We start from the raw sequence: 60,948 nt of genomic DNA, 5'->3' as shown, positions 1-60,948 counted from the left end.
AGGCATCGTTTAGCCCGAACTGGAATGGGGCTCGTGTAAAATGAGAAAAAGAATCCTACGTGTGTGTCACTCTCACGCTTAGTTTGATCAGCTAACCACTTGTTTACACCCCATCACATACAAAAAGAAATCATTTGTATTTGTTTAACAAAAGCATAACAAAAAGAAGGTAAATATGCTACCACCTCTGTCCCTTCCTCTCTCTCTCTCTCTCTATCTCCTATGCACACATTTTTTTCAGCTCACAGCCACTCAGCTCTCATCGCCCGCTATATAAACATAGATCTCTTGCTCCCTTGCTTTCTCCCTTCCCTGGCCTTCCTTGTTGACCAGTTGTTGTGAGATTCACTCCACCCCTCTCTCCGTTTCTACACCGCCAGCTACCAGCAGCCGCTGTGCGATTAACAGCCAGTGTATGCACTACACCAGCAGGCGCGCGGCATGGCGGAGTGCGAGCGCGGCGGCGGCGGCGGCGGCGGCCGGTCCCCGTCCTCGTCCATGGACAGCAGCACCCACCCGGTGCTCTCCACGACGTCGTCGGGCTGCCGGCCGGCGGGCCGCCGGGACCTCAGCACCGACCTCCAGCTAGGGCTCAGCCTGTCGCCGGCGTCCTCCTCCCTCCTGGCCGCGGAGACCACGGCCATCCCTTCTACGCCAAGGTTTCTTTTCTTCTTGCCTGCGCAACTCCGTTTCAATTCTTAATTGATTAGCTTTTGTGGAATTGAAGTTGTAGTAGATGATATCAGGAGGTCGTACATGCAAGCAAGGCTCTTCCCCTCGGAGAACAAATAAATTAGGAGGATGCATGGCTAATCCGATAGCTCTTTTTCGTTTTTTTTGGGGGTGGGGGCGGGGCGGGGGGGGGGGGGGTGTCAATTGGTTACTCATATTAGATGAACCGTTGCCACCGTTTGTCTGCAGGAGATCAATTATATGCGTATATACATGCTGGGGAATTGGGGTTTCGAAAATTATCTGGTTCTTTACTTCTTTATGTTCTTCTCTAGACCTCTTCGCTCTCACATAGATAATATGCATGAGCCATGAGTTCATCAGCTTACAAGAGTTTTTGTTTTCGATTCGTTGTTGAATCAGTATTCTAAGAAAACATCTTAGATCTTAGATCATTTTCTTTCTTCTACACATGACCACGCCTATATAAAGCAGATCTTTGATTATATCCCTTATAATAATGTCCCAAGTTTGTATAGGAGTTTTAGTAGTGGTTCCTAATTGAAGAGAAACCGCGATATGGATTTCTCACATGCAAAGCGAACTGTCTTGGGTGTACGGTGTTCTGATCAGACAAACACTTGATTTTGCATCAATTTTTCCTAACTTTTCTTGGGCACATGAGCTTCTTTCATTTTTACGATCAACTTGAATACTTGATCATACTAAGAGAGGAGAGGTATATAGAGTCAGATTTATTTTATTCATTGAGCCAGACATTTCACTCTTTTTAAGATCCCTCACTGATCATTGCAATCTTCACAACTACTTCAGATTTGTTTTGTCGTTATCATATTTCAGAGATGTAGAGCGTCCCCAATTAATATCCAACAGCACTCTCCATCTAATTAGTTTCCTTGTGGACATCATCCACATTTATTAACAACACTTTCAACACGGACGGATGATGGGCAGGAACCAAGTACACCGTGATTGGCCACCGATCAAGCCGTTCCTCAGAAGCGCCTTGATGGCGTCAGCACGCCGGCGGCGGACATTGTTCGTGAAGGTGTACATGGAAGGCGTTCCAATCGGCCGGAAGCTGGACTTGCTCTTGCTGGAAGGGTACGACAGCCTCCTCGCCAAACTCCGCCACATGTTCAAGACTCCCATCACCTGTAAGTATATATGCATCCAGCTAACATCATTACCCTCAATTTTTTGAGGACGCGAAAACAGCAAAACTAGACATGTTTTCGGGATAATATATGAAAGCACCTAAGCCATCTGGTGCATGCAGAAATGGATAAATATGCATAATTGAGCGACAGAATGGATTGTAGTTATGCCATGCCAACACTAGCTTTTCTTGAGATTCTAGCCACTAGTTTTTGCTAGTACACGACCACCAATTTCGGAATTCTTTAGTTTTATGAGCAGTTCCTGTCTCGCACATCAAGTTTGAATAGATAAACTCAAGACATGCTGTCACATCTTGCTATAATATTATATTGTATGGCAATGCTTGCTGGTCGCTCTATAATCAATATGTGATATGATTAGATGCTGATGTTATGGAGTACCATCAACGAATTCCTCGCGAGAAGGCTGCACATATCCTCACCTATGAAGACCAGGATGGAGACTGGATGATGGTTGGCGATGTACCTTGGGAGTATGTTCCTTCTCCGATTAAATGATTCACTTGCATTTCATTTACTTTTAGTTAATCTTATCACTGTTCATTGTTCTGGCAGGCTCTTCCTTGCAAGTGTGAAGAAACTGAGGATTGCAAGAACAGATAAATGCTAGTGGCAAACTTATCCAAGCGGCGGACTTTATATTTCTTTCTTCTTTTTATATAGGTTCATTGAGAAAGATTTTGCTGAACAGAGCGGGAATGTGAAGCTGAGGCTATACTAACTGTGTACAGTATACTTAAGAAAATCAAACCTCGCTACCTCCCTAGAAAATATCAAAGTTCTGTCTTTTGTATGTTCGTTTTCTGTTTCTTTGACCTGTAAATACCATGGTTATTTGTTGAAGAGCAGAGAATTTGTATGCCAAATATTATAATCCAAGATATATATTTTCTTGCAAGCATGGAAAACGGAGTACTTGCAGAACTTTTCTTGTTCATTAATATTACAGTCACAAATAAGTATTGAAAGAGTGCGACACATGAAAGAGAGATATTTTTCCCCCTTTTGTGAAGCAACTTTCCCATCTTGTATTTATCCTTTTAAAAAATGAGCGGACCAAACTTGTACTACCATCTGGAGTTGGGTTTGGGGATAGCTTGATCTCTGGTTTTAACTGTTTGAAACAAAACAAGATATCCTACCTTCACTACTCAATTATTTAAAAAAATCTAACATTACAAAAGCATGAGACACCTAGACATAAATCATAATTGCACTTGTTACGAAGAGGAAAAGGTAGTGGGAGAACTTACGAATGTTGTCTTTGTGCTCTTGTAGCATATGTTTGCCTCCAATTCTATTGACAAAGGATGGCCAACTTCCTGTATGGTGCTAAATCACAACTGTATAATTCCACTTTAGTAAAAACATGAAACATGGAGACACAAAACTTAAATAAAGTTAATCTACTCACAATATGTGACACTTCATATCCCTTTATTTCTGCCACATATGCAACTCTGAGTAGCCACAGGAAAGAAAAAACAATAAGCTGAAACAGATCTAACCCAATGTGGAAGAAGGCTACAACTTGGAACCTTAACCTGAGGCCCTCATCTAACAGACAAGAGAATGTGCTCCAAATATGATCGAATCACAATCCAATAGTTGCAACAGATGCTGTGCTGCTTTGTTTCCTCCTTTTGCTGTGTAATTCGGCATGTAGTATTGATAATCCAACTATGAGGAATACATATACTGATCACATTGTTAGTAATGTAATTGTTCTTCATTTTGCTTGTTCACATATGGTTTGGATCGTATATTGCAGAATCAATGGCTGGGATGTTCATGAACCCTTGAGTATGCAAGAATCTGTTAACTGTATGTATGTCAAACATGTAGCGAGCTCATTGCTGAAGATTCATAACATAGAGGTTTGGCTCTCATCGTTAACTAAGCTGCATCCCTTCTCCTTCCTTAACTCCTGGAACCTCATCCATTTCCGCACCTCTTTTGCCTTCTCCAATCTTCCATGTGATGTGTAGATATTAGCAAGCAGGACATAGTTCCCGGTATTTCCAGGTTCAATCACAAACAGCTTCTTAGCAACTTCCTCTCCCATCTCAAGGTCCCTGCAATTCATGCAAGCTGAAAGTAGTGCCCCAAGGACTGATGCATCTGGCTTAACTCTCATCTGGTCAATGAATTGCTTTGCCTCACTTAGAAGGCCTGCTCGCCCAAACATGTCAACCATGCACGCATAATGCTCAGTCGAAGGTGTGATCTTATGAACTTGGGTCATCAAATTGAAGTACTTGCGTCCTTGCTCAACAAGTCCGCTGTGGCTACAGGAAGAGAGAACACTAACAAATGTGATGTGGTCTGGAGGGATGCCATGCTCTAGCATTTTCTCAAACATATCAACCGCCTGTAGTCCATGTCCATTCTGCTGCAGTGCAGTGATCATGGCCGTCCATGACATTACACAGAAGTGATCTTCTGCTACCTCAAATGCTTGGAGTGCATCGCCCAAGCTGCCACATTTTGAATACATGGTGATAAGCGAGCTAGCAACGCCATCGCTGTCCAAGAACCCTGTCTTGATTACAGAGGCATGTATGCTTGCTCCAAGAGCCCATGACAGCAGACATGCTGATGCCTGCAATGCAGTAGCATAGGACACATCATCGGGCAAGACACCATCCCTGACCATGGACTGGAACAAGATACAAGCTTCCTTGAAGCGGCTCTCATGAATGCAGGCACAAATGACAACGTTCCAAGTGATGACATCCCTGCAATCCATAGCATCGAACAGGACCAAAGCTTCCCGTGAGCATCCACACCTGGCGTACATGTCAAGAAGGGCATTGCTGACACAGACCGCACCCAGCTCCAGACCCACCTTGGCAGCGCACGCATGCACCTGGCGACCGAAGTCCACGGTGCCTGCCGAGGAGCAAGCGCTGAGCACACCTGACACGCTCACCTGATCAAGAGGCACCTCCCGCCCCTGCCCTGCCAGCTCCCTGAACACCGACAGTGCTTCGAGGCACATCTTGTTCCTGGCATAACCAACGAGAAGCGTGTTCCAGGACGCCGCGCCCGGGCAAGGCATTTCGTCGAACACCTTCCTGGACGCCGCCATGTCCCCGGCCTTGGCGTACGCATCGACCAACCCGGTGTAGACGAACACGTCGCGAGGAGGTACGGCCTTGGCGGCGCGCGCGTGGACCTGGCGGCCGCAGAGGGGCGGGAGGCCGGCGCAGGCGGCGAGGACGGCGGAGACGAGGTGGGGGCCGGGACGGAGTCCGCGGCATGCGCCCGCGAAGAGCGAGAACGCGAGGCCTGGGTGCGGGCGCGCGAGGGCGGAGACGAGGACCACGTAGGTGCGGAGGTTGGCGGCGGCGAGGTGCGCGCGGAGGGCGCGGAGCGCGTCGGCGAGGCGGCCCGCGGCGGCGTAGAGGGAGACGAGCTGCGTGAGGAGGACCGGGTGCGGGCGCGCGCCCGCGGAGACGACGAGGCGGGCGTGGAGCTGCGCGGCGTGAGCGGGGCAGGGGTGGCGCGCGCGGCGCAGCGCCGAGAGGAGGGCCGTCAGCTCGCGGACGCTGCCGCTGCTCGCGCTCATGCGCCGGGTCGCGGCACGGCGGCGGCTGTTCAGCCGATGGCGGGCTGCACTGCTGCTGTTGCTCTGCTTCGCCGTGGGCGGCGCGTGGCGCGGGCTTCCTAATCGGAATTTTTTAAAAAAAAGTTTAAAAAATTAAAAATCGAAAAAAGGTGCCGGTCTAGAACAATTCGAAAAATAGGTGCCTTCCGCCCAATCAACGGGCGGGATGAGACGTCCCGCCCATCCAACGGGCGGGGGGTCGAAAATTTTTTCGCACGCCCCCATCACGGGCCTCTTCGCGAAAGTTACACGCCATCCCGCCCTTCCAACGGGCGGGGGGTCTTCCGAGGGGCCTTCCGCCCGTAGGGAGGGCGGGAGGTTCCCCCGAGGGGCATCCCGCCCCCCCAACGGGCGGGAGGTTCTCCCGAGGGGCATCCCGCCCTTTCAACGGACGGGATGTCACCCCCCACTATTTAAGCCCCCCACCCACCCCTAATTCTCATAATATTCATCAAAAATCAACAAAAAAGAAAAGGAGGAGAGGAAGAGAGGAGAGGAGAGAAAGTGGCGAAACACTGTCCACACGTCGGTTTGGAGGTATATTCTCGTTATAATCGTATAATTACTAATTATTTTTACGAATATTTGTTAGGGTAGTTATACGTAGAATAGTTTTCAGTATTTTCAATAGCTTTTAGAGGGTAGTTCTATTTTAAATAGTTTTGAGTATTTTTAATAGTTTTTAGATATATTTCTTAGTGTAGTTATATTTTGAATAGTTTTTATAATTGCAATAGTTTTCAGATATATTTCTTAGGGTAGTTATATTTCGAATAGTTTTCAGTATTTTTAATAGCTTTTAGATATATTTCTTAGGGTAGTTATATTTTGAATAGTTTTTATAATTTTAATAGTTTTCAGATATATTTCTTAGGGTAGTAATATTTTGAATAGTTTTCAGTATTTTTAATAGCTTTTAGAAATATTTGTTAGGGTAGTTCTATTATAAATAGTTTTTAGTATTTTCAATAGTTTTTAGATATATTTCTTAGTGTAGTTATATTTTGAATAGTTTTTATAATTTCAATAGTTTTCAGATATATTTTTAGGGTAGTTATATTTTGAATAGTTTTTAGTATTTTAATAGCTTTTAGAAATATTTGTTAGGATAGTTCTATTATAAATAGTTTTTAGTATTTTCAATTGTTTGTAGGAATATGTCTTACGGTACTTATATTTTTCATAAAGATATGGCGCAGACACCGGAGCTCCTTGACGCGAACATCGACGAACGGCACAGGTCGTACCTGGCAGCGGTGGAGGGGCAGGAGCTTCACGAGTTGCGCCCTCGTATAGCAAAAGAGTTGTTGCACCTGGACGACCGCTGGCTTGACAGGTGATATTTTATATTTTTTACGAAACTAATGTATAGCTTGTACGATAATTGTAACCACAATGCAAAATATACAGGTTACGTGAGGCTGGTTTGCTGCCACTCGCACGTATGCTTCAGGCCGGCGACGACCAAGATGGTGGCGCCAAGAAGCGGATGCAGCTGGATCGCTCTCTACTTGTAGCGTTGGCGGACAGGTGGCGTTCGGAGACGCACACATTCCACTTGTCGTGCGGGGAGATGGCCCCCACGTTGCAGGACGTGTCGTACCTGCTCGGGCTTCCCATTGCGGGTGAAGCTGTTGGCCCGGTTGCTGTGCCACCTACCTGGAGGGCGGAGCTGCAGGAGCGGTTTGCTCCAGCGAACCCGCCACTTGTTGTGAACGTACCTGATTTGTCCGGCCCCGCCAAGAGTTGGGTAATACAATTTAGGGTACGTCCAATTATTTTTTAATTAATTTAATTGAATCATATGTGACTACCTCTAAGTATTGAACAAATATATTTCAGGCTCAGGATCTGCACCCTCTGGCTGGGCAGTACGAGGTGTGGCGATGCCTGGAGGCATATCTATTGTGGTTGTTCGGCTGGACTCTTTTCTGCAACTCTACCCGCAATTATATAGACAAGGTGCTCATGCAATACGCGCGCGATTGCGGATGCGGAGCCGGGCCAGATACCTGGGTGGAGCTGGGGATCAGCAGTGCTTGCTGCCACGTACCGAGGCCTTTGCCAGGCCTGTTTGAAGACGGAGAGGACCGCCGTCATCACAGGCTGCCCACTTCTGCTGCAGCTATGGTCGTACGAGCGATTCGCCATAGCACGCCCCCTAATCAGCGAGGAGCCTTATCCGTCCGAGATGTATGGGGTGTGGGACGAGGATAGCCCCACGATGGGTTTGCTTTGGACCGATCGACGGGTAAGCTCTTTAATTTACTGTTGTACGTTTCTGTATATGCAAATTACCGATGCAGTTGTGTAATTTTGCAAATGAGTTAGGCACATCGGCAGGTCCGAAAAGCATACCCGCAGTTCGTGTTCGAATTTGATCGGATGCGGCCACAGGATGTCATCTGGACCCCGTACACCGCTGCGGCTATCCAGACACGTGCGGCGGCGCACGGGTTGACTTCCCTCTGCACGCGTGACGAGGAGTACTGGCTCACAAAGGCGAACCTAGTGTTCGATATTCTCGTCGAGCCGTACTGCGTCGAGCGAGTGATGAGGCAGTTCGGGCAACGACAGCACTTTTCTCTTCTACCTCGAGCGTTCCAGGCCGTGCCGCGCAACCTACACGAGTAAGTTTGTGATAACTCGTTTTGTATTAATTATATAATCGTTATTATAAAGTAATGTTGTCTTTCAAATGTTTGCAACAGATATTCGCGCAGGGGATATCATGCCAACGAGGTCAACTGGGTCGTCAAGCTGCAGGAGTACGTAGAAGAGTGGCTTGACGCACGTGACGATGTGCGGGACGAGGGGCAGCCACACACGGAGGCGTCATACGGTGCATACCTCCGCTGGTACCTCCCTCGCACGCGTCCGTACGTCACTCTTTCACGTATTGATGACGTGGAGCATCAGCACCAGCCGACCATCTCGGACACGTATCCCTCATACCGTGATCAGGCACAGCGCGGCGCGGTACGTCTTTCGCAACTTGAATTATTAAATCTTTTTTATAAAAAATCGATAACAATATTACTCTGCATCCCATTACGTATGCAGATCGATCTGATCAACTTCGCGAAGGTCGAAGCTACATCTCAGATCACGTTGCTTGAACGTGGAGTACGTGTACCGGAGGCACAATACAAAGATAGCTTGCGTAAGATTCAAGACAACTTGACGCGAGGGTTACGTGCACTGACGTGTCGCGGCAGAGACGACGTGGGGGCCTCCAGTTCATCTCATGCGTCTGCCCACGTGTACACAGTTGGCCCGTCGACCTCTGCAGCACCGCACGCAGCGTCTAGCGGTACTGCTGCTAGTTCAAGCTGTAAGTCCTTTATAATTGCCATTTCGATCACCTTTAATTTACACGACTAATTTCGTTTCTTTTTATAGTCATGCACTCGACGGCAATGGGACCTCCTCCTGCAAGAATGGAGCCTCAGACGTTTGGCGCGTATGCTCCAGAAACGTCTCTCCCGTCGGGTTCGATGCCAGCTGCATCAGCTGCACCGTACTCTCAGGGCTATGCTCAGCATGCATGGTCGACGGGAGCTCCTGCATATGGTGGTCCATTCGGTGTGCCGGACTACGACGACTGGGAGGGCGGCTCTGCCACTTGGCCGGAGTTGGTGGGCGGCGGCGCCGAGCCTGACATCATTGGTCCATCCCAGACGTATGACGCTCCAGGTGCACAGTCCGAGGATGACCCGTTCACACCTGCACCTCCTCCGCCTCGTCCTCACCGTGCTCCAGATGCATTTACGTACTCGGAGGACCACATACGCCGACGTGCTAGGACTAGGGGGAAGGACCAAGAGAGCGCGAGGTTCGGGACAGGCGGGGTAGATACTCCTAATTCGGTGGACTTTTTATATTTAAACTGTTTTTGTATGATACTATTTTCTTTCTAATTGGTTGATGTATCGTACTATCGTAATATTTGGATTCTACGTTGCAAAACGTTATCGTTTAACCATCTTCATACGAGTTTTAGATACAGCAATCTTCTTCGTAAAATTGAATTAAAATTTTATATGTATACAAAAGAGTATGGCGAATAAATATTGTATTTGAAAATAGTCTAAATTTCAAATAGTTTGTAAATCATAAATTCCAACAAAAAATAACAAAAAAAATAAGCAGTGAACATCCCGCCCACTGGCCGGGCAGGATGCCTCCCGCCATCTGGCTGGGCGGGATGCTTCCCGTCCTCTGACCGGGCGGGATTCCTGCCTCAGGCATCTCTTCACGAATAAAAAACTTTTTTATTCGCGGAGAGACTCTCGGGAGGGGCCTGCAAATATTTTTTGGAACATCCCGCCCGCTGGATGGGTGGGATGTCCCCGGCCCCACGCCTCCTGCCCGATCAACAGGCAGGAGGCACCTATTTTTCGAATTGTTCCCAACTTGCACCCCTTTTTCAAATTTTAATTTCTTTAAACCTTTTTTTAAAAAAAACTCTCCTAATCGCAGCGTGGACCATAATGGCGGTCCAGTTTGACGGCCAGCTGGGTTGGGCCGTGGCTCCTCCAGATGGGCTGGCTGGGTGGGCCGTTTTGCCCGCGTAGGAAGACAACTTGGACCTGCCAGTTTGGTTGGAGTCCACGCTGCCGGGGCGGGGCGCAGTAAACTTTGACTAGAACATTAGACGCGGGACGGGCGCCCTACCGTTTAAACAATCAAATATAAATAAATTGAAGATAATAAAATGTGCATACCACAAAATAGGAGCAATAAAAAATTAAATATATTCACTGGCAAAAACATAGCATATTAGCCAATGAAGGTACTAATCTATACCAGAGTACAAAATTTCTGTAATCACATGACTTGAAAACACTAAATTAACCAAGATATGTCAATATGCAAATAACTACAGTTCCAGACCCGAATGACCTAGGCAACATGAAATCCTGAGCCAAGACGATCCAACATGCTACAAACTTTCATGATAGAAGTACTAATTATAACAGTTTCTTAGATTTGTTCTTGAATAGCAGCAAGAGGTGGCTTCATCGTCCATCATCAAAGCAAATCTTCACGGAGAGCCTTGACCTTCCGTTGTGATATTTTACTCTGCTTTAATATTTGTCATGTATTAATCAAAGAGCAAGTTGGTGATGCATTTGATATGTTATTTAAACCAACGAATTTGTTTAGTGGTTCATCTGTCTCATGCATTGAAGAGCAAATTAATGATGTATTTGAAAGCTTACTTAAAGTCTTAAACCAATGAATTTGTTTCAATGGTTCATAATTTTTTTTCACGAACACCCCTGATCACGGGTTCTTAATTTTAAAAAAGAGTAGCAGTATTCTTATAATATTAATCAAACAATACACTTATATTTTTGTATCCAACGACCACGTATATCTTCAGTTTTGCTTGTTAAAACCTGCTAATAAAGAAAGGTTGATCCGGTAAGGCTGACTAAAGACAACATGTATATGAAATTTGAAGCAAAACTAAAAACACAAATCAACCATCCAGTTGCCCAGTGTTACTTCCTTGTCATGATCTTGCAGGATTTGGAATGATTGAAATTGAACGGAAGAAGAAAGAAGTACTTTCAAGTAGCCATAGCATGAAGGAACACAAAATTGTAACACAAACCTGACTGAGTGTTAAAGCAGGCATGAATAGTCCATCAAAATGTAGGAGCCTCCAGGTTGCCAGAAAAAGAAGCAGAAAGCATTTGTCTAAGCAAAATGGCATCTGTTAGAAACAATGAAGAAACTGCTATGAGGTTTAAGCATGAGTTTTGTGGTTCAATATGATAGGAAGGAAGCATTTCCTTGTGGCCTACTAAGCAAATACAGTATACTTTTTTTTGGTGACAGCTATTAGTAATGTACACATATCTATGGCAGTAAAAGTATTGAAGTTTTTCTTTTTTTACTACCCATAAAAATAACTTTTCCTTTTTGTGTATTTTGAGGTACAAAATAGGAAACTATCATTGGTTTTTGTACTTCAGGTTCACGGCCAGCTACTGGTCATTAGTGTTGTCACTCCATGAAGATCAAAGATCTATGGAAACCAAAAGGTCAAACCTGGATAAAGTTCAGATTTTTTTGACCATGGCTTGAGCAATCGATATTGACAAATTCTCAAATGCTGGGCAATATGACGAACCTTAAATTAACCTACAAAGGGTGCCAAGGTTAGCATCTTGTAGTTATAACACAGTATAACAGGCAGGACTGCATGAGGCCTGTTGCCTGCACTGAATCCGCCTCTGTTGAGAAACCAAGTAGCAGTAGTTAAAGCACTTAAATGAAGTACCAATGTCATTTGTCAGACTGAATCATCTTTGATACGTCAAATAAATGCTCAAAGTGTAATTCATAAAGCTCAATCATTAACACAAAACAATGGTAGCCAAAATCTGAAAGACTGTAAATTGTTGATCTTGCTGTAACAAATGAATATGTGATTAGCAAGAAGATTAATTTAGTTGGGCCTATCTAAGAAGAACAAAACCTGATGAAATTTGGAAAGAAAAAAAAAGATGAGAACATCATGAGGAGGATTTCAATTTGAGGAAGATGATCCTATGATTTCTATATCCACACACGGGAGAGTGAGAGAGGTGGTCAGAGAAGATAGCAGTAGGGATGGCATCGAGATCTGATTCCATATATGAGAGTCCAGGAATGACAGAGATCGTCAGCATAGCAAGGTGACCTTCAGTCGAGCTTAGCGTATGGGAGACCAGCGCTGCCAGGGATGAAAGCCTCCTGTGCAAGGTCGCATCAGCGCAGGGACAGGAACGGAAAGGGCGTCGGTGTGGCGGCCTCCACGCACAGACGTAGGCGCTGCTTCGCCTTCTCCGAAGCCCGCCGCACGCCGTAGTTGGGGCTGGCTATCTGAAGACGACGGCGTCGGGTTGGGCGGGCGGCGCAGAGTATGACGGCCAGTCGGCGACAGGGTTGAGGGGAGTAGCGCCTTGCAGGAGACCGATTACAACATGGGAGGAAGTGGAGAGGAGCAGTCTGCAAGCCCTCGGCGCCTGCCATTCATGAGCATATCCGGCGCTTGTCGCTGTGCTTGAGCTCGAGGTCCTGCTGGAGGCTCCTCCGCGCCGGCCACCGCGGCTCCCGCAAGCCACGCATGGGTCGCCGCCTCGCTCCTCCCCGCCGCTGCAAACGGTCATCCCCTGGCGCGACGGTGCTGGAGGAGCAGTGTGGAGACCGGGGATGCATCTCCGACCGCCGCGCACAGGTCGTTTCCGCCCCGCTGCTCCCATCACCGGTGCCCCACTGCTCCCGTCGTCCCGTGCGCGGGTCGCCCGCCATGGGCAGCAGGGAGAGAGGAATCAAGGGAGAGGAGAAGGGGGGGGGGGGGGGGGAGCTCTCTCGCGCACCAGGGGCAGCAGGGGGAGGAGAGAGGGGCAGCAGGGAGGGCTGCTGTGCCCGCCCAAGCACCGGCGTTGGCCGGACCGCGCTGCAGCGGCGTCCAAGCTCGAGGCGGTGCCGGAGATCCTAGGCGGCGACGCCTGGGGTCTAGCTGAGGAGCGCCAGGGTGAGGTCGGGCGGAGGAGGGGCGGCATGGTGGAGCTCCGTGGCAGAGCCGGGCGGAGGAACGGGGCGCTGCTGCCCCCCGCGCCGGATCTGGATCCAGCGGGAGCGGGCGGAGCGGCGGAGGCAGGCGGAGAGGGAGAAGGGGAGGGGAGGTGGCGGCAGAGAGCCAGAGAGTTGGGAGAGAGAGGGCGGCGGCGGGGAGGAGAGATGGAGAGAGAGGTCGTCGGGGAGGAGAGCGAGGGAGAGAGAACGGGTTTGGGGCTGTGGGAGGGGCGTTTCGCAAAAATGGCTCGCTGGGGAAAATAAACATTAGTCCTGGAGCTTATTTGAAAAATATATGAACGTGAGAACTGATCCGGATGAATTGGGTTTAGTTATAATTATTAAAATATAGGAGAGCTCTTTTGCAAAATAGCTAGGACTCGCGGTTATCAACACGCGTCCTATTTTCCCCGTGGAATGCGGGAGAAGGCCAAACGGGAGGATCTTTTAATTATTTTGATTGAGGCGTGGTATACAGTCGGCCCGCCTGCGCCTAGCCATGTAGTTTCCTCTCACACTCGTGCCACACGCCTAAGGCTATCCGCACCGCACCATCTCTAAACTCACCTCTAAATGAGCATGGCCCACTTGTCAGAGCCGATTTAGAGATCAGTGAAACGCAGCTCTCCGCCGCTGTCCCGCCTCTATCCCCATCAGCAAACCAACCGTCTCCTCCCTCCCACCCCAACCCGCTGCTCTCTGCTGCCCCTTTCTCCTTGCTCCCTTCCCCTTCTCCCTCCCTGCCGGCGGCGTCCCGGCGCGGGGGCCCGACGACCTCCTTTTCCTCCTGGCCCGTGAGCTCCTTGTCGATTCCTTGTAGCTACGAGTGGCCATGGCCTAGAAGCATCCATTTGAGCTATCATCTGCCCAATCTGGCAGCCCAGATAGCCGGATTTGATCTCGGCATGGCTGGCTGCTAGGGTTCGTCGCCTGTTCCCTCCACTCTATCGAGGTCCTATTCTTTCCACCCCCGTCGCTTGTTCCCTCCACGACCATGGCAGGGTGCTTTTGGTTCTTCCATGTGTAGAATGTGGGTGATAGAGGAAGAGGAGGATGGAGATGATTTTCATTTGATTGTTGATGAAGACAACTTGGAGGTACTAGAGTCGTTCGAGCTCGAGAATGCTGGACCCTCTCGTCGTAGACGTTGTTCTGATGGTCCACCAAAGAAGATATGACAGAGGGATCATGCGGTCGGGGATGCAAGGATCCGTGCTAACTACTTTGGTCCCAATCCTGTTTAGTTGGCGTTCCAGTTCCGTCGATGGTGCGTTTCTATAATCTGGTAGTCATGGATTGCTTCATGTGTTACTTTGCAGTACATTGACAACCTTATTTTTGTGTGCAGGTTTCAAATTTGTGTCCATGTGTTTGAGTGCCTTGTTGAAGCGATTGAAGGTGCAGACTCCTATTTCAAGCAAAAGGAGGATGCCATTGGCCATCTTGGGCTCAATGGTTTGCAAAAAGGCAGTTGCTGCTATTCGCATTCTTGCATATGGTCTACCTGCTGATGTTGGAGATGAGTATGTCCGTATTGGTGATTCAACTGCTCGTAAGGCTCTCCACCATTTTTGTCGGGCTATCATTTCTGTATTCGGGGAGTACTACCTACATGCTCCGAACGCAGAAGATTTAGCAAGGCTTCTCAGAATTGTAGAGCAACGTGGATTTCCAAGAATGTTAGGAAGCATTGATTGTATGCACGGAGAGTGGCGCAATTGCCCCTCGGAATATAAAGGCATGTTCACAGGGCGTGGGAAGCATCCATCCATGATACTTGAGGCGGTAGCTTTGCATGACCTTTGGATATGGTATGCCTATTTTGACATGCCAGGCAGCTGCAATGATATTGATGTCCTTCAAAAGTCGCCCGTCTTCTCCGCATATTTGAAAGGCCAAGCAGCTCTGGTATCATTCACCGTTAATGTTCGCACGTATGACATGGGTTATTATCTTGCTGATGGTATATACCCCAATTGGCCGACTTTTGTGAAGACTGTATCCCATCCTCTGGATATGAAGGCAGCACACTTTGCTAAGGAGCAGAAAAAAGTTCGTAAAGATATTGAGCGCACTTTTGGTGTCCTTCAGTATAGGTGGGCTATTGTTCGAGGCCCTGCATACGGTTGGAATCGTGAACAGATTAGGGACATTTTGACAGTGTGCATAATTATGCATAATATGATTATCGAGGATGAAGAGAAACTTGCGGAGAACTCGGACTACGACAATGTTGGGGTTCATGCTACTCCATACCAGACCGTAACCCAAGAGAGATCATAGTACATTAATAAACATCAAAGTTGAAGAATACTGCCATCCATAGCCAGTTACAGATGGATCTCATCGAACACCAATGGATGAGGCATGGTTCATCCTAATCTAGGTACTGCAACATGGGTTCCGAATTCTTGTTATGCATGTTACTAAAGTAAATAAATATCTTAATTCATTCTTGTTTCAGAAACTGCTGAAGGAACATTTGTTATGATCGGGGTGACATACAAAAGGAAGAAGAAGAAAGGAGGTTGCCGTGCCGGCCGGTGCACAGGATGCCAGCCGTGCCCGAACAACTCACTTGTGCACAATGGGGCGATCTGATTTTTATATGGCAGCTTTCTGTATGTGGTCAGTGTAGTTTTGTTTATTTAGGCAATGTAGCTAGGACTGCACACAATGGACTTCAGAAACTAGTACTGGAGTCACCTTCCTGATGGCAAACATAACATATTTCAGAAACTAATACAGATGCATATTTCATAAACTAGTATTGGAGTTCACAATTATTAATAGTACAACACAGCCACTGCAAGGTAGCCTCAACTAGGACAATCCTCAATGCAACACATTACAACACTAGTTTAAGGGTCTACACTGTCATCTACGTTGGCACCAATGTTCTTCAGCATCTCTTGTTGTTTCTTTTCATAGTACTTGCGGAGGGGCGGAGCACACTTGTTCAGATCAATCCCGAGGATGCGCTCTTCCTCGTGTGTTTGTAGTATGTCAGCTTTCTTACACATGATCCGCAGTTTCTCTTCCTCAATTGCTACCATGTGCTGATTGTGTTGGCCACCTCATCGTACCTCTGTGACTCGATGGCTGCCATTTGCTCATAGCGAGAGCCTTTCTTCGCATTTTCTTCTTGCCATATTGAAATCTTTTGTATCGATAGGTCCTGCAACTTTGAAACATACTGAGATGAATCTGACGAAGAGGAAAAGGCTGATTTCTTAGCTGCTCTTTTAGTTGCATCCCTCCCCATAGGCCTCTTGCTCCCTGAGTACTAAGAAGACGGTGTCTCCGGGTCATGATCGATGTTGGTGGCGGCTGTGGGAATGTGATCGGCTATTGCATCGTTGTCTCCAGGTCGTGCCCCTCTCATGTTGAGCTCCATCCACTTAGGCTCATCCTTCAGCAAATCCTAGCAATGCATGCAAATAAACGGGTATTGTTCGATGTCTGCAAAGTTAGCTAGAGCTAAAGAGGTCTGCAAAAAGGGTACACAATGTTAGAATTATGAAGCAAAATGTGGTTCAAACCAAATGCCAATAACAGATCAAATTTTGTTAGTAAAAGGATGGTTAGATCGCTCACCTTATCTGCATCACTTATCCCGCTCGGATTGTCTCGAAGAACATTTGCCATGTGCCCTGCAAATTTACTCGCTTCAGCCTTGATAGTTTCCCAACGACTCTGCAGCGATCTGAAACTTCTCTCAGGAAAGGAACTCCTCTTGTTATTGTACTGGCTTGTAATCCTAGCCCAGAACCCCTCCTTCTTCTGCCCTGTGTTTATAATTGGGTCATAGCTAATCTCCAACCATGACTTCACAAGGAACATATCTTCTTTTGGGGAGAAGTTGGATAACTTGCTGCGACTAGGTACGACCTTGCGTTGTCGACCAGCTGCCACCGATGCTCCTTCCCCATCACCCTGACTCTCTTTCATTACTGCTGCTTCAACACTCGACCGTTGCAGCGACTGGCTGATTTTGAGCATGGGGTGCAGGAGATGATGCTGGAGTTGGGAGTGGCATGAACCCTTGGTTCAGAGCTGCGGTCCACCCTCCCTGGAAAAATGGGTACTGCTGAGCAGATGGTTGCAATCCTGGGTTCCACCCTCCATAGAAGCCTAATATTGGAAGACCCCAGCCGAAACCGGTAATATCATCACCAGCTTCATCACAATTATTAGGATTTATCCTGCAATAAAATGAAGTAAATGGTACAATGAGTATAGCAGAAGAACATCCAAATTCTTTAAGCAGCGGGTGTGCTGGTCCTAGCATTTCTAAATTAGCATAGCATAGCATCTGTCGGATTATAATATCATTAGATTTCAGTGGCACAGTTGATGGCAAATTGGCAATCACACCAAAAGTTGCATTAGGGATGGCCTAGACCTGGGCACTGAAACCTAACAACACAATTAATTAAAACTCATCTGCTCAGCCATTTGCTAATAAAATACCAGTGGCTTGTTAAGCATAGGAGGTCCTATGGTTACCTGATATAAGAGATTCAGAAAATAGCTACAATAATGTTGTAGCAATTTAAATGAAATCTGGCAGTTGAAGTAAGAATATGCGACCGCGGCAGGGCCGGTGGGGCGAGTGCGGCGGCTCACAACAGAGCCGGCGGGGCCATCGCGGCGGCTTGCAGTGGGGACAGCGGGCCAACCGCGACGGGGCTGGCAGGGCCACTGCGGTGGGTCGCAGAGGCCACGGCGGGCGAGCGCCTCCAGATCTAGAGGCTGCACAGACTGTAAGGATAGGGATTACCTTCTCCATCGATGGCGAATGGGCAACCGCGCTATAGAGCTTTCCTCTGAGTCCGTCCGCGCCCGCCTCAACTCTCTCCGCCGCCGCCGACAGGGTGGGTGACGCTTCCCGCCCCCCTTCGCTGACCCACCCCTGCACTCTGCGGCTGGCACTGCCTCCTCCTCCCCTCCCTCCCCAATGCCCTCGGATTCGAGGGAGACCGCCGGCTTCTCCAGGATGCCATCGAGGAGTCCGCGGACACTTGCAGGGCTACCGCGAGAGGAGCGGCTGCTGCGGTGGAGTGGATAGAGGTGGAGAGGACGGGCGCTAGGTTTGTAGATTTTCTATAGTGAACGGAATGATTGGGAGCGGATAGAGTTGTGCAGTGCGGGAGTCCGGAGTGTATATTTGCAGTTCAGGGCGGTTTGGAGCTGTTCGGTGCGGATAGCCTAAGGCGTAGTGATTGGTCAAGACTTTCCTTTCTCTTTTTTTCCCTAGCCTACTCTTTGCAAGAATATCCGTTGGGTTAGCATTTAGCAGACCACCAAACCCATGATCTCGCAATGACAAGTCAAAGAGTGACACGTGATTCGTGGGTGGGGAGTCGCTATCTGGGCTGTTAGCTGATGCCACGACTTGGATGAAGCCGCCTCCTGGTACATTTTTCTTTCTTGCGAGGATTGTATTCTCCAAAGTCAGCTTGTGAGTTGTGATGCCTTCTGTAGATAGAGAACTAGTAGAGATTGATGTCTACTTCCTTTGATTAAGCCTCCCCAAAACATTTTTTTTAGCTTTTCCGTCTTGTAAAGCTGTACTGCTGCATAGCTCCTCCCGGAGAAGTAAGAGGCAGCAAGCAACAGACCATCGGATGAAGCAAGGTAGCAAAATGTACAAAACTAGAACCATCTCCTTGCTTAGGACGTATCCAACGACCAATAGTCCACATAAGCTAGTTAAGCCATCCACGTCCGATTGTAGCTATGTTGAGGTTTAAGAGAGGAGTGGTCAAAAGAGAGGAAAAAACTATTATAATGCACTTAGATAAATGTGACCACTATTACGTCTATACGTGGATCTATAATAGTTTCAAAAGGATGTTATAACTAGACTATTGGAGATTTTTTTTTCTAGTATTGTGCTACCTATTGATAACATGAATATGCTTAGAGCTAAGCTGACTCTAGTTTTGGGGAGACACTTTGCTGTGTGTGTGTTGGGGAGGGGGGGGGGGGGGGGGGGGGGGCGGAGGGGGGCGCTAACCAAGTCTCAGCTAAACTGATTCAAGTACATTTGCTCCTAATATTTCTTTTGCGAAAACGAAACCACCTAACCGTTCCGTGTATAGCTCTCAAATATTTACTAGCAGATGTTTTTTTAAAAAATTACATAGGGCCAAACACTAACTCTTTATAAAAGAAAAAAAACATTTCGATCACATAATATTTTTGTTCGATCACATGATCTTTTTGTTTCTTCTTTTTATCAAGAAAAGTATTGTCAACTACTAATATTTTTTTTTGGTAACTTATAGTAACAAAGGGCACGCAGAGAAAAAGTGAATAATTTAATTACTGTTTGAGCTGGTGGCGTTTGTTCTCCAAACAACCCGTAACAAGGAAACACCTGCCGATCGAATCGCATCATTAGTTCATCACTCGTCACCGACCCACACAGACGATGAGACGAGTCCTCCGGTCAGTTATTGTCCGCACACGTATAAATCCACACGACCCTCGGATCTCCTGCCGCGGCTGCCCATAGCTGTTTAGTGTGGACGCATCAAACAGCCAGTTGGAGAGGAAGGGGAGCCACCTCCACGGAGCAAGATGAAGGAGGGCACGGCGAACTGCATCGACATCCTCATCGCCATCATCCTGCCGCCTCTCGGCGTCTTCCTCAAGTTCGGCTGCAAGGTTTGTACTTCCCCTAGTCCCCTCTCCCCATCCAGCGCCTCGAGGCCCTCGATCAAACCAACTACGCGCGCGCCGCTCCTTCAGGCGGCGCCGGCGATCTGACCGACGGCCTGACGGGCGGTTGCGCTCTGCTGTCTGCTCACCCACCTGATAAAATTTCGATGTCGGGCCTCCAGGTCGAGTTCTGGCTCTGCCTCTTGCTCACCATCCTCGGCTACCTTCCGGGGATCATCTACGCGATCTACGCCATCACCAAGTAGTGGTATGAGAACAGCGCAACACTTGGAGAGAAGGTGAGAACTGACCAACATCCTGTCAGGTTGATCGAGCGCTTGGACAAGCGGAGTAATATGGACACGAACTGTCTGCCTACCAGCTTCAGCATACTAGCTAATCTCTTGCTCTGCTGTTAATTTCTGGACGCAGGAATCATGCAGGGTGTAAACTTCTTACCAGTGTCTTCTAGTTTGGAGATTGATTGTCATGCTACTACTGAATTCTGATTGAACTCTAGTTTCTTAATTGCTTCGTGTCCATCGATCGGTCTGATTATTTGTGGATCCGTCCTAAAACGATACAGTATTTCGTGTGAAAAGTTCCTGAAAAATTGTGCTGCTTTGCTTTTGCAAGCAGTGGTCTCTGTAAATTTGTCTCGATCGGTGATAATAGTAATGTATATTGCTTGGTGATTTTGGATGGTTCTCCAATCTCCACCAGGCGCTGTCATGTACTGGTATATCAGTAAGGGCGCGGGGTTTGCTTGTTACCTTGAGGCCTCGTATGGAAGCCCACTTTTCCTGCCTTTTTCCGGGCTCGTGCCCCATGAGGAAGTCGCGCCCGGCCAGATTCCCCTGGCGTTTGGAAGCCAACCCGCGGGGGAGCCCGACCCGAGCCCCTCGTTTTCCTTGGGGCCAGTGCTCCTCGCCTAGCGATATCAATGGATACTCGAAACCCGAAACCTGACAGGTAAAAACCCTATTAAGGCACGGGTATGGGATAACTTTTGCACCTATGGATATGAAGATGAGTAAAAAATTGTACCCAACGATACGACGGGTACGGGTACGGAATCATGTACCCATAACCGTTTACCCATTTACCCATTTATTTTTAGTTAAATTAAATATTTTAGCCAGCCCAAATGAAAAAAAAAATAGGCCAAAGGCCCAGCTAGCCATGGTCTCTAAACAACTCAGCCCACCCAGGTCACCCAGCAGCCAGCGAACAGGAGCAGCGAAGCGTGATTGCGTGAAGCGTCGATTACGATTAGATTTCGATCGGGTGACTCGCTTCGCTCAGCCTCCATGACCGTGACCCTCCGTTCACAGGAGCTGCGCCTGCGCCCAGGACCAGGGCTTCTGCCGTCGCCGCGGCGCTGCGCCCAGGGACTCCGCCGTTGCCGCGCTGCGCCCAGGGACTCTGTTGTTGCCGCGCCGAGGAGCTGCACCTAGGTCGCCGCGCCGCGCCCAGGGCCTCCACCGTCGCCGCGCCTAGGAGGCAGGAGCTGTGCCCAGGCCATCGGCGCCGTCGAACGAGCCCGCCGCCATGGATTCGGGCAATGATGCTGCTGGTTCAAGCAGTCCACCCTTCGGATTCGAAAGTATGGATTCGAAGGTATAACTATAACCTTAACTTAATTCTTGGTCTGTTACCTCTAACTAACCGGCATTCGCGTAGTCTCGCTCTAACACTACCATCTGAAAGGGACGCCAGTCCTAACCAAGAACCACCAACTACTACTACTGACACCCTTGCTGCTGTACCATCAACTGATGATGGTGGTAGACCTCGTACCATTGCGCTTGCATGTAGGCCACCTCCACATCCAACAGGCAGAGGTTCTGCTGTGAAAAAACAATCTGCCGCTGTTGGAACCAAGACTGTAAGTACGTCTACAACAAAGAGAAAGACTAATGGCGCCCGGCTTGCAAGTACACTAATCCCGAGTACCCCAGAAGCTACTTCCTCTTGTGTCCAGCTACTCAACTCTCTAGGGTTCAATTTTGAAGCTTGTTATTCATTTTTTATCTTTGTCCTAACAGATATATCATGTATATGTAGTTACAATATGTATTGTGCATGCTAGTGTATTTATCTTTAAGTTGGAAAATTTTTAGATTTACCACATCGGAGAGTAACAGCTTGCTCGAATCACATGAGCAAACTTCAGCGCCTATCCAAGTTGATGACGACGACGAAGATGAGGGGGTGGACGTTGCTGGAGATGAGAACACCTGCAGAAAAGCAAAGAGGAAGCGCACTTCCTGTGTTTGGAACGAATTCAAAGAGGTAGAAGTCATGGGTGCACTGAAGGCCTAGTGTATCCATTGTCACAAAAAACTGACTGCTAAAAGCGGCAGTGGAACAAAACATCTTCATTGCCATCTTAGAACATGCACAATGAGGAAGATTAAGTTAGGTGGGTTTAAAACAAACAAGGTCTTAGCTCAATCGTCTCTAAGGATGAACTCTCAAGAAGGAGGAAAAGTGTTATTGGAACACTACATGTTTGATCAAGATGTAGCTAGACAAGCACTTGCTTCAATGATCACACTTCATGAGTATCCTTTGTGTATGGTTGATCATATTGGTTTTAGAAGATTTGAAAGTTCACTTCAACCATTATTCAAGATGGTGTCTAGGAACACTATTAGGTAAGAAAACAACATTATTTGTTTTTCATTAGCCACTACAGAATTTTTTTCATGCATTATTTGACTCTTTATAATACAAATGTAGGAAAGACATAATGGATGCATACAAGGAAGAAAAGAGAAAGGCCTTGTAGTACATGGCTGGAGCAAAATCAAGAGTGGCGATTACTATTGACATGTGGACATCTGATAACCAAAGAAGAGGTTATATGGCTATCACAGCCCATTTTATTGATGATTCTTGGACTTTAAGAAAAATTGTTATGAGGTGATTACATATGAACTATATTCTTTCATTTAATCACATTGAAGTCATTATAAAGCGATTGCATAAGTATAACTGTATTAATTTCTTGCTGCCACCATGCAGGTTCATATATGTCCTTGCTCCACACACTGCTGAAGTTATTTGTGAGCGGTTATATGAAGCTTTGGTTGAATGGAATCTTGATGAGAAGATCTCAACGGTGACTTTGGATAATTGCACTGCAAATGATGCGGTAATTCCTATTCTTATTAGGAATATTTGTGCATCTAAACTTATATTAGAGGGGAAACTGTTGCATATGCGTTGTGCTACCCATATTCTGAACTTAATAGTGAAGGATGGCTTAGAGGTTATACAACCTGCTATTGCAAAAATTCGTGACAGCATTGCTTTTTGGACAGCCACACCCAAAAGAATAGAAAAATTTGAGGAAATTGCCAGGTATGTTAGAGTTCACATTGAACACAAGTTAGCTCTTGATTGCAAAACTAGGTGGAATTCTACATACAAAATGCTTACTATTGCTTTTCCTTATGAGGCTTTGTTTAACCGTGCAATATGAGTTGAGAAACTTTATAATTGTGCTCCAAGTAAAGAAGAATGAGTTTTTGCTAAAGATGTGGTCCAAAGGCTCAAGATGTTCAATGATATTATTGCTATTTTTTCGGAACTAACTATGTCGCTGCAAATGTTCAACTCCTTAAAATCTGCGAGGCTAAAAATTAGAGAATGGTCTGGTTATGGAAACTCTATTATAGAAGAAATGTCAGCTAAGATGCTTCAGAAGTTTGATAAGTACTGGAAGGATATCCATGGACCAATGGGAATAGCCACTATTCTTGATCCTCGTTTTAAGACAGATTTTCTTCTTGGTTTCTTTGAAACAGATTTTCTTCTTGGTTTCTTTGAAACACTTTTTTATGAAACTACTGAAATGTGTATGGATAGAGTTGATGGAGTTAAAAACTCATTGTATGAACCGATGAGAGAGTATCAAATGGAAGAGGACCAAGATCAAGATAACACTGAATCATCTGCTCCTCCACTTGACAATTCTGGTTTTTTATCTTCAATTAGTGCTCGTGTTGCAATAAGAAGACCAACAATCACGACAGCTAACTATGAGCTGCAAAGGTACTTGGATGATGAATTGATTTCAATTGATACAGAGAATTTTAAAATTCTAGATTGGTGGAAGGTGGTTGGAGCAAGGTATCCTACTTTGAGGAAGGTAGCACGTGATATATTTGCTATTCCAGTTAGCACGGTTGCTTTGGAATCTGCTTTTAGCACTAATGGTAGAATTCTTAGTGAGCACCGGAGCAGGCTTACTCCGGATATCTTGGAGGCACTCATGTGTTCTCAAGCTTGGCTGCGAAATAAGTATCAAGATATATTTCTTCTACAATTTTGTAAAGACTCATGACTTCAATTTTAAATTATATTATCCTTTTATCTTTGTAGATATTGAGAATGGTGACAGACCTGAAACCTTTTTGACCTATCAAGAGACTCAGGATAGAGTTGAGGTGATATTCTTTTTTTCCCTACTAGATGAAATACCAAGTAACAATTAACACTAATTTGCTTATATTCTTTTGTTCTATTGCAGGGGCTTACATTTTGCTGAGGGGTCTTGCTGGAACAATAGAGTTTGAAGTCAAAATGAAGAATTCTTTAGATGGAGCTTTAGATCAAACCTTATCTTTTATTGTAAACCATTATATAGTTTGAATTGTATTGCTGGAGTTCGTACTTTAAATGGTTGAACTACTTAAACTGCTGGAGGTGAATTTAAAATCTTTTAGTACCTACTTGAATGGTTAAATTTGATTGAATATTGTTATCTGTACAGATTCTGGTTCTTTATATTATTGTGGATGTAGTGTGACGCCCTGAAAATTCACCAAATTAAATTACGCGCTAAGATGTTTTTGTTCAAAGCTTTGTCGTCGTCGAAACTCGTTCAACCCTAAAACCCTAACCCTCTCCCGGAGACGCCGCCGTTCAGACGCCCGACTCCAGCTGTCTGCCCAGCCCTTTTTAATATCTGTGCCCTCTTTTACCTCGTCACCGTCCCATTCCGCACCGCCCGGCGGTCTGTCGACCACGCGCGACCGCCTATCCGCGATCCGCGCCGACGCAATTCCCCCTCCCTCTTTTCTCCTCGCGCAGCGTGCGAATGTCGCGCGCGCGTGGCCGACCAGCTGGGGTCGCTGCCGCGAATATCGCCGGCGCGCGTCACCCCCCCTTTCGCCCTTTCTCTCTTTCCCTTTTTCCTTCCATCATTTCTTTCCCTTTTTTTCTTTTTCCCAATTTCTTTTCCTTCTCTTTTCTTTTTCCCCTTTTCTTTTCCCATTTCTTTCCCTCCCTTTTCTTTTCCTTCCTTTCCCTCCTCCCTTCTCCTCCCTCCTCCTCTTTCCTTCCTCTGCTCCCAAGCACCGGTCCTGCGCGCCGCGCACGAGCCCTGCCCGGCCTTCCTCCGCGACGCGCACGCGCAACGCGTGGCCGCGCGCCGCGCCGTGCCAGTCGCCGCTCGCGCCCCCGCCCTGGCCCGCGCCTCGCCGCGCCGTGCGCGCACGCGCGCGCCCTGTCCTGCGCATGCCGCGCCGCCCGCCGCTGGAGCTCCGCCCCACCGCGCGCGCCGTCACTTCCCTGCCACTGTGCCGGCACAGCTCTCCCCCATGTGCGACGCCTCGGCCCGCGCCACCACGCCACGACGGCCGCGAGCGGCCAAACGCCATTAATGGCCGCCCGCGGAGCCGCCGGCCGAACCCCCCTCCACCGCCTTCCCCGGCCAATAAATAGGGCCTTCGCGCAGCCCCCGACCACCATCACCGCCCTCGCCACCGCGCGCCCCCTCCCCAAGCTCGCAGCACTGCCGCCGCCCGCGGCTCTGCCGTTGCCCGCCGCCTGCCGCCTGCTGTGGGCACGCCCCCTCGCTCCACCTCGGTCCAAGGTGAGACCGGGGATGGGATCCCCTTGCTCCCCTCTCCCTCATCCCCCTGCCCCGAGCCGCCCTTGGGCCCTGGCCGGCCGAGGTGGCCGCCGCCGCCGCCCCTTTCCCCCTTCCTCTGTTTCAGTCACGGGGGGGAGAGGAGGAAGAAGGGGCATTTTGCCCAAGGACCCCCCCCCCTCTTCCCTCTATTTCCTATAAACCCCCCCTATGCATCACATTGCATAAAAGCCCTTCCACCTCTATCTATTCAAGTAACTAGCCTCCACCATGTAAGCTTAATATCAAATAGACCCCTACCTCTTTCTAATATACCCCAAATATTTCTAGAAATTATAACCAAGTCCTTTCTATTTCATAACTATTTACGAATAAGCCCCTGAACCCCTGTTTAACCCCCGAACCCTCTTCAACTCGTCATTTTATGCGCCAAACGATCTCCGACCGACCCGAAACTTTACCACGCCCTTTCTAGTATAGTTCTAACCATGCCATTAAGAAACCACCCAAAAATATTACCCCTATCTCCATAAATAAATTATTTCCGATTCAAGCCCAACGATAAAAGCTTTTAGTTCTTTCGCTTGATTGTGTGCCTGTTTGTTTGCGTCGTAGGACACGGAGTGAACGAGGAAGGTCCCGACTGTGATCAAGCGAACGAGGACCAGTTCTGCGACCCCGAACCCGAGGGACAGTGCTTCGATCAAGACCTCCCGCAGGGATTTGATGATGGCAAGTTCAATCCTGCCCTTTGATGCATGTTTCTGTCCTAGTTTTTATAAACACAACCCAGTAGCCTGTTTTATAAAATTGCATGGTTTTGCTTGTTGAAAACACGGTAGGATAGCCACCCTTGTTCGTGATAACCATACCTTGAGCACCTGTTTTTATAAAGAAAATACGTGTGTGGGAAGAGATAAAATGTGGTTTTGAAAGACGAGTTAGACGGGATGGATGGCATTTCTTTGTGAATTGCCATTGGTGTGCTCGTACCTGTGTGGTTGAGTGAGGAAGGGAGATATCCATCTTATCACCCCTAAGAACCGAGTTGATGTGTCATCTCACCTAGCTTCCTGTCGTGCAAACCACTTGACCGTTGTATGGGCAATGGCTTAGCATAAATCCCACTAGTTAGACTAATAGCCATCAGGAGGGCTGAGAGCAACGGGTGATCAAGGAGAAGGGATAAGCTCTGTGTGACTTATGCCCCGGTTAAACCTCGGAGATAGGTCGAATGACCCCTTGATGGATCCCGTGGTGGCTAGTCAGGTCTAGCTAAGGTGGGTAACGGCTTTGTTGGGATCTGCACCGACACTAAGGTGATCGTGCTGTGGTACCCCACCTATGGGTAAAGTTGCACACCTCTGCAGAGTTAAAATCTATTCGAATAGCCGTGCCCACGGTATTGTGCAAGTTATGGTGTGGTCACATAACTAGTGTTTCTCTCTGGGAATGGCTGGACTGAGGTGGGTTATGTGGAAAGTGTCCGGCAGTTGCGTCGTGTGCTACGGCGGACGGGGAGTCTGGTAGCAGCTTAGAAACTGGATTCTGTGTGAGTCAACATCATGTGCTCCTTGGTACTAGAAAACTTGTTTTGAAAATATTTTTAAACGAACCTTTGCATACAACCGAGTTTTCCGCAAATGAACCATAACCTTATCCTTGGATTGTCCTGTGCATTGATTTCTGTTATACCCCCCCTCCGTGGGTGTGATTGGACTTGCTGAGTACGTTTGTACTCACCCCATTCTACCTTTTTACAGCAGAAGATCCAGACTACCTCCCCGAAGACGTCGAGTAGGGTTTCGTCCTGCACCCAGTCTTGCCTGTGGTTAGGGCCACTGTTGGAGTTCCGCATGGCGCAAGACTCTGATGACCCTCTTTTCGTAGCTAGTGTAGTAGTGTGGGTTTTAGTTGTAATCCTCGCGATAGTGGCGCTTCACTGCCCATTACCGCGTAGAGTTGTACGGTGATGTACCATCTGATGTAATAAAAGTGTTATCAGCCTCCTGGGACTGATAAAGCATCACTTTTAAGTCTTCCCTGATGGGGGGACGCTTTAGGTGGTATCAAAGCCGTAGGCTGGCCGTAGGACGTGACCCTAGAGGCGAGACCCTTTTTCCAGACCCTAGGACTTGTTCTGACTTAGTTCTTTTCCTGCACAAACACTCACCGCTGGTTCTTGCCCTGTTCCAGATGGCTGACAATGGATGGGTTGACGAAATCTGCCACACAGAGCCCGGCCTTCCTAAGTTATTAATACTCAGTCTGGAACGCATCGGAGTTATGGAACCACCAGAGTATGCCTACCGAGAATACACCTCCAGGGGCACCCTTCGGTGCGACATGATGGTCTTTGTGGGAAGAAGCATCCGCTACCCCGATGTGGACCCCTGGTTTATCTCCACCTCTGGCTTTCGCTTCCCTGACACCTACCGAAAGGCCGCCCGTAAAGCCCTGCGACGACTGCGTGTGATCTACAAGCACCACCTTCAGCGGACTCCTATGGGATTTTTCCCACCTACTGAAGGAAGAGGACGCACTTGGATTGCCCGAATGAGAGGACTCGGAAGAGAAGAAGAAGACCTAGAAGATACGGTCTCCCACCTATCCATCTACCTTACCGGTTTGGATGAACTCTACCGCGAACAGGCGGCACAACTGAAGCAGCTAATCCATAGGGCAGAAAAGGCAACCCAGGAACTTGAGGAACAACAGATAAGAGCCGCACGCGCCGAGTATTCCTTAGCCGCTCTCCAAGCCCAGATGAAGGAATACAAAAGCCGCGGAGGAATAGTTGGATGGATAGAGGAAGAGGAGGAACCCGAGGAAACCCATTGGGATAAAGGTACTCAGACCGAAGACGAGGTGATGGATCGGTGCCTCCCAATAAAGAAGCGCCCTATCAAAATCGAGGAAGAATCCCCATGATAGGAGTAGCACTCCAAGCTAGAACCCTACCCTAATAACCACGTATCCATGGAAACTGTACCCCCATGTTGCAATAATAAATGTTATCTACTCCCTTTTATACCTGTGCTAGATTGTTTACCCTGTCCTTGTTTCAGATGGCTGAGGAAGGATGGACCCAGGGCAATTGCCAAGCTGCACCTGGCTTTTCCAGCCTTTTGATCAACGCCCTGGAACGCCTTGGCGTTACGGAACGCCCAAGGTACTACAGCAGAGAGTACGAACACCATGGTACCCTCCGCTGCAGGGTGATCCTGGTCATCGCCAGGAGCAACCGCTACCCCGACATTCAGCCGTGGCGAGTGACTGCCACAGGGTTTAGGCACCAGGACACCTACCCCTTGACCGTCAGAAAAGCACTCCGTTACTTATGCCGGATTTTTGAAGGACACCTCACCGCCACACCAGTGAGGTTCTTCCCGCCGGCCATCAGAACCCTAGTTTGGGAAGCACGCATGAGAAGTCTGGAACGACGCCGCCTTGAAGAAGGCCCTCTGTACCAAGTAGCTACTTATCTAGCCACCTTGGACCAACTCTTTGATGAGCAAGCCAACCTTCTGAGAGAGCAGACCCATCGAGCCGAGCAAGCAGAGCTCGCAGTAAGACTGCAGCAGATCCGAGCAGCCCAAGCCGAGGCAAGAGCCGCAGCCGCGGTCAGCAGCGAAGCAGTCGTCCAAGAGAGCCTCAGGAAGGCCCGAGACCGGCGTATGCAAGATTGGACCCAAATCGGAACACCAGTCCCGGCAATTGGAGAAGACCGTGTTTTACTCGGGACACCCGTCATAGGATGGGGACCTCTCTTTGGAAACAACACAAGCCCCACCCGAGAACCCTGAAAGTTCTGCTGCCGCCGTTGAAAGGGATGCTGCAGCGCAACCCTTGACAGATGGGAATCCAGAGAACGGCGAGCAAAGATTACTCACACTCCTCGCCCCAGAAGAAGGCACGCCCCGCGAGTAAAATAACCGACGCCACCCTAGCGATGTGTCCCCAGCCACTTTTGTTTAAGTCTTGCCCTTAGGCCTGACCCCAGACGAGTAGTACGAGACCTAGTTTTACCCCCAAGCTGTACCCCCTTGCAGTAATGAAGTTGTTTGTACTTGTTGCTTGTGATGTTGTGTGCTGGTTTGTTGTATGCTGCTTGTTTATGTGACTACTGGCAGAAGGTAGATTTTGCCTTATATACGAATTAAACAACTTAAACATCACATAATCGTAACCCCACTCTACCCAATCAACAGATGGCTCCCCAGAGCGTCGCGAGGGCCTCCCGTAGCCGGAACCCCGCAGCCGCTGGTGCCGAAGCGTAGCCTGTTGGACAAAATCTCCCTCAGGGAGAACAGGAAGTAAGCACGAACCGAGGAGAAAATTAAGGAGGAGAACAACTACCACCACCCCCACCCCTCGGGGACCTGGCACAGATAATCCACAACCAGACTCTCATACTGGAAACACTGGCCAACGCCCTCGTTAACCGGCAACCACGAGGGCAGAACATGAATGACAAGCTGACAGCTTTCCTAAGGACCAAGCCGCCCACCTTTGCCGGATCCTGCAACCCTTTGGATGCAGATGACTGGTTACGAGTAATTCAGAGGAAACTCGAACCGTTTGAATGCCAGGACCGAGACAAAGTCCTTCTGGCAGCCCACCAACTCACCGGAACAGCATTAGCCTGGTGGGAAAATTATTGTGCCGCAGCTGAGGATGCCTCTACCATCACTTGGGAGGAATTTGTGAAGGAGTTCCGCCGTTATCACATCCCTTCGGCCACCATGAAGCGCAAAGCGGATGAATTCCGTGCACTGCAGCAAGGGAGCATGACGATGGAAGAGTACACTCACCGGTTCATAGAGTTGGCCCGATATGCACCGGAGGAAGTGAACGACGACGACAAGAAACAAGACATGTTCAAGAAGGGACTGAACCCAGAGCTCCGGACCTTGCTTACCCCTCAGATCTATCCAGACTTCAATACCCTGATGAACAAGGCTATCCTTACGGAAAGGGCCAAAACCGAAGAGAGGAAGGATAACAAACGCAAATTCCTGGAAAGTAAGGCCCGCCAACAGGACCGTTCCCAAAAGCAGAGGAACTTTAGCTACACTGCACCAAGATCTCAGGCCCCAATGCAGTATAGGACTCAGTCCCAAGTGACAGGACCACGGGCCCCTAACACGCAGCTTAGGAGCCAGAATACCATGAGGGCCCCGCAGAGTAATGCAAGCCTGGTTGCCTCCAACAACAACAATGTTAGGGCCTGTTTCAACTACCGTGAGACAGGGCATTTCATTGCCAATTGCCCTTATGCCAAGAGTAAGCCGACTACATCAGCCTTCTCCAACACGGTGAATGGACCCAGACCAGCCCTGACCGGTGCCAGCCGAGTGCCCATCCGCAACAACGACAACAGTCAGCAGATGAAGTAGCCCCAGCAGTCATTTGGACGAGCCCGTGTCAATCACATCGACGCGCAGGAGGCTCAAGAAGCTCAGGGCGTAGTGCTCGATGAGTACCTAGTCAACTCAACTCTGGCAACAGTACTATTTGATTCCGGAGCATCGCACTCGTTCATATGCTCAAGTTTTGTGGAAAAATACAAAATACCTACAGTACTACTAAAAACACCCTTATTTACCCGGACGCCTGGAGGCGACATCAATTATCAATTAGGTTGTCCACGGGTAAGGATCAATTTAAGTGGGGTAGAATTTCTAGCAGACTTGGTAGTACTTAAGTCTGGGGGAATAGACGTGATCCTTGGAATGGACTGGTTAAGCCGACACAATGGTTTCATAGGCTGTACTGACAAAGTGGTACACCTAACAAATCTCGAAGGAGTATAAGTAATCTGCCATACCCGGGAAAGTGAGTTTAACCGATGGTATTTAGCATGGGAGCCAAGCCCTTAGAAGAAGTCCCGGTAGTACACGAATACCCAGATGTCTTCCCTGAAGAACTTCCCGGTATGCCACCGGACAGGGATATAGAGTTTTTCATCGATCTTATCCCTGGAACCTCCCCTATAGCCAAGAGACCCGATAGGATGGCGGCCTCTGAGTTGACGGAGTTAAAGAAGCAACTAGAAGAACTGCAACGAATTGGCTTCATCAGACCAAGCTCGTCGCCATGGGGAGCCCCAGTTCTGTTTGTCAAGAAGAAAGATGGGAGTATGAGGTTGTGTGTAGATTACCAGGCACTGAATGAGGTTACCATTAAGAATAAGGACCCCCTCCCCAGGATTGATAACCTTTTCGATCAGCTAAAAGGAGCCAAGTACTTTTCCAAGATCGATCTAAGGTTAGGATATTTTCAGCTTAAGATTAGAGAAAGTGACATCCCTAAGACAGCTTTTGTCACCTGTTACGGGCAGTTCGAGTTCACCGTAATGTCCTTCGGACTAACCAATGCCCCTGCCTATTTTATGAACCTCATGAATAAAGTATTTATGGACGAGCTGGATAAGTTTGTCGTAGTCTTTATCGACGACATACTTATCTACTCCAAGAGTATTCAGGAACATGAGCAACATCTGCGGGTAGTATTGGAAAAGCTGAGAATACATAGGCTATATGCCAAGTTTAGCAAGTGTGAATTTTGGCTGGAGAGAGTAGCTTTTCTTGGTCATATTGTGACCGCGGAAGGCATAGCAGTGGACTCAGAGAAGGTCGAAGCAGTTTCCAACTGGCAGCGACCGACTAATGTTAGTGAAATCAGAAGTTTTCTTGGATTAGCTGGGTACTATCAGAGATTTATTGAGGGATTCTCCAAGATAGCCCGACCCATGACGGAACTTCTTAAGAAGGAGAAGAAGTTCACCTGGACAGAAACTTGTGAAAGAAGTTTTCAAGAATTGAAGCAAAGGTTGACAACCGCCCCAGTGCTGACCCTACCGGACATTCATCGGGATTTCGTCATTTATTGTGACGCATCCCGACAAGGATTAGGGTGTGTGCTGATGCAAGAAGGGAAAGTCGTTGCATATGCCTCCCGCCAACTCAGAACTCATGAGCAGAACTATCCGACCCATGATTTGGAATTTGCAGCCGTAGTGCACGCCCTTAAGATTTGGAGACACTACTTGATTGGAAATAAGTGTGAGATTTACACCAACCATAAGAGCCTGAAGTATATTTTCACCCAGGCGGATTTGAACTTAAGGCAAAGAAGATGGTTGGAGTTGGTGAAGGACTACAATTTGGAAATCCATTATCACCCCGGAAAAGCGAACGTGGTAGCCGATGCCTTAAGCCGGAAATCCTATGGACCCAAAGATGACCATCTGCGCGAGGAAATGACACGATTAAATGTGCACATTGTTCCTCGAGGTTCCAGCCATGTGCTGAACATCCAATCAACACTAGAGGATAGAATTAGAGAGGCTCAAAGCTCGGATCAGGAGTTAATAAAGATCTGCAGACAAACTGGTGAAAACAAAGCACCGGGTTTCAGAGTGGACGATAAGGGAACGTTATGGTACGAGAATAGGATTTGTGTACCCCAGAATGGAGACTTCCGGCGAATAATCATGGACGAAGCCCATAACTCGGCCTACTCCATCCACCCAGGATCCACCAAAATGTATATGGACATAAGACAAAAATATTGGTGGAATGGGATGAAGGCGGATATTGCACGATTTGTGGCTCATTGTGATACTTGTCAAAGGATCAAGGCCGAACACCAAAAGCCAGCAGGATTATTGCAACCCCTACCCATTCCAGTTTGGAAATGGGATGAGATAGGAATGGACTTTGTGGTAGGCCTACCTAGAACACAGAAGGGACATGATTCCATATGGGTGATAGTGGACCGACTCACTAAATCGGCTCATTTCATACCCGTACGAACTAGTTATGGTGGAGAAAAGCTGGCAAAGCTTTATATGGAAAACATAGTAAAGTTACATGGAGTACCTAGCAGAATTGTCTCAAATAGAGGAACCCAATTCACCTCTAGGTTTTGGAAAAGCTTGCATCAAGCCATGGGCACCAAGTTAGATTTCAGCTCCGCATATCACCCACAGACGGATGGTCAAACGGAAAGGGTAAATCAGATTATGGAAGAAATGCTGAGAGCATGCGTCCTGACCTATGGAAAGGATTGGGAGCAGAGCCTATCTTATGCAGAATTCTAGTACAACAATAGCTACCAAGCCAGCTTGGGCATGTCGCCATTCGAAGCTCTCTATGGAAGGAAGTGCAAAACTCCCCTGATGTGGTCAGAAGTTGGAGAACGTGCACTAGTAGGACCCGCACTTATAAAGGAAGCAGAAGAAAAAGTAGCGGAGATCCGTGAGAAGTTGAAAGCGGCTCAATCCCGACAGAAGAACTATGCAGACAAGAAAAGGCGAGAAATAAGTTTCAACCCAGGAGATTTTGTTTATCTCAAGGTCTCACCTATTCGAGGAACGCGAAGATTTTAGGTACAAGGAAAATTGGCCCCTCGATACGTTGGACCGTATCGAGTTCTGAAGAGAGTCGGAGCAGTGGCATACCGACTGGAGTTACCAGAGGAAATGTCAGATATACACCCAGTGTTTCATGTCTCGCAATTAAGGAGGTGTTTGAGAGTACCCGAGGAAGAATACGTGCCGGTGGAAACAATAGATCTTCAGCCAGACCTGCGATACTAGGAAGTACCGGTCAGAATTCTGGACACTGTCACTAGGAGGACAAGAAACTCCGAAGTACGGATATGCAGGGTTCAATGGAGCAGACACGGAATAGAAGAAGCGACATGGGAACGCGAAGAGGCCCTAAAGAAGGAGTTTCCCCATCTGTTTAGGAGCCAGCCGAATCTGGAGGATGAGATTCATTTTAAGTGGGGTAGGTTTGTGACGCCCTAAAAATTCACCAAATTAAATTACGCGCTAAGATGTTTTTGTTCAAAGCTTTGTCGTCATCGAAACTCGTTCAACCCTAAAACCCTAACCCTCTCCCGGAGACGCCGCCGTTCAGACGCCCGACTCCAGCTGTCTGCCCAGCTCTTTTTAATATCTGTGCCCTCTTTTACCTCATCACCGTCCCATTCCGCACCCGCCGGCGGTCTGTCGACCACGCGCGACCGCCTATCCGCGATCCGCTCCGACGCGATTCCCCCTCCCTCTTTTCTCCTCGCGCAGCGTGCGAATGTCGCGCGCGCGTGGCCGACCAGCCGGGGTCGCCGCCGCGAATATCGCCGGCGCGCGTCACCCCCCCCCCCCCCTTTTTTGCCCTTTCTCTCTTTCCCTTTTTCCTTCCATCATTTCTTTCCCTCTTTTTCTTTTTCCCAATTTCCTTTCCTTCTGTTTTCTTTTTCCCCTTTTCTTTTCCCATTTCTTTCCCTCCCTTTTCTTTTCCTTCCTTTCCGTCCTCCCTTCTCCTCCTCCTCCTCTTTCCTTCCTCTGCTCCCGAGCGCCGGTCCTGCGCGCCGCGCACGAGCCCTGCCCGGCCTTCCTCCGCGACGCGCACGCGCAACGCGTGGCTGCGCGCCGCGCCGTGCCGGCCACCGCTCACGCCCCCGCCCTAGCCCGCGCCTCGCCGCGCCGTGCGCGCACACGTGCGCCCTGTCCCGCGCGTGCCGCGCCGCCCGCCGCTGGCGCTCCGCCCTGCCGCGCGCGCCGTCACTTCCCTGCCACTATGCCGGCACAGCTCTCCCCCACGTGCGACGCCTCAGCCCGCGCCACCACGCCACGACGGCCGCGAGCGGCCAAACGCCATTAATGGCCGCCCGCGGAGCCGCCGGCCGAACCCCCCTCCACCGCCTTCCCCGGCCAATAAATAGGGCCTTCGCGTAGCCCCCTGTGGCAGAACCAACCTGAATTATACCGGCTCAAGTACGCGAGTCCACTCCCGAGGGCTCCAACGTGCTTCAAACGGTATAATCCCTTGGCCTGTCGGGTAACGTCCCGATAAACCACAGATACACAGGATCAAATAAGGTTACCTCACACGAAGGTGAGTCCAGAGATACAATCACCATCACGTTTTACATCACAGGGAATTACATTACAAGTCTCCAAAAGAAGTACGAAGTTTCAAACTTGGAGAAATTATTACAAACTGGTAAAGTTATGGTTTTTAGCAGCGGAAAACATACGTGACGATCTACAGCACGTTGACAAGACGGATGTCATGCTAAGCCCGGGCACGACATCACTCGGTATCACCAATGTTGGTCGGGGACGGATCTCACTCCGCGGACCAACCTTCTGGAAGAGCATAGGGCCAAAACAAGGGAAGAGTAGGATCTTCAAGGGTTTTACCTGAAAAACATATAGCTAGCAAGGCTGAGTATACTAATACTCAGCAAGGCTTACCCGGGATTGGGTATACTTAGCCCATAACTAGACTCATGAAGGCATTTCAAGGGTTCTGGATTTATTTCCAGCTGAAAAGCAACAAAGAGTATAACCTACTTTCAAGTTTTAACTTTCATTTTCTAGTTGAGTATTTATTCTAGATTAGCACCTATACTAAACAAGCAAGGTAGTGTTTATCATCCATCAAGATTATCCATCATTAGTTCCACTTCTTACTCAATGTGGCAGAAGGGATAAGCAGTCTCATGCATCGTGAGAGGCGGACGATTCCTGAATCGAGATTCAACCTTGCAAGGTAAACCTAACACACACGCTTGAAACATCCAAAGATCGTTCCGAAGCAACCGTTTACCTTTCATTCCGGGTCATGGACAGGCCACCACAAGCGACTTGCAGGACCGTACGCACATCACTCGTGCAGGACATACGTCTGTAGCGCGACTACAAAACCCGTATTTCTGTCTACCATGCAAAACGTACTCCCACAGGTCGGTGCATGTGAACATAACATAAAGATCGAGTGGTGGGAGGTATGTCCACTCACCGGGCCGATTGGTTACTAGGCTTACCGCTTTACCATATTTCGCGGCATGTGGCTAGTACTGTTCAAACGCTTAGCCACCACTACCACACATATCGACCTTATCAACTTTTAATGAAACAGACAGGGTAAACTTCCAGGTCATGATACAGCACATGACCCTGTCCGTCGTCCTTATAGTGGTTGCAGAAATGTAAACATGCAACTCCTAAGTCGCGCGAGTGACAGGAAATCACTCGACTTCTACCGGTCCTATTAGCGGAGCATCTATCCGATAAGGAATCGGGTTCAATACATTGGATTCCTAAGATCTTATGCAACTAGGGTTTCATTTCAACTCCTAGACTTAATGCATAGTATAGATAAATAAACATAGATTTCAGTGTAAATAAAGTAGTGGGACATGTCCGGGGCTTGCCTTTACTGGTGGGTCTGAAGTCAGTAAAGTCAATATCTTCCGAACTTTGGTTCGGGGCTTCAGTTAATCCCTTGGTGACGTTTATTTGATCTTCAGGAAAATCCTCTGTAGACTCCAGGGAGATCTCGCAGGTACCGTTGCCGAAAGTAATCGTATCTACATGTAATGCAACATCACATTCAAGTGTGCACACAAAACTATTTTACTTCACAATAAAGTTGTAATTCAACACTCATTTAACATATTACTTACATAACAATCAGAAAGATCTGAACTAAACTTAGGTAGAGTTTTAAGAGGACAACTAATTAGGATTAGCTACTTGTTGAGGGTTACAACAGAGCCGATTGATGAGTGCATTGGGTTCCTAGATGATCGATGATAGCATCGATTACTTTGGCAGAAGGATGATTCCTAAAGCAGTTGTGTCTTAATTGAGATGTGCTTAACCTAGGTAGCTAGGTGTGGTTGTATCGGCTGGATTACGTCAACACAACAATTGAGTGCCGTACAGCCGATAGGGTTAGCTAAGTTAGAACTATTTCAAGAATTAAGTGTAGCAGAACACTAATATTAAACTAGGTTGGTGAGACCACAAGTGCGAACTAGTCTAACGAGAATGTGGCCGATAGGTGTATAGCTGATGGGTTGTACGTGACCGACTTCTTAGCCGACCAATCGGTAGGTAGAAGTGTGCCAGTAAAGATTGGAAAACTAAGAATCGATCGGACACAATTGGCCTATATGGAAAACAACTAAAATCAGCTTGGATTAGCCGAAAGCAAGAATCCTAAGATCTAGTGTGAAAACTCAGATAAATCGGCTGTTTAACAAAGGTTCACACATAGCCGATTCACATTTTAATCTGACAGAGTACCTAACCGATAGGTGCGGCCATCGGCTAGCCATAATCTACAGTGCATCAGCATCGGCTGCCGATTGTGTGCGTATCGGCTATTTCAGAAGGCTGTCTACAGGGTCGATCGGATCTAGCCGATTTGGTGTGAATCGGCTGTCAGCCGATTATCAGGTGCTGAACCGGCTGCGTTCAGCCGATTGGCCGACTTGACATCGGCTGTGTTGTACCGACGTATTTATCAGTTGCTTTTAGCCGATAGGTATGTAGTCGATAAGTGTATCCTAAAGGTATGTGATCGATAAAGGCCGGGTTGTGCTGATTTTACAGAAAAGGTCCTAGCAAGATTAAAATCTACAAACAAACATTTCATCAACTACAACACAAAGGCACTTAAATTCCATAGCTAAAGAGCAGGAAAAGACTTGAAAATTTTTACACAAGGCTAAACAAGAAGGACACAAGCTATATTTCAAAGATTAGCTGCAATCCAAAAGGTTAACACTTAAGAACTTATGGTACAAAAAGGGAACCTAAGCTCTGAATCATCTACATTCAATTCATGATTATAGCATTGATTTAATTGAAAACAGGAATTAAAATATTTCAAGTTTAAATTAAATTCAAAATTGAATGTGAACCTTGAATAATTAAGGTTATAAAGTTTTGAAAATTTAAACACGGATCAATTGCATACTTAAAAGATTTTGACCAGGAGATTTAATTAGATAAACTTTATTGAGAAGACCTAGCTAATTCTGCTGTAAAACAAATTGAATTGTTCAACTTAAAAGAATTTAAATTACAAAACAAATTTAGGTTTGAAAATTCCACATCACTTCATACTTAATCTATGGAGATTGCATATCAAAAATCATGATCACAAAGTTAACATGCAGGAACAAATTGGAACTATGGACACTACACTCTCATGTTATATACTTAATATAGATTCAAAAGTATTTAGTTTCATATCAAACTTACTTAATAGAAGTTGTAGAGTTCGAAATCTAATTTCAAACAAAACTGGTTTTGCAATTTTTTGAATTTTCTACAATTTTCTATCGAATTTACAAGCCACAAATACCACTCACATGAAATAATAAACATCCATTTACTTCTACTCTAAACACAGCACAAATCATCTATTTTCATAACATGGTCATAAAACAAAAATGATAGAATTTGAAATAAAGATTCAAGTCCAACTGGTTTCACATTTTTTTGAATTTTCTACGATTTTCTAGGAATTTTCAAGGTTCAGCACATTGGAAAAGAAGAAGACCCAAAAACTTTCATTTAGACCCTTGGAAAGAGTTCAATCTTCGCGAACAGGTCCCTCTGCCATTGCCGGCCGGAGCAAGCTCGGTTTGGGCTCCAATCCGGTACGGGAAGGGCACAAGGCCGAGGGCCACGACGGCGGCTCGGGTAGCGGCGCACGGCACGGGCAGGCGGCGGTAGGCGCGTGGCGGCACGGGAATGGGCGGGGGAAGTAAGGGATAAGGTCGGGGAAGAGATAAGGCGGCGCCTGGGGGTGGAGAGGGGGCAGGGGAGACGCACTGACGGCCGGGATTAAAGAAGAACAGCGGCGGCGGGCGTGGAACAGAGGAACAGGGGAGGCGGCCAGAGGAAGAAGAAGGAAAGTTGGGGATGACTGGACCAAAATGTAATTTTCCAAAATTCCAGGGACCTGTCTGTAAACCAGCGATAACTTTTAAGCTAGGGCTCAAAAGGAAAAGTGTTCAAAATGAAAGTTGTAAAACTTTTCAAGCTCTACAACTTTGTTTTAGGGTTTAAGTTCAAAAACTAAAAGTATGCAACTTTATTTTGAAATTTTGGACTAACTTTAAGTTTTCTAAAGCTTTGTCCTTGTTACATATTTTACACACAACTTGGGCCTAAATGCAAGTTTTCAAAGCTGTCATGATTACATGCATTCTTATAATTTGGCCCCTAGTAACTTTTGAAAATTACTTTTGTAAATCAAATATTTACGTAAAAGGACTTATACTTTTATAAAATTACATAAATACTCTTGTTTTTACCACTTTACCCAAAATTTTTACACACTTCAACATACACATTTCCAATGAAACTTTTGGATAAATAAATATATATTTTTACAAGGGTTAAAATAAGGAAAACATGTTTACAAAACCACTTTCACTTATTTTGAAATTACCCTAATCCAAATACATTTTGCAAAAACAACCCTATGTTTTTCTGTAATTACAAAAATACCCTTTTTACTTGTACTTTAAATTTTCAACAGTTTCACACAAACACACAAAAGTTTTATACTAACAAGCGTACACTTCACACTATCAAATTATAAGCCTAGCTTACAGATACATGAACTGTCACACCCCCGACCACCACCACCGCCCTCGCCACCGCGCGCCCCCTCCCCAAGCTCGCAGCGCTGCCGCCGCCCGACGTGGGCACGCTCCCTCGCTCCACCTCAGTCCAAGGTGAGACCGGGGATGGGATCCCCTTGCTCCCCTCTCCCTCATCCCCCTGCCCCGGGCCGCCCTTGGGCCCTGGCCGGCCGAGTTGGCCGCCGCCGCCGCCCCTTTCCCCCTTCCTCTGTTTCAGTCACGGGGGGGGGGAGAGGAGGAAGAAGGGGCATTTTGCCCAAGGACCCCCCCCCCCCTCTTCCCTCTATTTCCTATAAACCCCCCCTATGCGTCACATTGCATAAAAGCCTTTCCACCTCTATCTATTCAAGTAACTAGCCTCCACCATGTAAGCTTAATATCAAATAGACCCCTACCTCTTTCTAATATACCCCAAATATTTCTAGAAATTATAACCAAGTCCTTTCTATTTCATAACTATTTACAAATAAGCCCCTGAACCCCTGTTTAACCCCCGAACCCTCTTCAAGTCATCATTTTATGCGCCAAACGATCTCCGATCGACCCGAACTTTACCACGCCCTTTCTAGTATAGTTCTAACCATGCCATTAAGAAACCACCCAAAAATATTACCCCTATCTCCATAACTAAATTATTTCCGATTCAAGCCCAACGATAAAAGCTTTTAGTTCTTTCGCTTGATTGTATGCCTGTTTGTTTGCGTCGTAGGACACGGAGTGAACGAGGAAGGTCCCGACTGTGATCAAGCGAACGAGGACCAGTTCTGCGACTCCGAACCCGAGGGACAGTGCTTCGATCAAGACCTCCCGCAGGGATTTGATGATGGCAAGTTCAATCCTGCCCTTTGATGCATGTTTCTGTCCTAGTTTTTATAAACACAACCCAGTAGCCTGTTTTATAAAATTGTATGGTTTTGCTTGTTGAAAACACGGTAGGATAGCCACCCTTGTTCGTGATAACCATACCTTGACCACCTGTTTTTATAAAGAAAATGCGTGTGTGGGAAGGGATAAAATGTGGTTTTGAAAGACGAGTTAGACGGGATGGATGGCATTTCTGTGTGAATTGCCATTGGTGTGCTCGTACCTGTGTGGTTGAGCGAGAAAGGAAGATATCCATCTTGTCACCCCTAAGGACCGAGTTGATGTGTCATCTCACCTAGCTTCCTGTCGTGCAAACCACTTGACCGTTGTATGGGCAACGGCTTAGCATAAATCCCACTAGTTAGACTAATAGCCATCAGGAGGGCTGAAAGCAACGGGTGATCAAGGAGAAGGGATAAGCTCTGTGTGACTTATGCCCCGGTTAAACCTCGGAGATAGGTCGAATGACCCCTTGATGGATCCCGTGGTGGCTAGTCAGGTCTAGCTAAGGTGGGTAACGGCTTTGTTGGGATCTGCACCGACACTAAGGTGATCGTGCTGTGGTACCCCACCTGTGGGTAAAGTTGCACACCTCTGCAGAGTTAAAATCTATTCGAATAGCTGTGCCCACGGTATTGTGCAAGTTATGGTGTGGTCACATAACTAGTGTTTCTCTCTGGGAATGGCTGGACTGAGGTGGGTTATGTGGAAAGTGTCCGGCAGTTGCGTCGTGTGCTACGGCGGACGGGGAGTCCGGTAGCAGCTTAGAAACTGGATTTTGTGTGAGTCAACATCATGTGCTCCTTGGTACTAGAAAACTTGTTTTGAAAATATTTTTAAACGAACCTTTGCATACAACCGAGTTTTCCGCAAATGAACCATAACCTTATCCTTGGATTGTCCTGTGTATTGATTTCTGTTATACCCCCCCTCCGTGGGTGTGATTGGACTTGCTGAGTACGTTTGTACTCACCCCATTCTACCTTTTTACAGCAGAAGATCCAGACTACCTCCCCGAAGACGTCGAGTAGGGTTTCGTCCTGCACCCAGTCTTGCCTGTGGTTAGGGCCACTGTTGGAGTTCCGCATGGCGCAAGACTCTGATGACCCTCTTTTCGTAGCTAGTGTAGTAGTGTGGGTTTTAGTTGTAATCCTCGCGATAGTGGCGCTTCACTGCCCATTACCGCGTAGAGTTGTACGGTGATGTACCATCTGATGTAATAAAAGTGTTATCAGCCTCCTGGGACTGATAAAGCATCACTTTTAAGTCTTCCCTGATGGGGGGACGCTTCATGTAGTTATGTGCTCACATTACTCTTTAATCTATTATGTGGTTCTTTATAAGTTTAGAATTTTTTGGAACTTAATATGCAGTGTTTGGACTGGTGGTAGCATTCTTGCATCTCTTGGATTGTTCCAGCAAATGTGGTTCTCCAAAGCTAAGTAAGCTTGACATTTTAGGTTGAGTCTTTCGTGTGCTTTTTCTTTGGATACCTGATAGGTGATGCTGTATGTATTTGCACCAGGTATGATATATACAAATTCATGTGCTGAATATTTGCTGCACCGTGGGGTTGCTAGACTATTTTGTTCTGGAGCAAAATTTACGGCAGCAACTTAGACTATGGCGCCATTCACTGAATGTGGTCTTCTTGCTGGTTTATTACTTATTAGCCTATTCTACTTTCTATACTTATTGATTTCTATTTGTCTTGCAGGGAAAAGGCTACAGAACGAGGAGATGATAAAGCTTTGGACAAGACAAACCTGCGTGCATCGGTACGTCTCTTGAAGAGGAATATTTGAAAATAGAAAAGAAGGTTAGGAAGTCAACCCTCTTAGTATGCACATGCTGTTAATATGTTATGCACAAGTTCTCTTTTTCACTTCACTTATGCTGAAATGATTGATTGTTAACTGGTGGGTATGGGATACCCGCGGGTACTCGTTACCACGTGGGTATGGGTATGGGTTCAGGATCATACTCATAGGCGGGTATGGGTACACTTTTAGGGCTTGTTTGGGACAGCTTCTGGGCTAGCTTCTGAGCAATTTTAAACTGCAGGCTGGCTAAACGCTCCGTTTCTGGACCTCTTCCCCCACCAGCGCTTGCGGACCTCCTTCAGGAAACGCACGTGGAACGAGCAGCGGGAGCGGACCAGCTTCCACAGCTTGTGCGGTCTAACTCCCCTCACAGTTCATCAAAATTACCCGCGTTTGCCATCGAACAAATAGGGCTACCTCCCTCTCCACCCATCTCTCTTCCCCAATCCAATTTCTCCCGTGCCCGTGACCGAAGATGGCGACGAGCTCGGGTTGGGAGAACCCAGGCGGCCTGACCCTGCGCCGCCCCCGTGCCGGTCTACGCCGACCCCCACCGGTGCCCCCCCCTGCGCCGCCCCCGCCGGGCCCCTCGCGCCGGCCCCCGCAACGGTCTGCGCCGCCCCCCGCGCCGGCCCCTGCGCCGGCCTGCACCGCCCCCTGCTTCGGCCTGCGCCGAGCCAGCGCCGCCCCCTGCTCCGGGCTGCGTCGAGCCACGCGCCGCCCCTGCGACGGTCTTCACCGAGCCACGCGCCGCCCCCTGCGACGATCTTCGACGCTGCAGCCTCCTGTGCTCCTCCCTCAACCGATCTGTGTGAAGGTATTGGCCCTGTTGAATGCATACACTATGGTTGTGTTCTGGATCCAGAAAATGATAACCAATGATGGTTCAGTTAAGCTAGATTTTGTAAGTTGTGATGATAAATTTATAGCTGCTGGTGATAAACTTGAGAGTGAATTCCTTTGTTGAATTTGTTGAATGCATAGATGGAGAACATGCCAATGCCAAAGACTAGTAAACCCAATGCACAATGGGATGCAAATGCCGCAAAAATTTTTAATGAGATATGTATGGAACAAGTCTTGGCAAATAACAGACCACAAGGTTGTTTGAACAACAAAGGTTACGCCAACCTTATTAGCCAATTCAATGAACGGACAGGTAGGAATTACACCCATGTTCAAATGAAAAACCTGAAAGCTGATTTTACCACATGGAAGACACTACTTTTTAGTGTGTCTGGATTGGGAAGAGACCCAAAGACCGGTACAATTGCGGCTAGTGATGATTGGTGGGAAGAAAAAATTGGTGTAAGCAACCTTGTATTTGATTTTGTTGTATATCTCATTATGTTGTTGTATGATAATACAAACTCATAGAGTTTTTGTGTTTCAGGCCATGCCGTTGTGCAAAAAATTTAGATTTGTCCCTTTGGATAACGAAGAAGATGTTGAAATCATGTTTAGTGGTGCGTCCTACACCAATGCAAATGCTGTGGCTTCAGGTGCAAGAGAGGGGTCAGCTGGTAATGGTAATGGTAATGGAAATAGAAATTGTAATGATAAGGATAATGGTAGTGATGATGTCCAAGAGGTACATCCAAGTCCTGCTGAAAAACAACCTGCGAAAAGAGGTGCTGCTTATAAATCTCCAAAGAAGGGGAAGAAAAATTTTAGAGATATGCAGTTCAAGCGTTTTGTGGACTCATTTGTGGAGAAAGCTAGTTCAAGCTCTGCAACTTCTTCACCTACTGATCATGTTAGGCAAGAGATAGCAGAAATGTTGCAATCAGTCATTGAAGCTGGGGCATGTGAAGGAAGTGATGAATATTTTTATGCCACGCAACTCCTCATCAAAAAGGAATTTAGAGATGTGTTTGTCACTCTTAAAACCCCTGAAGAGAAGCTTGCATGGCTTAAGAGGACTTGGGAGGAGAGGAAGAAACGCTAGAGATTACTAGTGTATTGTATTTCCAAATTATCATGTGTATTGTACCTTTAATTTAGTGTGTTGTATGCTGAACCAGTTTTGAATTTTGAACTTTGACATATGGCTTTCAGTTATCTGTACAGATGGCTTTCACTTCAAGTGAGTCTAATGATTCTGAAATGGCAAGTAATTCAAGTGAATCAAGTGGTTGGATGTACGAAGTAGCAGCAATAGCAGCTTATGCAATGCTTGATTGTGGGATATCTTCATCTGAAAAGAAGCCAAGAAAAGTGCCACAAGAATCAGGTTATCAATTTGTTCAGAGGCAACTCAATAATGAAGAGAGCTGCTATAACATGTTTAGAATGGGAAGGTTAGTGTTCTATTGCTTGCATGAGGAATTAGTTAACAATTATAGTTTGACATCCTCAGATGAGATGTGCTCGATAGAAGCACTTGGTATGTTCTTATGGATGTGTGGTGCACCTCAATCAGTTCGGCAAGCAAAGCATATTTTTTCATATTCTTTAGAAACTGCTAATAGGAGGTTCAATGATGTCTTAGAAGCTGTGAATCTTTTGGCTGCTAAAAATATCAAACCCATAGATGAGACCTTTGCTGTGGTGCATCCAAAAATCTGAGAGCATAGATCCTGACCTCATTTCAGAAATTGCATAGGTGCAATAGATGGAACACATATTGAAGTCATTGTTCCACCATCTGAGCAGGCAGTGCATATGAATCGACATGGATATTGCAGTCAGAATGTTATGGCTGTTTGTGATTTTGATATGAGATTCACATTTGTGGTAGTGGGATGGCCTGGGTCCGCTCATGATACTAGCATATGGAGGGACACTGTGTTCAATAAATACAAAAATAATTTTCCACATCCTCCCGACGAGAAGTACTATCTTGTTGACTCAGGTTATCCAAATAGAAAGGGCTATCTAGCACCTTATAAAGGTCAAAAGTACCACATCACAGAATTTCAAAATGCTGGCCAACCAATTGGGTTGAATGAGTTGTTCAACCATGATCACTCATCGCTTAGAAATGTTATTGAGCGTTCATTTGGGGTGCTGAAAATGAAATGGCGCATTCTTTTAAAAATGCCGAGCTACTCAATGGAGAAGCAATTAAATATTATAATTACTTGCATGACGTTGCACAACTTTATTAGAGATAGCAATTTGAGTGATAATGACTTTGATACACTTGCATCTGATGAGATATATGTTGATGGGGATGCGGGAACTACTACTAGTTATGTTGGTGATGAGGAAGATATGGGAGATGTACAAGGTGCTATTGCGCAAGCATTGGCTGGAGAATATTGATAATATAATTTGCGCAAAAAAAATAATGTAACGACACTCTATTATCTAATTTATAATTAAGTTATCATTATCTTATTTAAGAGTAATTTATAATTAATTTTATGATATATTTGTGTTGTTAATAATTCTATTGTTATTTTGTTGTAAAAATAAATAAATATATATCTGTATATAAGAAATACATGTATTCAGTAAACAGTAAGGGTATTTCAGTCATTTCTCACTTCTGACAGGATTTCGGCCCATTCAATAAGTAATCTGCCAAACATTTAACTTCTGTGACCAGCTACTTTTTTAACAGGCTGCTTCTCTGACCAGCTAGCCACTAACTAACACTTTCAGCTGTGCCAAACTGGAACTTAGTCCGGTGCGTATGGGTTTGGGATGGCAAAACCCGTAGGTTTAGTACCCATTGACATCGTTATCCTCACCGCGGCGCGAGCGCCTCCGCCTCCCCGTCCAAGCCGAGCGCCTCCACCTACCGAGTCGAGGCGTTCAAGCCGCGCCACCCTCCCCGTCAAGGTCACGCCGCCCTCCGCCTTCCCGTCAAGGCCGCGCCGCCCTCCATCTCCTTCCGGCCTCTCCTCCGTCTCCTCCCTGTCCAGCTGCCGTCGTCTGCCTCCCCGTCCAGCGCCGCTCGTCCGTCTCCCCGTCCAGCCGCCGCGTCGTCACCGCCCCTCGTCAGCGCCGCGGCCAAGAAGGTGTTCCTCTCCTCCTCCTCCTCCTCCTCTCTTAGCACCTAGGGTTTTCTACTACTGATATGCAAGTTCTTGTAGATCTCGGTTTGTTAGTTGTTACATAACCTCTGGTTTAATCTCTTAAAAATGAAGTTTATTGATTTTTTGTGTACGGATGTGTGGTCTACTTTCATGTTTGGAATATGCCTAGCTCTGTTTCATTTCTTTTTTGGTGAAGTGAGACATGGAAATTTTGATCAAACAAAACAAGTGAGTTCAGCAATCCAGATTGTCACCTGACAGGGTAAAGGGAGAGTGATGAATTAGTGTGTGTGACTGTATGCTCAAGGGACAGATTTCGTAGGTCAGAGCTTGCTATCTGTAAATTATAACTGGATTGCTGATTTTGCTACTTGGCACATTTGTGGCAACTAGAGTTTGGTTCTCAAGTTTTGATATTTGGTTTTGAATCAAATGGTATTTGTAGAATTTCATCTGACCATGTTTAGATATTTGGTGGGCCCATTACTTGATGTGTTTAACTTGATGTGTTTAACTGCAAGAACATGGTATGACATGAGCAGCCGCTAAGTAGTAGACTAGTAGTTACTTGCACTGCTATATTTTCAGAACTGCACGTCCCCATTTATATATTATAAAGTTTTTTAGTTTGCTTCTAAATATGGTTTGATATCTATAATAATTAGTTGATGAACAATAATTAGTTGATGCTTATGTGTGGTTCTTGTAATGTAATGTATACTCTATGGCATGTAATATTTTCTCTATGTAATGTAATCTGCCTTTGTATCTTATGAGGAAGTTCTAATGTTTGGACTAATGGTGATCACCAGCTGATACATCCTTTATTTCTAATAGCCATGTTAACAGAAAGTTCAAGGGCTACGTGGAGCTACACTTATGAGAAAGGACTTGTTGAAACAATGCAGACGCTTGTCAACATCCCCATAAGCTGAGGGGACAGAACGGTTGGACAGCAGAAGGTTGGAGATATATTACCAACAAATTCAATGAAATGTTTCCTAACGCAAACTTCACAAAGCAGCAAGTACAAGAAAAGGAGAAAGAATTAAAGGGGAACTATAGGATAATACGAGAAGCTAGAAAAAGTGGTGTTGGCTGGAATGACACTTTGGGTATGATCAATGCTGAACCCAAAATTTGGGCGAAGTTGATAGATGTAAGTACTAATCAAAAATTGATTTAGTTTCGAATCTTGAGGGGTCTATTCTGATTCTAAGTACTAATCATATGTTTTGTTGTGTTCAAATAGGATAATCCTAAAGTCAGCAAGTTCCGCAAGAAGGCTTTTCCTTTATTTAACAGCTTGGAATCATTGTATGAAGGTAATACTTTTATCTGGCCTACAATTAAGTAATTCACTTGTTGCTATTCACTTGTTTAATAATTCACTTGTACAATAGGAAGTATTGCCACAGGGGATTTAAATTTTACATCTAGTGAACCTGCACCTCAAAGAACTCAGCAGCAAGTTGATCCTACACCTCAAAGAAGTATCTCAGAGCAAAGCACCCATAACACAGCACCTAGTAGAAATCCATTCAATTCTGGTCTTGATGGCATAGAGAGCACTGAAGTTCAATCTGCTGCAACAAATCAAAGTTTAGAGGATGTAGAAGGTGTCAGTGGCAAGAAACGAAAGTAAAGTCAAATGGCAACAAGACTTGGAGACTACATTGAGTTCAGGAAAGACCAGATTGAAAAAACTATAAAGGAGCTCAATGAGAAGAAGAAATGTGAAGATGACTATTCTGTTCAGAAGTGCATTGACATTGTGGACGCCATTGAAGAACTAACTGATGAGCAGAAGGTGGATTGTAATGAGCTATTCCAATCTGAAATGAATGGGCAAATATTTGTGGGCACCAAAAACCAAAAGGTCCGGCTTTTTTGGTTGAAGAAAAAAATTTCTCAGGTATATCTAACATGCTGATAACTAGCTCTGCTTATTTGGTAAATGTATTCGTTTTACTTTGACTAAAACTGCAGAATTTTTTTTTGTTTGTTCAGGGTAACATACCTAGCTTTGGCCATGGTGGTGGCAGTGCTTTTGGTGCTGGAGCATCTTCCATGGAGTGACATTGCTGGTCATCAGGAAGGTGACATTGTTGTTTCCTCACCCACTAGACTCTATTGTCGTGTCTGTTGCATCTGTTGCTGCCTGCTCTTGCAGGTGTGCTTGGGAATACAATAAAAAATTCTGGTGCATGTACATTTATGTGTCTCAGTATTAAAGTAAACTTTGTAGAGGTATTTTGATGCACCAGAGTTCAGTTTAGTTCAGTTTTAATGCATAACTAATAAGTATAATACATTTGCTAATAGCTCTCTCTACAATGGCTATAATCAGGTTTGCTAATAGCTCTCTCTAGAATGGCTATAATCAGGTTTGCTAATAGCTCTCTAGAATAGAGTGCTATATGTGCAGTATGTCTCAACCTTTTTTATCTTGTGATAGAGGTGACTGAGCCTCTTGTTTTGACCATTTTATTTGTAGAAAGATAAGGGAGATATACATGCAACTCACCAGTTCATCATATGAAATGTGTAGCAAGCATGACACTTCACACTGTTTTGCTGCATATTCTTGTAACTCATCATTTTTTTGTGTTACTTGTAGAGGACTTGGCGGCAGCAACACATGATCAGAGAAAATTGGCCTTCATCATTAGCATCTGAGAAACGTTCAAGATCATAGCTAGATTTTGCTCCTCCTGTCTGTCAATTTTTATATACATGCACCTACTATTTGTCCTTTTTTATGCTACTGGCGTCTATGTAATATATTGGTGTGTGAGCTGGAGGACTATAATTTAAGTATTGGTGAGCTATTGTGGTCTTGTGATGATCCATTATGAGATATTGTGTTATTGTCGTTTTCTGAAATTTTCTCTATTTTCTGTTGAATTTGCGAGACATATTTTTGAATATCCCCTTTTCGCTCCCCTAATTCCCAAATGGTGTCAGGGAATAGGACCCCTGGCGGGAGAGGCAACCCAGGGGAAAAAAATTAATATGGCAAGTCCCCCTCGGGGGTTGCCTTCCGTAGGTTGATATCTCCTCGCTGCCAGAGCAGGTACGATCCAGGGAGGCGCTTTAAGAGAGATGACTTTTTGAAGAAGCGCCTTCGACCTCTTGTAATTATTACTATCCTAATCCGATTAATCTTCTACAATCCCAATACTAGTCTCTCAACAGTTATAAACTTATAATCAGGTTTTTCCCGTCCCCGCAGTTTTAATCCCTCCAATTCCATAGTAGGCTGTGCATTTGAATTGATGTCACGTACTCCCTCCGTTCCACTATGGAGCTAGTACAAGCTTAAATGCTGGCGCCGGTCGTAGTCGTCCAACCAACTTGAACGGAAGTAGCTTCCGTGCTCGTCTGGGAATGGATCGGATGGGGCAAGGTTCTGCTCAACTTGCGGCAGCGACGCGGTTGGCCAGGACTCTCAGTGTTTTCCTCAGCCTTTTTTCTTACAGGAAATCCCGAGATGAATAAACACCTCAAAAAAGAAAAGAAAAACATATACGTTACTACGGTAGCATTCACTGGGTCTCGAAAACAAGACCACAAGGCCTAAACTAATACAGGGGGTACTATCTAGTAGTCTTTTTTTTGACATGGACGGCGACACACCTACGCCGCCACCCACCTCACCTCCTCCCTCCTCTCGCCTTGCCGCCTCCTGAGGCGGGCAGCCCGGGCGGCCACGAGGACGGCGGTAGAAGGGCCTTCACGTCTGGCCATCTCGTGGAGGAGTTCTCCCTCTTCTTGTGGCAGCCGACGACGGAGATGCGCAGCAGCAGCCAGATCCACACTTGGGGAGGGCGGATTCGGTGTGCCGGCGCCTGGATCTGGCTAGCTCGACAGCATTGTAGAAATTGGCCGGTCAGGCTGGCGGTGGCTGTGGTTGACGACCTTCGGCTGCGGCAGGCGGGCGGCGTGCGTGGGAGCCGGCCTGCATCGGCGGCCCCAACAGCAGCAGCTTGTGGGCGGCGTGCGTGGGAGCCGGCTGTAAGTCGGCGAACTCCTGGAGGCTTAACTGCGGTTGGCAAGGCGCAAGTGGAGGTGCGCGCGGCGAGGAGGCCGCTAGGAGGCGGCGAAGGGGGGGGGGCGACGCATGGAGGAGCTACGGCGGCAGTTGGTGTGTGGGAGAAGGTGTCGACAGCGGTCCGGGAGGCTGTGTGCGTGCGGCAGCAAGGTTGGAGATCCGCGTGGGGTGTGTATTGGCAACGGATGCGGAGACACGGCAGCAGCGCCGAGCCTGGTGGTTTGCCATGGTAGTGGACCCGGTGTTGTCGGGCTAGGTGCATGCAGTGGCTTGGGTTGGGATGCCCCGGGCGAAAGCCTTGCCGGCAATCTTGCTGTCGGCGATGGCGGCGGCGCCTTTAGGCGTCGTTGTCCATGTTGGGGGTGTTATTTTAAAGCTTCACCCCCACTGTAGGAGGTTCTTTGGGTGAAAGCCCTGTTCAGATCCTGGACGAGCGACGGCAGTGCCACTGGCGTCGAGCCCTCCTTGGAGGCGTCCTTTATAGAGATCCAACTCGGCTCGTGGTAATATCGGCGACGTTGATGGCCTTAGGAGACTGCAGTCGGTGGCGGCAGCTTGGTGCAAGAGGGGGAGTTTGACGGGGCTTGCCAAGCTTACGTGAAGGCATTCGCAGTTGTGGTGGCGGCAAGGGGTTGCCGTATATTTGTCGGGTTGGCTGTTTGCAGCGGAATGCGGCGGCTGGCGCTACTTAGTGGTGGCTGTTATTGCGGGGTGGGACTGTGTCAGAAGAGGACGCTTGCGGCATCGACAACGTGGGACGATCAGGCTTGCAGCGGATTGCGACGGATGGCTCAGCTATGCTGGAGCTACTCCGGTGCGGTACATCATTGGAAGACGGCGCAAGCGACATCCTTGGCTTCCTGCCATGGTAGCGGCTGCTATGCGCGTGGGTGGAGCGACGAGGCGAAGTTGGCTTGCGGTGGCGGTTTGGCTGTTCGATGGGGACCTTAGGAAGTGGGGCAGCATTACCCTCCATTCTGATGGCGACAAAAGAAACGGATCTGTGACATGGAGTACTGTGGCGGACGTGGCGAGATCTCCAAGTGCGGTGTTTTCTTCGAGGCGATGAGAGCGAGGTGGAGCCCAATGGGGGGCGCTGCGAGGCCCCTGCGCGTTTGTGCTATCGTGGTGGCAACTGCGAGGCAGCCTGCGAGAGGTCCGGATCTGTTGGTATCACCGTGTTAGGTGGAGTTTGTTGTTGCAGCTGCACTAAAACAAAGGGTCCTGCATAGCGGTGGCCTTGGTGGAGTGCGGTCTGTTTTCTCTCAAGTCTCTGTCGACGAGGGGCCACGTCGGGAGGTTTCGGCAACTACATGAGAGTGAGGGCGCCACGATAAGACTTTTGGTCCGGCTGCCGTTGTCGTGTGGAGTTGTGCGGCTGTGTTGATGTACCAATCCAACCGGTCGGCTTTAGCGGTTTTGAGTTTGAGTATTACCCGTGTTGATGTAACAAACTAACCGGACGAGTATAGTTTATTTTTTCTTTCTTTTGAGCTGAGTGATGCGATTTGTGTTGATGTCCCAATCTAACGGCAGGTATCGTTGTTCCTATCCAATCTGAATTTTTTAGCTTTTAATATAATCGGCGGCTCTTCTTTGTAATTCGTTTAGAAAAAACAGGGTCTCGAAAACCATGGTAATCATCGGGGTCGCGTAGTCATGATCTCTAGGTGTGAGGTTGCTATCGCCAGCTATCGCTTTGTAGCTGAAGCCGCAAAATGACGAGGCTGTCGCGCTCCCAGTCTCCGCTCCCGGCCGCCACAGTTGCTTCTATCAATCTTCGGAACAATGGATGAAACACTCAACCACGTATACCAATAAATCCTCGCTGAACTCAACCAAACGCACACCCCCAAACCTACCACGAAGCCATCGCTCGCTCGCACCGGTCAAAACAGCCAGACACACGACGGCCCTCCGGCCACCTATTTCCACTCATTCCAACCTGTGGCCAAAGGTCGCGCCCGTGGCTGCTGCGCATATATAGAGGATTCAGTGTTTGACACACACGAACCAAGCAGCGTAGGGAAGAAAGAAAAGGGATCGACCGGAGCCACCTCGCTTCTTGCCGTTCGGATAGGAGAGCAACCATGTCGGAGGGCACGGCGAACTGCTTCGACATCCTCATCGCCATCATCCTCCCCCCGCTCGGCGTCTTCCTCAAGTTCGGCTGCAAGGTACGCTGTGCCTGCCACTCCAGCTGGCCTCTGATGTAATTATAGCCACTTTATCTATCTGAGTAATAATACACTCTGCATCGACCTGATCGATCTGAAGCCATAGACTGATTAATTAATCCGATCGCCGGCTGCAGCTCGAGTTCTGGCTCTGCCTCCTGCTCACCTTCCTCGGCTACCTCCCGGGGATCATCTACGCGGTCTACGCCATCACCAAATAGTAGTAACGATATCAGCACAGCAACAACAACAGCTCGGCCCGGAGGTGAGATGCTCAGGGTTAAATTCTTTAATTTCTGCAACCAGCTAGGTCGATGCAGCCATGTAATATAAGCTGCAGTCTCTTTACGCTATCTAGCTGCTGAATACCTGGATGCAGGAACCGGTGCCGGATGATGTGCTGTGCCGTTTGGAGATCTACCAGTTGTCCAACAACAACCCAGTCGAGCTTTCCTGTTCGTGTTATGTATGTACTACGACTGTATGTAGCCTGTGCAATGTTTCATCTGAAACCGTAGCAAAACCGATGTTCGACGAACCCCCGATCCATATCTTGTTGTTCAGTTGAAATTGTAGTATCATTCTGCAAGATGCATGTATGATTGCCTTTGGGAGGGTGTGCTACTTTCCTTGCTGTCGTCCTCAAAGCTCAGCCCAGCCGAGGCACTCGATAAGGCTCGGCTGGAACCTTTTGCTTCGTAATCACGGGGTCCGTCCGCTATTAGTCAACAATCCCGTCATTGCTGATTAATGCGCTACGCGTCATAGCCCAGCTGGACAGATCACGACGTTTATAATTTCAAATCACCATCCGTCACAACTTGAAGACTAGGGGGGAAATAATCATGCTGCAAGAGAGAAGAACTTTAGCAGCTTCTTCACAGCTTTGGACTGGGCTGGACGAGAAAAAGAGGCCCATATGAACAATGAGGGTGTGGCCCACGCATGCCCAAACGTTAAATGCGAGCGATCCTCTCGTGGGCTTCTATTCGTATCGTGCGCGATGGGCTGCTGTGGTGTCGCGGAAGGCGGACAGCGGCCCGCACATAGAGGAGAGGAAAATCTCGAGACAGCCCACGTAGTGAGAAACGAAAAGATTAGCACTGTGTAGTCGGTAGGCAAAAAAAAATCGTATGTCATAAATTGCTTGTTTACGTTAAATTCCAGTTGCATCATTATATTGTTTATGATCGAATTTTCAAAATTAGACCATACTCAAATATATTCAGATAGTTTTCTAGTTGAAACAATTTAATGGTGAAGCCACGACAATATTATTACGAAGGTTGTTCCACTCTCAGAAATAGAAATCATTCTTGAACAAAATAAAATATTATAAATAAGAAATAAAAATATTTTGTAGAAAATAAAAAATGTTCGTGACAAAACAAATTATTCCTGAAACAAGACAAAAACATTCTGGAACAAATGTTCTGAGAAAAATAAATGTATTAGAAAATATATAATTTAAGCATAATCAAGGTTTTTGGAAGTACGGACTTTTTTTTCAAATCCTTATCTGCACACGAATCTACAAACGTCAGCGCTTTCTATCGGTTGGACAAGGCTTGCGGCGAGCGAATGAAAAAAGAAGAAAGAAAGGTGTCCAATAAAAAAATAGTTGAAGCTACGTCATCGTGGGCCGTGCGCTTGCAAGCTTCGGCCTGCGTGGTTGTGTTCCGTGACAGCTCGGACGCTAGCAGCTCAGGGGCCGTTTGGAGTGCGGCCTAACCCGCCACAGCACGTCACACTTTTTCCGCCGCAGGTGTGGCGGTCGTTTTGAGCGCCACAAGTTAGGCACGCCGTGGCGGGTTAGGCGGCACTCCAAACAGCCCCTTAATTCCTCTGTCCCTATCGGTCGGAAGCCTGTTTGTCTTGCAAACACGCTTTCCGAGCGATACTTACGTGTGTTCGTTTCCTACCCTCTAAACTTTAGACCCATCATATCAAAGAGAATCTTGTCATTTAGAAGTATTAAATAAAGTCTAATTACAAAACTTTTTGCACAGATGGGTGCTAATTCGTGAGACAAATTTAATGAGCCTAATTAATCCATAATTTGCCACAGTGATGCTACAGTAATCATCCGCTAATTATAGTCTAATATACCTCATTAGATTCGTCTCGTAAATTGGCCCTGAGGTTCTGCAATTAGTTTTGTAACTAGACTTTATTTAATACTTCTAAATGACAAGATTCTTTTTGATGTGACGGGTCTAAACTTTAGACCTTAAAAAACGAACGCACCCTCGTTTAGGGACGCAGAGAGTAATTGTCGATGTTCTTTCTGCTGCGGTCGACGACACTAGCACCGTAGCTACTGCTCCGCAGTAGAGCCGACCGTGGCGGAAAAGAAGAAAGAGCCGCTATATCCAGCTACGGTCTCGAGCGCCGCCACGCACCACAGAGTCACGAGGTCCGCATTCTTCTTTGGGTTTTCTAACACATGATGGTGCACGCTCGTGGTATATAAATGATATTTTAGCAAATTTTCCTAGATATTGTATTAGCAGATGATTGAGCTGCCAATTCGTCTTCCTCTGAGGGGCTGCCCACCTTAAAAATTGGACGAGAAGATGTTGTTCTCCTGAATATTAACAGACCTAGTAACATAACGTTCATCGCAAGTCGGATTAATTGTAAGACTATAATAAGTAATTACGAAAAGCACCTTTGTTCCACCGAAGCACCGTGTGCTCTGTTTGATCTATTCATGGCATTTGTCCTAGAGGGGCTAAATGTAACTCGACCTTACACATCTCTTCTTTTTTTTTTTTGAAAAACACAGCAAGAGAGCTGCCAAATCATATAAGAAGGAGAAGCAAATGTTCATACAGGCGTACTAGATATTACATAAAACAAAAGGACTCGCACTCACGAAATAGAAACAACAGCTAATTATGAAACCTAAGGTACACTTGGTACTCTCAAATCCGATTGCCGCAGGTCAATTTCCTCCTTGATGAAAGCGAAAACTTGTGGGGCAGGCAACGAAATTCCTTCAAAGATCCTTCGATTTCTCTCCTTGCAGATGCTTGAGGGAATTTTTCCACCAATCTTCAATCTCCATTCCTGGTTCCAGCACTTGCACTAGCCCTGCTGACCAGTCCTTCATCAATGTCCAAACTTCCCGCGTATAGACGCACTCCAAGCACAGATGCATCACCGTCTCTTGTTCTTGGTCACATAATCCGTACACTGGATCATAAGGCCAGTTCCTCTTGATTAACTTGGCACCTGTGAGGATTTTGCTTTGCATCAGGAGCCAAGCAAAAAACTTATGTTTTCCTTCTGCATGCGCCTTCCAAATGTCTGCCTTGGAAAGTTCAAAAGGAACCTGTGAATTATGCCAAATAAGCTGACTAGGACGAATAAGCTCTCTTTGCAGTCCATCTCCAACAAATTTCATCACTCCTATCAGTTAGCACCACCTGTTTCCAGATCCCAGAGAAGGGATCACAAATTCCGTGAGAACCGCCCAATTTAATATCATTTTAAGCGAAACCGTCGGTTCTTATCATGAAGATGAGAGTTAACTCGCGCTCGCACCAATCGCGCGCCACGGGTTAACCCACATCTAAACTCCCAAGAACCAACTTAACTTTTCTCCGAAAATAATATTAAACCCGGTAGTCCCGGTATGTGCTCCAACATATGCCTAAGATCACGCATATGCACGTACCGTCACAAGCTCATACATCACCATTGATCCACAAAGAGCAAATTTTAATACAAAGTTAAGCCATTAACCATTACAACATTGACATAAGGGAAAGTTCCAAATCTGAATTTTAAGGTTCAATAAAGGATACAAGCCTCGGGCTCACAATAACATAGAAGAGATAAGAACCATAAAGTTTAATGTTTATTATGATAACCCCAAGTACGATATGCAGCGAAAAATATAACGATAGATAATATTAATGGCGTCTTGCTCAAGGACACCATTGACCATATCGGCCTATTCCTCGCCCGCGCCGGGTTCGGCGGGGTAGAAATGGCCAAACACCACTTCCGGCTCACCTGCAACTTAGTATAATAAAGCAACATGAGTACAAAGGTACTCGCAAGACTTACGCGAATAAATAGATCAAGGAAAATGCATATGAAGGCTCACAAAAAGGCTTTAGGGTTAAGTAAATTAATTAAGCATGAGCTCACTAATTCCACCATCTAGCCTCCTAGCATTTTAATTAACTTGCTCAACCCACCTTAAATTTTAGTTAATTAGATAACTCAATTCCTAAGTATCAACAAGAGGTAACGTAACATGTAACCAACCATTTGACCCAAACTTCTACGAAGATTTCGTAGGATAAAGAGCTTGCAAGGGTGTACTACTTTGCCCACACGACACAAGGACCATGCGACTCACCCAACCGATCACGTGGGGTGAGGGGGTACTCGCATCAACCTTTCCCGACAAGTTGTAACCGTTGAACATCACGCCTAGCTTGCGCGGAGAGTTACCTAGGTCCACCGGGGACACCCCTAAGCCTCTCTACAAAGCCATACGACCACGCATCTAGGACCGTGCATCAACGATTAGAACTAGAGGGTAATCGGTTTATCCACCCCATGAATGGATATGTGGTAGTACGATAAGTGCTCAATTTCCGAGGTCATCCACGGACGGTCCTTAATCGGTTCAAGCGGACTAAACCTCCGAGACTCCTTTCTCTAGGCCCTACTTTCCGCTCAAACCTCGAAACCAAACTTCCAACTAGACCGATCCAAAACCAACAATCCGACACCGGACAACATGTTTAAGATAACAAAACGTGGGTGAAACAAGTGATCCTATTCCAATTTTCCCTACAAGCTATCTACCAACTCTAGGCATGACTAAGCATTTAGTTAATTGGGTTGCAACTAGCTACGTGTGCCAAGGGCATGGATGTACAAAATCAAGAGAGGACATTGCATGAAAATAGAACCAACGATGCAATAGATAAATATTTAACATAAGCATAGATACCCCAAGTGTAATAACTAGATTTAAGCAAGTTAAGTAGGTCAAGGGATCATGCTTAGCTGCTTGCCTTAGCTGCTTGCCTTGGTTCTCTTCTTGTTCAACAACACACTCGGCTCCCGGGCTCGGTCTCAACGAACTCGGTGGGCTCAACGGGTGCGTCCTCCGGCGTCTCGGTCACTAAAATGCATGAATGAGATGTGTGCATTATGATGATGCTAATGATATGAAAAGAGTTGGCATGACATGAAATGGAAATTAAGTACCACTTAACACAAGGAGGCACGCAAGCAAAGTACACAAAGCTCGATCAATAAATTAAATTCTAAGCCTGAAGGCGAACTTGCTCACACAACAAATAGCAAGAATAAATCATGATTTTATTTCTGCACACAGGGGATCTCAAGATAAAATCATGAGAGTTGAAATTGCATCAAGAGCATTTTTGTGGAATTACTTATGTTATTTATAATTTTCAGCAGCTAAACTCAAGTTAAATCTTAAAATATACTCAAAGCATCTCTATAAATTCTCAAAGAATTACTGGAGACAGAGGACATGATAAAAAAGTAATAGAAGTGGTTTTATCATTTTATCAATTTTCAATCAAAAGCTACACACTAAACAATTTTGCAGGCAGAATTTGAGCAAGCACATTAAAACTCTAGCAAACAGCATGAAGACACCTGCAAAAACTGTACCATCATCTAGTACTTTGAGCAAGGATTCCAACAAGACTTGACTTAACATTTTTAGAGCACCACAAATTAAGTTAAGCATTTAACTAGGTCTAGAAAGAATAATTTATAACTAAGTGTACAGAGCTTTAACATGTATAAAATTAAATTATCTAAGTAGATCTATTACAGTGGAGTCAAACAAAACAAATTTCACAATTTTTGGAGATCCACAACAATTTCTATGCAATTTACAAGAATCAACATGGAATGATAAAGCAAAACGGGCGGCAAGCGCTAGATCCACCCGGGCCGGCACCCAACAGGCGCTGACAGGTGGGCCCAGGCGGCCGGGCGTGCGACCCAGGCGAAGTCAAGGCCAACCGTGGCCTTGACTCGCCATGGGCGCGGCCAGCGCACGCCCGCAGCGCGACCCGCGCGCGAACGCGCGCGCGCGGCGCGACGCGGCGGCGGCCGACGGCGGCGAAGCGGCAGGGAGGCGCGAACGGGGGCGGGGCGCACGCGCACCAGTAGCACAGCACGACGGTGAGGCTCACCCGCGGCAAGGGCGAGCGGAACGGGGCGGCGGGCGGCGGTGCGACGGAGCACGGCGGCGGCAGGAAGAGGCGGGCGTGGAGGAGGCTTGGGCGGCGAAGGGGGAAGGCCGGGAAGGGCTTGAATCGGATGAGGGGATGGAGGAGGTGCTTCGCGCGCGGGGAATCGGGCGGAGGTGGAGTGACGGCGGTGAATTGCGGCGGCAAGCGGCTCGGACCGGGAGGGAGCAACGGCTAGGGTTGGGGAGGAGAGAAGGGGAACGGGCGCAGTTTGAAGCGGGGAGGGGAAGAGAGAGCGGCAGGTGCGCGGGGAAAACGAAGCGGCGGCGGCCACGCTGGCCCAGCCAGCGGCCGCCGGGGTGCGCCACCGCGCGAGCGCCCAACGGGCGGGGCAGAGGCGCGGGAGGCGCGGAGGGGTGGCTGACGCGCGGGCCCAGGGCGCAGGGAGAGGCTGGCAGGTGGGGCCGGGTGGAGGAAAAAAAAGAAAGGCAACGGTTCAACTTGCAAAATCAAAAACATGCATTTTCTGGGCTTCAAAATTCACCAAATATTTACTGGAGCAAAATTAATCCATCAAGAACACAATGCAACCACTAGAGCTCAAAAATCTATTATGGATTGTTCACAAAAATTCAAACAAAATTGCAGTTTTCAATGTTTCCAAGAATTTTATGGCTCGGCAGAGACATCCAAAAATTGAGGAAAAATATCTAAAAATAATCATTTGAAATCTAGTATTTTAATAAAATCTTTGGGGACACAGCCACATAGCAGAATTTGAACTTGCTTCACAACTTACACATAAATCACACAAGAAAATGGATGCTCATGGTGTAATTAAGTGCATATGATGCTCCTTGATGCTTGGATGATGCTCATGTTGATGTAATTAAATTTTCCTCCATGTGGTTTTAATTTTTGGGTCGTGACAAATTCTGCCATTTCTTGTATAGTATTCATGCGACAAAGCCATCTCGTCCAACTCTGATCTTGCAGTTCATCCTTCACCACCTTTCTATTCTTTCTCCACGCCAGCTTGTAGAGTCCCGGTGCGATATCAATTGGAGCTCTTCCTTCCAGCCAATAAGAATGCTAGAAGGAGGCTTTGTGCCTGTCCCCAATAGTGACAATGGTGCTTGTTCTGAATAACTGCCGGTCCATTGCATCATAAGGTATTGCTGTGCTGACCCAAGGCCAATATTGATCATTCCACTCCAACCACAACCAACGCAAATGCAAAGCCCTGTGAAACAACTCCAAATCCAGAATGCCAAGGCCCCAAGTTTCTTGGGGTGCATGACTTTTGTCCACCTCACTAAAAGTGCTCCATTTGCTTCGGCTGCTCCTTTCCACAAGAAACCCCTTCTGATCTTGCCAATCTTCATAATTGCCCATTTGTTGAAAGCAAACACCGTTAGGAAGTGCACGGGGATAGAGGTTAGTACCGCATTAACCAGCCTCAAACACCATGCTTTATTCAGAAGCTGACCCTTCCAAGTTGGCAATCTAGCACAGAGACCTTTTCACATCTCAAAAGCATCTCAAATTTCTCAATGATGATGCCAGCTCAACCTTCATTTACACATCCAATGAAACAAGATAGCTTTACAAAATCTGCTTACGAAGCTCTATTCATTGGAGCTGTTCAGTTTAAACCCTGGAAGAGAATTTGGAAGAGTTGGGCAGCTGGAAAATATAAGTTTTTTATGTGGACAGTAGCACACAAAAGATGTTGGACAGCAGACCGGCTGGCAAGAAAAGGG

At 46.9% G+C, this 60,948-nt stretch overlaps 5 protein-coding genes, 2 long non-coding RNA genes and 2 pseudogenes across 11 annotated transcripts; 5 read left to right on the top strand and 4 right to left on the bottom strand.

Moving 5' to 3' along the window:
• Positions 1 to 263: 263 nt before the first annotated feature.
• Positions 264 to 2,789, top strand: LOC112893973 (auxin-responsive protein IAA4-like). The gene is made up of 4 exons (XM_025961519.1): positions 264 to 659; positions 1,648 to 1,850; positions 2,236 to 2,347; positions 2,430 to 2,789. Exons 1-4 carry the CDS (start codon positions 442 to 444, stop codon positions 2,482 to 2,484), a joined length of 588 nt encoding a protein of 195 aa, XP_025817304.1. The 5' UTR covers positions 264 to 441; the 3' UTR covers positions 2,485 to 2,789.
• Positions 2,790 to 3,738: 949 nt separating this feature from the next.
• Positions 3,739 to 4,530, bottom strand: LOC112892723 (pentatricopeptide repeat-containing protein At2g22070-like). Its single transcript, XM_025959847.1, has one exon. The coding sequence runs from the start codon at positions 4,528 to 4,530 to the stop codon at positions 3,739 to 3,741; it is 792 nt and encodes a 263-aa protein (XP_025815632.1).
• Positions 4,429 to 5,475, bottom strand: LOC112893972 (pentatricopeptide repeat-containing protein At3g21470-like). 3 transcript variants are annotated; one of them, XM_025961516.1, is made up of 2 exons: positions 4,702 to 5,475; positions 4,429 to 4,612 (listed from the first exon to the last, which is right to left on the bottom strand). In XM_025961516.1, the coding sequence occupies exons 1-2, from the start codon at positions 5,443 to 5,445 to the stop codon at positions 4,568 to 4,570; spliced, it is 789 nt and encodes a 262-aa protein (XP_025817301.1). In that variant the 5' UTR covers positions 5,446 to 5,475; the 3' UTR covers positions 4,429 to 4,567. The 3 variants fall into 3 exon arrangements, with proteins under 3 accessions (XP_025817301.1, XP_025817302.1, XP_025817303.1); XM_025961517.1 differs by having other exon boundaries at positions 4,723 to 5,475; XM_025961518.1 differs by having other exon boundaries at positions 4,807 to 5,475.
• Positions 5,476 to 10,223: 4,748 nt separating this feature from the next.
• LOC112895505 lies at positions 10,224 to 13,293 on the bottom strand. 3 transcript variants are annotated; one of them, XR_003229198.1, is made up of 2 exons: positions 11,548 to 13,293; positions 10,224 to 11,209 (listed from the first exon to the last, which is right to left on the bottom strand). It is a non-coding gene; the product is annotated as an uncharacterized LOC112895505 (long non-coding RNA). The 3 variants fall into 3 exon arrangements; XR_003229199.1 differs by having other exon boundaries at positions 10,224 to 11,193; XR_003229197.1 differs by having other exon boundaries at positions 11,630 to 13,292.
• A 2,521-nt stretch (positions 13,294 to 15,814) lies between these two features.
• LOC112895333 lies at positions 15,815 to 17,924 on the bottom strand. Its single transcript, XR_003229178.1, has 3 exons — positions 17,843 to 17,924; positions 16,657 to 17,264; positions 15,815 to 16,549 (listed from the first exon to the last, which is right to left on the bottom strand). It is a non-coding gene; the product is annotated as an uncharacterized LOC112895333 (long non-coding RNA).
• A 1,611-nt stretch (positions 17,925 to 19,535) lies between these two features.
• Positions 19,536 to 20,470, top strand: LOC112893906 (hydrophobic protein LTI6B-like). Its single transcript, XM_025961434.1, has 3 exons — positions 19,536 to 19,734; positions 19,911 to 20,027; positions 20,161 to 20,470. Exons 1-2 carry the CDS (start codon positions 19,648 to 19,650, stop codon positions 19,992 to 19,994), a joined length of 171 nt encoding a protein of 56 aa, XP_025817219.1. The 5' UTR covers positions 19,536 to 19,647; the 3' UTR covers positions 19,995 to 20,027; positions 20,161 to 20,470.
• A 21,154-nt stretch (positions 20,471 to 41,624) lies between these two features.
• On the top strand, positions 41,625 to 44,895 carry LOC112892722 (annotated as a pseudogene).
• A 2,695-nt stretch (positions 44,896 to 47,590) lies between these two features.
• Positions 47,591 to 48,669, top strand: LOC112896024 (annotated as a pseudogene).
• Positions 48,670 to 52,663: 3,994 nt separating this feature from the next.
• On the top strand, positions 52,664 to 53,606 carry LOC112893717 (hydrophobic protein LTI6B-like). The gene is made up of 3 exons (XM_025961179.1): positions 52,664 to 52,982; positions 53,120 to 53,247; positions 53,362 to 53,606. Exons 1-2 carry the CDS (start codon positions 52,896 to 52,898, stop codon positions 53,201 to 53,203), a joined length of 171 nt encoding a protein of 56 aa, XP_025816964.1. The 5' UTR covers positions 52,664 to 52,895; the 3' UTR covers positions 53,204 to 53,247; positions 53,362 to 53,606.
• The last annotated feature ends 7,342 nt before the right edge of the window (positions 53,607 to 60,948 follow it).

Source organism: Panicum hallii, chromosome 5, assembly GCF_002211085.1.
Source record: "Panicum hallii strain FIL2 chromosome 5, PHallii_v3.1, whole genome shotgun sequence".
Classification (NCBI taxonomy): Eukaryota; Viridiplantae; Streptophyta; class Magnoliopsida; order Poales; family Poaceae; genus Panicum; species Panicum hallii.
Note: the sequence above shows the minus strand (reverse complement) of the source record. Positions and strands in the feature narration are given on the sequence as shown.

Excerpts from the sequence above, each read along its gene's own strand:
- LOC112893973 (XM_025961519.1), top strand. The coding sequence starts at position 442 with ATGGCGGAGTGCGAGCGCGGCGGCGGCGGCGGCGGCGGCCGGTCCCCG. Across the intron at positions 1,851-2,235 it reads GTTCAAGACTCCCATCACCT|ATGCTGATGTTATGGAGTAC; the intron begins GTAAGTATATAT and ends TGATATGATTAG. Across the intron at positions 2,348-2,429 it reads GTTGGCGATGTACCTTGGGA|GCTCTTCCTTGCAAGTGTGA; the intron begins GTATGTTCCTTC and ends TTGTTCTGGCAG.
- LOC112892723 (XM_025959847.1), bottom strand. The coding sequence starts at position 4,530 with ATGGTCAGGGATGGTGTCTTGCCCGATGATGTGTCCTATGCTACTGCA.
- LOC112893972 (XM_025961516.1), bottom strand. The coding sequence starts at position 5,445 with ATGAGCGCGAGCAGCGGCAGCGTCCGCGAGCTGACGGCCCTCCTCTCG. Across the intron at positions 4,613-4,701 it reads TGGGTCTGGAGCTGGGTGCG|GGATGTCATCACTTGGAACG; the intron begins GTCTGTGTCAGC and ends TATGGATTGCAG.
- LOC112893906 (XM_025961434.1), top strand. The coding sequence starts at position 19,648 with ATGAAGGAGGGCACGGCGAACTGCATCGACATCCTCATCGCCATCATC. Across the intron at positions 19,735-19,910 it reads TCCTCAAGTTCGGCTGCAAG|GTCGAGTTCTGGCTCTGCCT; the intron begins GTTTGTACTTCC and ends TCGGGCCTCCAG.
- LOC112893717 (XM_025961179.1), top strand. The coding sequence starts at position 52,896 with ATGTCGGAGGGCACGGCGAACTGCTTCGACATCCTCATCGCCATCATC. Across the intron at positions 52,983-53,119 it reads TCCTCAAGTTCGGCTGCAAG|CTCGAGTTCTGGCTCTGCCT; the intron begins GTACGCTGTGCC and ends CGCCGGCTGCAG.